This window comes from Magnolia sinica, chromosome 19, assembly GCF_029962835.1.
Source record: "Magnolia sinica isolate HGM2019 chromosome 19, MsV1, whole genome shotgun sequence".
Lineage (NCBI taxonomy): Eukaryota > Viridiplantae > Streptophyta > Magnoliopsida > Magnoliales > Magnoliaceae > Magnolia > Magnolia sinica.
Window position 1 is genome coordinate 50,040,879 of NC_080591.1, and position 72,089 is coordinate 50,112,967.

At 39.3% G+C, this 72,089-nt stretch overlaps 1 protein-coding gene across 2 annotated transcripts; it reads right to left on the reverse strand.

The window, feature by feature from the left end:
• Window positions 1-24,445: 24,445 nt before the first annotated feature.
• LOC131234490 (hydroxyproline O-arabinosyltransferase 3-like) lies at window positions 24,446-52,939 on the reverse strand. Of its 2 annotated transcripts, none has more exons than XM_058231413.1 (9): window positions 52,917-52,939; window positions 50,549-51,116; window positions 49,369-49,436; window positions 49,055-49,256; window positions 47,420-47,517; window positions 47,224-47,293; window positions 47,006-47,077; window positions 46,727-46,840; window positions 24,446-24,833 (listed from the first exon to the last, which is right to left on the reverse strand). In XM_058231413.1, exons 2-9 carry the CDS (start codon window positions 50,972-50,974, stop codon window positions 24,765-24,767), a joined length of 1,119 nt encoding a protein of 372 aa, XP_058087396.1. In that variant the 5' UTR covers window positions 50,975-51,116; window positions 52,917-52,939; the 3' UTR covers window positions 24,446-24,764. The 2 variants fall into 2 exon arrangements, with proteins under 2 accessions (XP_058087396.1, XP_058087395.1); XM_058231412.1 differs by lacking the exon at window positions 52,917-52,939 and adding an exon at window positions 52,871-52,890.
• Window positions 52,940-72,089: the final 19,150 nt, after the last annotated feature.

The following is a 72,089-nucleotide window of genomic DNA, read 5'->3' on the forward strand; positions in this document are numbered from 1 at the left end:
TTAACCCTTGGCAATGTGGCATTCTGAAACCATGCAGGCTGTTGTAGAATTATGACCGTTGAACATGAAATGGACGGCGGAGTAGATAAGCTCATGGGCCATGCTGATTTTGCTCCAAAAGCACTCTATTCCTGATGGTTTTTCGTCCTCAATCTCATGAACGGAGTAGATTTTCCAAAAGACTTCAGTAAGTGGGCCACCAAACTTCACAGAGTCGACGTACGTCAACTCTGTTGAAAACAGAGCTTCCATCCTTTTGTTGTGGGCCACCATCATGCAGGGAGAGATGGATCTGAACCGTTCATCAGGTAGAGGGGGTAGAATCCATTAAAACCATGTTGAGCTTTCTTAGCCGTGTACATCCTCGTGATCTCTACAACGATCGAAAGAAGGCCGTCTGACTGCTTTTAAGGCTTGATTATTCAGGTGGGCCATATCATCATATGATTAAAGCTCACCATTCACGGTCCAAATTCCAAGAGGAAGATAATGGACGGTGTGGATCTGGGCCACGGTTCAACGGATCGGGTCTACGGTTCGGTTAACGGTTTGGTTCGGTTCTGCGTGCCCTTGAACCGAAACCGAACCGTATCCAACGGTTCTGGAAATTTTGGAACCGGAACCGGAACCGGTGCTGTCTAGAACCGGACCAAACCGGACCGATCCAACGGTTCTGGTTACAACTTTTAAAACCCCCATTGGTATGTCTCCCTTAAGACTCGTCTATGGGAAAGCTTGCCACCTACTTATGGAGCTAGAGCATAGAGCCTACTGGGCTATAAAAAATCTGAACTTTAATTTGGACAACACTGACTCGCTGCGCAAACTTCAATTGAATGAACTCGAAGAAATGCAGAATGACGCTTATGAGAACTCGAGAATTTACAAGGACAGGATAAAAGTATTCCATGACAAGAACATCCTTCGAAAATCATTCATAACTGGTCAAAAAGTCCTTTTGTACAATTCTTGGTTACATCTTTTTCTAGGTAAACTTCAATCACATTGGACCGGTCCCTTCATTGTTACTAATGTCATCCTCATGGGGTGATCGAGATGAAGAATTCAATGAATGACAATGTTTTCAAAGTGAATGGACATCGTCTCAAGCCATTTGTTGAGAAGTTTGATTTAGATGGCATGTTCATGCCTCTGACTGATCCTGTGTACCAGGATTAACCTCCTAATCTGATGGAGGTGTAGTTAGGTTTATTGCTTTCATAGGATTTAGGATTATGATGGTTTAATTTCAGTTTATTTAGTTTTTTTGGTAACCCATTTGCATGTTAAGAACTTTAGAAAAGCTTCAATTCTCATTCTTCGGGTATTATCTTCCCATCACTTCTCATTTCTTTTCGTTGTCTCATATGCATTGCATGCTTAATCTTTTACATTGAGGATAATATAGGTTTTAGGTTGGGGGTGTGGATTAGGTAAACTAATTAGTATTTTCTTATTTTGAGTAAAATTGTGAAAATTTTTAATTTTTCAAGCTAAAAACATGTTTGGGAAATGATCATTTGTGGAATTAAGAATACTTTGAGTATGATGATAACATAAGAGATTGAATTTAAAATTGTTGGAGTTTGATCAACTGAGTAAGACTATCGCTTAAGTTCTTTCATGTAATCGATTAAGAGGAAGTTTGAATATCATGATAATTTAAATCACAAGACACGTTCAATTTGCTTTCTGTGAATAATACTAGAATTTCTGATTGTTAGTATGTATATCACTGAAAGATATTGAGAATCGAGTCTGGAGAATTTTATCCACCTTTAAAAAAATTGAAAAGAACCAGTTAAAAAAATAGAGAGATCGACAAAAAGTTTGAAAAGAATGAATAAATAAAAGCGACCGTCGATGTAAAATAAAAAAACTGGAAAAAGAAGGAAAAGATTATAAGTTCAGAATTGGTACTTGATTATTCAATAAAACTTGAGGTGATGAGCATAACTAACATTATGAAATAGTAGTACGTTATGGAAACTAAATAGAATTCACTAAGGATATTGGAAAAACTTGATATATGAACTTATGCTCTTAAATGATTGATAAAAAAACTTTTTGATTGATTTCTTGTGTGATTCGGCTTTAAGTTTTCAAATTTGCACTCTCGCTTCTTTAAATTGTACTCATTCATAGTTGATTGCACAAAAGATTATTTTCTGAAAGTGATTTGAACATTGAAGATTGAAGATAACTTCACAAATGTTTTTCTCAAGACTAGCAAAATGCTGGTTGGGGGTGTGTTGAGTGTGAAATATTGCATATTTTTCCTCATTTATACCTTGGTTTTATAAGCATGATAGTGCCAAATTGATCTAGTTATGCATGTTTTCATGTGTGAGGTGATTTCGAGAACTTAAGGTGAAATTGATGCCAAAAGGAAGATTTATACTTAAAAGATTACAAAACGAAGATTTGGAAGTCATTAACGAAGAATTCACATACTAAAGATCCAGGGAAACCAAGTGAGGAATGAAGAGAATCGAAGATTTGAAGTGAAGAAAAGGAATCATGAAAATTGTCCTAAAAAGCATATTTCTGAAAATTATCCTAAAAAAATATATTCTGAAACACCGAGTCTACAAAATGAAAGTTCTGAAAGTCTATTTTAGGAATTACGCAGAGTGCGTAAATTTGAAGTGGTTTATGGATTTTTCCAACTCAATGCGAAAGTTGAAGTTCCACAACTATAAATACGAGTCCCTAGGATGCTCTAAAGCATCTTTAGAGTTTGGAGAATGAGAGAAGGCCTAGGCGGAGTGCTAACAACGTTCTTCCACTTTAATTTCTTCATGGATTTTAGTATATCTTTTACTTTTTCTTTTATTTTTGAGTTAGCAATGACTAGCTAATCTCTTAGCTAGGGTTAAGAGGTGAAGCTGTAGTTTATTTTGATATTTCTTTTGCTTTGATTTTTATTTATATTGAATGTCATTGATTTCTAGTTTGAATTTAAGGAATATTTTCAGTTTTCTATGATTTATTGTGACTCAAATACAATACATGTTGTGATAGCTTTGAATATCTTATTTTTCCTATTTTAAGATTGTGAGAATGGTAAAACTCGTGATTCACCATCGTCTCCTGGGCATGGTAGATGCATGAATTTCCTTCCTATCATCACAATACTCCTTCATTGAGGACTAGATCAATGAAAAGTTCAGAGAATTGATTTAATTATTTCATCTTCCAATTAGATAAGATAAGACTCTGATTTCAGTTGTGTTTGTTGAATCAAGTAAGGTAACATCCTGATAGGTACAAGTGGATCCTTGGTGCTCTAGTTTCCTTTTGATTATTGATACTTTATTCACAATTCCTCTCAACTATTCCAGAATTCAATTTAGATCTTTTTCTAGTTCTAGTTATTTTCGGATTACTTACAAGTTTAGTCCCTGTGGATTTGACTTCGGTCTCACCGAGTTATTACTACATCGCGACCCTGCACTTGGGGTTGTGAACACGCTTTGAGGTTGAAGTGGTTGATGTAGTCTTTCAACAGCTTTCCTTCTTTTTGAATGATGTGGAGAAGGTGAGAAGCCGGTTTAAGTCTTTCCTTCCCCCTGATGAAGTTCGTGATGAATATTTGATCGAGTTGGGAGAACAAGCTGATGAAGTTTGATTTTAATTGTTTGAACCATAGTCAGGAAGCTCCAGTTAGGGTTAATGAGAATGCTCGGCACATCACTGCAGCGGACGCATTGTGGATCTCCATCCGGACCCTGAAGGATTCCAGTTTTCGGACGGGTCCATAGCTCCCGAAAAGGGAGTGATTTGTGGCATACAAAACCTGTTCGATAGTCACACCTGCATAATGTCAGCAGTGAACGAAGGCTCGGTTTCCTCCATTATCGCTTCCATTGGAGTCGAAGCATTTGCACGGTAGGTCTTCCATATGTCCTCAATCTAACCTCACAAGTCCTTAAGCTCGGCCTCCCACGGCTCGTTGCTATCGCCCGTAGTTTCAATCGGAGCTTTGTTGCGCTTCTTCCGGTCCATCTTGTCGCGTAGGTCGGAAGCTGGTAAAGCTACAATCTCAAAAATGTGAGAAGGGGCTGGCCTGGTCGATCCGAGCTGCCGACTTCTTTGAGAAGCGACAAGCGTGTTGGAAGGCTGAGAACGGTTATGGCCCACTTGTTCAGCTTCTTGGGTGGTCCTCTGCACTTGCTAGGGCTGCAGTTGTTCCAACAACTGTCTCATGGAGTTCATGTTATTATTCAGCATTTTGACCTGTTGCTCAAGGGAGTTCAGTCATCCTCCCCTATCGCGAGATCGTTGAGACTGCCTTGTAGGACTGGAGTCAACCTGCTGTTGGGAGGTGGAGCCTTGGTGACTGTCAGGCTGTTTTGGTGGTGTAAGATCAGGCGCAACAGGGGAGACTCAGGTTTTCTTCTTCCCTCTAGCCATCATGATTTATCTAGAAAAGCAGGAAACAACTTTAATGTTCCCACAGATGACGCCCAACTGATGATGTAGTTTTTTTATAGACCCTTCTTAGACCCTTGAGTTCCTGCACATAAAACAAATAAGGAAGACCCTGGTTACTACAGGGGACCCTCTGATGTCAAAGTCGGGAATATGGGTCTTTGTAGAAATGATCTTAAAGGAAAAGAGTCACCAGTCTATTGGGTTTATTTGAGTGTGTACCTTTCACCGTTTAGGGGCTTCCCTATTTATAATAGAGGGAATATCACACAATCGGAAGATCTTTTCTGTTAAAGGGAAGATCACTCCGTCGGAGATCTTATTTGTTAGAGGGAAGATCACACCGTTGGAGATCCTTTCTGTTTAGGACTCCTCATATCTCAGAGCTCTTCCTGAGATCTTTGACATCCGAGATCTCTAGGATTCCGACCCTATCCCCCGAGATTCTAAGAGAGATCCCCAGGTCATTTGCTTTGGATAGGATCGAACGTCAGTAGAAAGCCGAAAGATCCACCCAACTCATAAATAAAGTCGAATGGTAGAGGTAGACAGCGCCTTGAAGATGGACAATACCGAGCTATCAATAGGTCGGTATCATTCTGATGATAATACTGACCAAGCAAGTTTGGGATGTCCTTGACTCCAGTAGTCTTTAGCTTCCTTTGTTGGGCCTGACAACCCCATTAGTTCGCTCTTCTAGGAAGTTCGTCCGAGGTCGTACCGACCTATGGTCGTGTCAACCAATCTTATGGTCAACCCTTCTCTGACAGTAGTTATCTTTTGAGTAGCTTGACCCATTTAGTTCGTACTGCCTGTTGGTTCGACCTCCTTTCAGGGATCACCCCATTTTCTCCATAACAAAAGGATATTGTAATGGATTAACATTGTAATGGAAGAATGTTGTAATAGATGAATGGGAAGATTGTTGGATCGATGAATATTGTAATGGATGACTTTTTGTAATGGAGGAATATTGAGATGAAAGTATGTTGTAATAAATGAATATTCTATGGTGGATCATCGATATTTACTATCGATCACCCATATTCTTTGTATATCACCGAAATTTTCATTATGAATCGCCGATATTCAGTATAAATTGTCGATATTCACTATGAATCATTGATAATCAGTGTGGATCATCGATGTTCATCGTGGGTCAGAGATATACACTGTGGGTCATCCATCTTACAAAAATGGTCATAACTCCCTCAATACATGTCCGATTTTGGTAATTTTATACTCGTTGAAAAAATAACTTGATAAAATTTCAAGTAAATTTAGAATCATCTCATTTGGACACCATTTATTTACCTAAAAGTGGGTCTAAAGTTCATCATTCACTGTGAATCACTGATATTTGAAAGTGCTCTGGTTTGTCAATTAGCGTGAGTGTTGAGTCAGCAAGTCAAATGAGCCCCACAAAAGATCATTCAAGCGTCTGCATCAAACTGGATGTATGCTCCGATCTCATCAAAGGTAAATTAAGCCTCACATCCCATGTCCCAAAACACCCAGGTATATAAAACCTTAAAATGAGTAGAACAACATAGGTATTTGTGTATAAAACTTATCTTGTAAAACAGGAAAATTTCTAAGTTTTCAACCTTTCTCGATATATTGATATCACATTGATGTGATCGAACACCTGTTATCAATGTCCTCTGAAAGTACTCGATATCATCGAATTGAGGACATCTGGTGTCCAGCAACTAACTTAATTTTGGACAACATTCTCAATGAATTGATGAACTCTTCGATATCATCGATAATTCAAATACCAATAATATCGAGACAGCTCGATGTAATCGAATTATGGCTAGTTTGTGTCCAGCATGTTGATAAGGTAAAACTCATATTTTTCGATAACTAGAAGTGAGCCTCAATCCCATCGGAAATCAAATTCCGATGATATCGAGGGACCTCCAATATTATCAAATTCGGACCAAACTAGTCCAGCGAGCTCAATAGGTAAATCCTCTGAAAATGATTTAGGAATCGATGATGTCTCGATATGATCGTATTTTAAATATTGATGAAATCGATATATGCCCGATATCATCAAAATGGATCAAAGATTGTCCAACAAGCTTTTTTTTTTAAAAATCATGTGGAAATGATCGATGTATCGAACTGATTGTCGATGAAATTGGAATTCAAACTCCGATGACATCGACGCACGTTCAATGACATTGATCCTCCGATAAAAAGTTTCAGGTATATATTTCAGTGGAGTTTGTATCATCGAACCTTGCTTCAGTAACATCGAAAGTATACGTTTGATGATATCAAAGTAGGCCCGATGATATCAAACTCAGTCAGAATCTAACATCTTTATTACCATTGGAACTTTTTGTCTATTTAAGGAGAGCTTCTTCTTGGTTGTTGTATTAAGAAAAAGAGAGAGAGCTTTGAGAGAGAGTAACTTCATATCATCTAACCTAAGTCCTTTTTCTCTTGGGAGTTCATTCCTCAATCCACCCTCTTCATTGACATTCAATAGAGTGGATTGGTGAATGAACTTCTGCATTCAAGGATCTTCCAGCTACTACCTTAATGGAAAATCATTGAGCTGGGATCCCTTAAATGCCTAAGATCTTGTAATTACTCTGGCTCTTCAATGATTATCATCTAATAGAGTAATTACCAACATAACCTTGACCCTACCCATCGCCATACATTGGAGCATCATCAGTGTTACGAATTAGACGATAATTAATTAAGTACTAAACTAAATAATTGGTAGATTAGCTTAAACCACTATTTATACAAATGGTAAGACCTAAAACTATTAAAAGCAATGACTCAACGCTACTTAAAAACCTAGGAGGAATCCCAAAAGCCAGTTGCTCTCAGGAGCACATTGAAACTCCGTATCGGACCTGGACTGTACGTCGAAAGTCTGATGACTGCAAAACTATAGGGTTATAACCGTCTTATTGGGCTTGATGACCATCATAGGAATCGAGCCCAAATAGTATCCAGAACCGCACAACTTAAGCCCTGAGCGAAGTGTGTGAGAAACACGAATATCTTTAGAAAACGTAATAGAACTTAAGTAAATTGGGCCTTTCGCTTGCGGGCAAAATTGAAGATTTTGAACCGTCAATTTCTAATCAAACTTCACCCATGGATCAGGGAAATTTTCCTGCACATCTGTATACTTGTGGCCTTGATCGAGTGACAATGACCATTGATCTGATACAGGTCCTTCACGGTCGATCGGCCTATCCAATCGTGCCGAAATCATAACCTGGCTTAGATCCATGGTCAGGGAACTTTCCCTATGACGTAGGTGAGTAATGGACATTCTTAAGGGCCCTGTTTGTCAAAAACAGGCATCCTTTGGTTAGAACCTAAGTATACCATGGCCCTGGGGCCATTGACACCAGTTCTGGGCCTATTTAAAGACCTTAAACCAATCCACCCCTTTCTCATACGAATTTACTCCAAACTCTAAGAGAGAGAGAGAGAGAGAGAGAGAGAGAGAAAAGAGGAAGGAAGAGAGATTCCTAGAGATCTTTGCTAGGATTCTTTCCCACAACTCCATGCACTGATTCACCTCTCTATTGCACACACGACTTGTTTCAACTATGATTTGGGTAAGAAATCCAAACCCTAATGTCGTAGTTAAGGTTTAGAATAGTCGTTTGTCGACCTAGCTAATGGATTTCATGATTTAGGTACCCGTTATTCCATTTTCGGGAACGTAAGATTCGAACCGCATTCGAATCGAGTAATCCAACGAAAGGTGCGGACTATAAACGTTTAGGTTATGATTTTCAAGGCTTTTAATGTTAGCAATGATTTATGTCTAACTTAATTGCTGCCATATGATGTTAATTACGACGTTTTCAATAAATTATGTATGTGTGAACTATGTTGAAAATAAGATGCATTCCATGTGTTTGTTGAAATGTTTGAATGAATATGAAATTGTGATTTGTGCTTGTCATGACTATAAATCTAGGATTCATGCTTGACGTATGTATCACGACCTCTTTGTGTAACGAATTGTTATGGATCATGTCATAACTAATCTAGTCTATGTATTTAGAATGTATAGCCTAAGTGTATGATAAAATATCTGAATGAGAAATTATTGATGATTTGTGTTTATTAAGCGTATTAAGATAAGATTCTCAATTTCCTTAATCATATGTATAGTTTCCTTCAAGTAATCATATTTGTCGTTACACGATTTATAGATAAAATGCAAGTGCTTGGTAACATGTTCAATGTGTTTGATGAAATGCCCATATGAGAGATCTATTTAGAATGTTTGTTAAATGCTGATATAATTATCACATGTATCTATATATTATATCTGAGTAAGGTTGGGACTATAACATAGTGCAAGCAATCTGTAACACTTCTGGTCTGGGTGGTTGAATCAGTCTCGCCACATTAGGTAACTCGACGAATCCGAGTCGCATGACGATTGTCGACAGTGGTTAGGCCACAAGGGGTGCTTATATGCTCCATGTTAATCAAGTCTGCGTGTGCTCGTACTAGTCGAACTTACCAAACAAACCGACTGACCTATTGTGTGTTTACCATGTATGGACATCACTGCTTGAATCTAAGGTATCACTTACCAATGTAAAAACCTGTTTCAACCATGGTTCCATGATCCGCTAAGACTCGTGAGCTGGGCATGGTGGTATGGGACACCGTGGTCGAGTTTTCGGCCTACACTAGGGTGATGAACCTCCTCGTAGTGACCAGTGAGCAACGCAAACTCGTGAGCTGAATATGATGGTATGGGACACCGTATTCGAGCTATCGGCCTACGCTGAAGTGATGAGTCTCCCCGTATTGACCTCGAGTATAAACTCTTGAATTTACCTATCCATTATTTTTCATTAGGGGTGATGCCCTACAACTTGCCTATCGTATGTAGTTAACTAGGATTGATGACCCTAGATGGATCCTCCGGTTTGGGTAAATGATATAAATGGAGGTACCTTAGCTTCCCAAATTTGCTGTATGAATAAGCCTAATTAAGTACTTTGCTAACACGATCATGCACCACATTGCATGTGCTTTGGCGAGAAAGTGCACATTTAGGGAGTTTTCCATGCGCGAATGGTTGATGAAGTCGCTTGAGGGAGCTTCGTGCGAGGGCATGCATCATTACTGCATATCACCCCTGCATTAATAAGAGTAGTTAGGAAATACTTGCTGTACTGCTTTATTATTACTACTTGATTGAATTAATAACATGTTAACCTTTGCCTTATAGTACCACTGAGTTGATCACTCACTCCCACTCTGGAACGGTGTTTTAAAACACCAACCAGACTCTGGTTTGGATGCAGGTGATGACGAAGTCTATGCAGCTGAGCTGGACTTCATGGACGAGGAGGAAGAATTCTCCTACGTTCAGCTATCAGGCAGGTTTATGTAAACCTTGTACTGATTCGATGGGATCACAGGGTTATATGGATTAGTCGGGCATTTACATTTTGACATTTTGTATATTTTGAGACAGAACATGTATATATTCAACCCGATAATATACTTATACTCTGGAGGTTGTGAAACACGTACATACTTTATATATCTATCTCAGTCTTCTGCTTGCTTAACTATATTAACTCTGGAGTATGATATGCTGATTTAGTATAATCCCTCTCATGTTTAATGCACTAATATGGATAATATTTAAACATCATTATCTATGTTGCATAAGTGATACGTTGGATCTCCAGAGTTGAGCTTTGCTCGACTCTTTAAATTCGGGGCGTTACAAGTAATTACTAACATAACTTTGACCCAACCTGTCGCCATACATCGGAGCATCATCAGAGTTGCGGATCCAAGGAGCTAAAGATTCTTCGTCATCAAAGGAGGAGATCTTCATCAATGTGCTTAATAGGGCTCATCTACTTATCTGTAAGTCATTAGAGTCTAGAGACCCTGCTGATCATTCCTTTGTGTAGGAATGGGTCACAGGTGATTCTCACCCCTTTCAAGTCCTCATATGAGGCCTCCGACGGGAGAGTACGTGTGAGTGTTGTGTATTGACCCTTACTCTTGTAGATCATAAACTTAGGTCCTTAGTGTAGGTCCTTGGCCTGTGTAGCCTAAAACTTAGGTGTTGTGTGTTGACCTTTGCTCTTGTGTAGGGCATAAACTCTAGGTTCCTTGTGTGGATCCTTGGCCTGTGTGGCTTAAAACCCTAGGTTCCTTATGTGGATCCTTTGTTCGTGTGTAGAGCATAAAACCCAGGTGTTGTGTGTTGACCCATGCTCCTGTGTTGGGCATAAACTTGTGTCTCGTGGAGACATGCCTAGGTTTCTTATGTATGTCCTAGAGTCGACCTTGTGTAAGTTGTGAAGGTTAGAGGTGAACCTGATTTAAAATCTCCTTTAGTGAGATCCAGTACACTCAAGGGTTGAGTGCGTCCACCAGAAGTGGAGTAGGCACGTAGCCGAACCACTATAAACGACTGTGTTTGGGATTGATACTTTCGCCTTACTATTTGTGTTTACTTTGAATGTTCTCATAAAGCATGCTAACATGATTATTTAGAACTGATAAGAATCACATCCCACACATACACAGTCGTATCGTTCATTCATCATAAACTAAGATTGTATACTGTTTAAATACTGGATAGTCTTATGATTGGATCCTCTATTTGGCTTGGAAGCCATTAGAGTTAAATTGGGGTTATCTTAATAGGAGTTTGTTAAATCAGGATTATGATAATGGGATTTTAAATCATCATAAAAATTTTATAAAGTCCTATTCACCCCCCTCCAGGACACTTTGCCCTATTCCCACTTCTACTAAAGCAGTCATTACCGCAATTTTAATATTCACTATGAGCCACCAATCTGACGAAAAAGGCTATAACTCCATCGTTAAATATTCGATTTGTAAGATCTTATACTCGTTGGAAAGATAATTTGATGGACTTTTAAATGAATTTTGAATCATCTCATTTGAACACCGTTTGATTTTTTTAAAAGTGGGCACAAAATTCATCATTCACTATGAATCGCTAATATTCACTTTGCACCACGGATATTAACTATGGACAATGGATATTCACTGTGAACTGTGGACCACTAATATTAATAGTGGACCTTTGATATTGACTATGGACGAGTGATATTAATGGATGAACGTTGATATTCATTTTAGAATGCTGATATTAACAGTGGACCGATGATATTCATTGTGTACTGCTGATATTAACAATGGATCATTGATATTCACTGTGGATCATTGATATTAGCAATGAACCGTTTATACCCACCATTAATATCAACAGTCCATAGTGAATATCATTGGTCCACGATGAATATTAGTAATCCACTGTTAATATCAGTAATGTACAATGAATAATGAACTTTCAAGCCACTTTTAGGTAATCAAATGGGGACCAAATGACAAGATTCGCAAGCCATTTGAAAGTTCATCAACTTATCTTTCTAATAAGCATAAAATCACCCAAATCGGGCATGTAATGAGGAATTTATGACCGTTTTCGTTGAATCGATGGCCTAAAGTGAATGTTGACGATTCACAATGAATGATAAATTTTGGATCCACTTTTGTGGAATCAAATGTTGTTTAAATGAGATTATTCCAAAGTCATTTAAAATTTTATCAAATTATCATTCCAACGAGCATAAGATCCCCAAATCAAACATGTAATGAAGGAGTTATGGTTGTTTTTGTCGGATTGGTGACCCACAGTGAATATCATCGATTCATAGTAAATGATGAACTTTAGGCCCACTTTCGGTCAATTAAGTGGTGTCCAAATAAGATGATTCTAAAGCTATTTAAAATTTTATCAAATTATCTTTCCAACAAGCACAAGATCACCTAAATTGAACATTGAATGAGGAAATTATGATAATTTTCACCATAGTGAAAATATTAGCAGTCTAGAGTGAATATCATCATTCCACTCTTAATATCAATGGTCCACAGTGAATATTAACAGTCCACTGTTAATATCAACAATCCACTATTAATATCACCAATCCATGGTAAATGATGAACTTTGAGTTGACTTTTAAAAAATTAAATGGTGTCCAAATGACATGATTGTAAACCCATTTAAAATTTCATCAAATTATCTTTCCAACAAGCATAAGATCACCTAAATTGGACAAGTACCGAGGAAGTTATGCCCCTTTTCGTTGGATCGATAACCCGTAATGAATATCAATAATCGACAATGTATGATGAACTTTGGTTCCACTTTTGGGCAATCAAATGGTGTCCAAAAGACATGATTCTAAAGAAATTTAAAATTTTATCAAATTATTTTTCCAACGAGTACAAAATCGCCCAAATTGGACATATAACAAGGGAGTTATAGCCATTTTCGTTGGATCGGTTGCCCAAAGTGAATATTAGTGATCCACATTAAATGTTGAACGTTATGTTGGGAAATAAAATGGTATCCAAATGATATGATTACAATGTCATTTAAAGCTCATCAAATTATTTTTCCAATGAACATAAGATCACACAAAATCAGATATGTAACGAGGGAGTTATGGCTGTTTTCATTGGATCGATAGCCCATAGTGAATATTAGCGATTCATAGTGAATAATAAACTTTAGACCCACTTTTTCAAAATAAAATCATCTATAAATAAGATGATTCTAAATTCATTTGAAATTTCATCAAATTATCTTTCCAACGAATACAAGATCACATAAATCAGACATGTAAAGAGGGAGTTATGATCATTTTCGTTAGATCAATAGCCGACAATGAAGATCAACGATCCACAGTGAATGATAAAAATTGGACCCACTTTTGGACGATCAAATGGTGTCCAAATGAGATTATTCCAAATCTCTTCAAAAATTCATAAATTATCTTTTGAACGAGTACAAGATCACCCAAATCATACATGTAACAAGGAAGCTATGGTCGCTTTCATCGAATTGATAGCCCATAGTGAATATTAATGATCGATATTGAATAATGAATTTTGGGGCCACTTTTGTCCAATAAAATGGTGTAAAAATGAGATAATTCCAAATTTATTTGAAGTTCATCAAATCATCCTTCCAACAAATACAAGATCTCATAAATCAAACATATAACCAGGGAGTTATGGCCATTTTTGTCGGATCGGTAGCCCATAATGAATATCAGCAATGCACAATGAATGATTAAATGCGGATCCACTTTTAGGTAATCAAATGACATCGTAAATGAGATGATTCCAAAATCATTTAAAAGTTCATCATACTATCTTTCCAACGAGCATAAGTTCATCTAAATCGGACATATAATGAGGGAATTATGGCCATTTTCGTTGGATCAGTGGGCCATAGTGAATACTAATGATCCACAGTAAATGATGCACTTTGGGCCCACTTTTGCGTAGTCAAATGGTGTCAAAATGAGATGATTATAAATCCATTTGAAATTTCATCAAATTATCATTCCAACGAGCAAAAGATCTCATAAATCGGATATGTAACAATAGAGTTATAGCCTTTTTTGTCGAATTAGTAGCCCATGGTGAATATAATGATTCACAATGAATGATGAACTTGGGACAATTTTGGCAATTAAATGGTATCAAAATGAGATGATTCTAAATTTATTTGAAAGTTCATCATATTATCTTTCCAACGAGCATAAAATCAGTCAAATCGAACATGTAACAAGAGAGTTATAGTTGTTTTCATCAAATCAATGGCCCCAGGGTGAATATTAGCAATCTATAGTAAATAATAAACTTTGGGCCCACTTTTGAGAAATCAAATAGTGTCTGAATGGGATGATTCTAAATCCATTTGAAATTTCATTAAATTATCTTTCCAACGAGCATAAGATCACACAAATCGAACGTATAACGAGGGAGTTCTGAGCATTTTCGTTGGATCTATAGCCCACTTGAATATTAGCGATCCATGGTGAATGATGAAATTTGGGCCTACTTTTGGGTAAGTAAATGGTTTTCAAATGATATGGTTCTAAATCCATTTGAAAACTCATCAAATTATCTTTCCAAGGAGTATAAAATCACCCAAATCGGATATGTAACGAGGGAGTTATGGCTATTTTCATGGGATCGATGATATACGGTGAATATCTGTGATTCCTAGTGAAATATTAGTAGGCCATAGTGAATATTAGTAGTCCACTCTTAATATTAGTAGTGTATAGTGAATATCAGCGGTCCACCCTTAGTATCATCAGTATACCTTAATATTAGCAGTCCACATTGAATATCAACGGTCCACTCTTAATATAACCTGTTCACTGTTAAATCAGTTGTCCACTATTAATATCAGCGGTCCATAGTGAATATCAGCAGTCCACTGTTAATATCAGTGGTCCATAGTGAATACCAGCGATCCACACTAAATATCGGCGATACACAATGAAAATATTAACAATCTACATTGAATATCAACAATCCACAGTGAATATCGGTGATCCACTCTCAATATTGGTGATCCATAGTAAATATCAGTGATCCACCATACAACATTCATCTATTACAATATACTTCCATGTCATCATTCTTTTGTTTCAAAAATTCATCCGTTACAACATTTATCCATTCCAACATTCATCACATTTATACATTAAAATATTCTTCCATTACAAAATTCACCTCCATTCATTACAATATTCTAATACCATGTGCCAAAGAAGAATAGGGTGCATTGTTTGTACAATCCACCCCATAAAACCACAAAAATCATAACAGAAAGTGTAAAATGGAAAGAAAATTAGTGAACCAAGAGAGAGAAAAAGAAAGAGATGCACACCAATTTTAAATGAAAAACCTTCACAATCCGAAAAGGAAAAGCCACGGGGTCATCAAAGAAGAATATATTATGCAATGTTTGAAGATTACGAGTTTTCTCTTAAGCCTAGCTTAAGGATCTTCTTCTCATGTGTACAAAACCCTCATTTTAATCTCTCTCTTAATGCGAGAGTAAAAAACAACTCTATGTAGGCCTTTTCTCTTTTCTCACACACACACCCCTTTCTACATCTCTCTCTCTCTCTCTCTCTCTCTCTCTCTCTCTCTCTCTCTCTCTCTATCTATCTAAGAGAGTCACACACATGTAGATACCCACACACACATGCAAAGACACACATGCATAAGAAAAACATAACACATGACTAAGTACTCCACCCATCAAATGGTGAGTAGCTCACACACGAGGATTAACCATACCTAACAACTTGCATGGGTTGTTCAGGTCAGTCATCTACAGTGAGTAGGCTACTTCATGGAGGTTAACGGTGCATGTAACAAAATTTGTAATGGTAATTTAGAAAAATGCTTCAATCTTTTTAATGACTTACAAATAGTAGGAATCAATAACTAGAGATTGAAAGCAATTCCTTACATAATTAAAGGAAGGACCCTGGCAGTAGGAATCAATAACTAGAGATTGAAAGCAATTCCTTACATAATTAAAGGAAGGACCCTGGCTAAGGCTCATCTAACAAATTTTGTAATGGTAATTTAGCAAAATACTTCACTCTATTTAATGACTTACAACAAGTAGGAATCAATAGCTAGAGATTGAAAGCAATTCCTTACATAATTAAAGGAAGGACCCTGGCCAAGGCTTTAAAACACAAAGCTAGGTTAATATTATCGTGTATGATCAATTGGAGTAAAAATTAACCGATTCAGTTAGTAGGTATGTCGTAAATATATACCGATTCAAAATGGCAATTGTCCATTTATTTCAACAATGTAGCTTGTCTAATTAGTGGGCCACTATAATTTCTGCAGCATGTAATTTTTGTTTCACAAGCCACATTTTGTTTGGCCAAGATGTTTTATACAAAAATAGGCACAAGCTTCTTTAAGGCCAACCATTGGGGCCATTCCGTTGAAATTATATAGTAGTGGCCCACATGACCTTACCTTTTGTCCTCCATGGTTATCCAATTTACGCTGTCCTTAAAGCGTGATTCGCCCCCTTATCAATTGCTGATGGGTTACAGGCGAATTGCTTCCAAGATAAGACAAGTCTGTCTGGATCTTGCATGTAGCAATCATGAAGGCTCCACTTAGGAACAATTCAATGCAACAGATATTCTGGCAGACTTAAACAGAAGACATGTTTACAGTATTCTATGATAGAGATGTTATCTGGAGGATTCGATGGATGAGGAGAGATTTGTTGGTGTTGATTAGAATTTGGACCAAAATGGTCTGGCTTATATAGGCACCAGGGAGTGGATCGTTGCTAGGTGACTATTAATGGTTAAGAACGTTTGAAAAATATTTTTGACCGTTGATCATAAATTTGAGATATTTATGGTCGTTGGATCAAAAGATCTGACCGTTGGATCATCATGGCCTACTCATTTTTAGACTGTTGTGGCTTTTAAGGTTGCTAGCCATTTAAACAAAAATGTTGACCTTTTCAGATTAATAATCCAACAGTTCTCAATAGCCCATAAAACCCCGTTCTCACATCAAACCACTCGCACCGTGATCGCACCGTCTCGCGATAGTTTGCGTAAGGTCACGAGGGCGCAACCACTCTACGACACAATACATATGTGCGAAGTGCGCCAACTAGTGCCACTACAGCCACACTACCCACATCCATTCCCCTGCCCGAGCTTGAGCGAGTGCATGTTCGAGTGCTACGCACTGGAACACGGAACCCGGGCGTTTCAATCTCCAAAGCTTTGAGTAAGAATACTACACACACCACCACATATAAACCATGATTTTTCTCTTTTTATTTCCAATGTGGGATGAAAGCACACACCGCACTTTTCATTTGAAATTTTTCAAAAAGCATTTTGATGGCAAAACGAAAATCCTGAAATTTTCGAATATTTTTTATTTTTCAAAAGCCACAAATTTCAACATTAGGAGCTCGATGAACAAATTGATGTGGGAAATACTCAAGATGTTCATTACAAACATAACTCTGATTTTTATTTTTATTTTTTAAAGGTATAATTTGAATAGTGGAATAAACAAATTTCCCATTTGGACTTTTCAAATTCTAAAGTTTTCTTTTAACACTTTGAGGATGTCTTTACATATTCCAATGATATCCTTCGGTTTTGAGGTTGCCTTTTCTTATTCTAAGGATGTGACTTTTTCATTCCAAAGTGATTCTTTCTTACTTTAAAAACTCTTAAAATTTCGTAGTTTCATTGAATTTTCTTATTTATTGGAGACGGAATCATATAATCAATAGGTTCATTTGATGGATTGGAATTAAATCATCTATACTATGGCTCTTGGTATTTCTCTCCAACTTCACATTGTAATGAAATACACCTCCATATCATAGTAAGTTGAGAAGAGAAATGATCAAACTTAGTTGATTCCGATAGTTGAACAAGCTAGAGATGTTGCATAGTGAATTTTTGTCTTAATGATGATGAAACTGTCTTAATGATGCAAGGTATGCCCTTTAATATATAGAATATTTAGTTTTGTTGAATGCATCAATAGAAAATTCTATTAGTTTATATTATTTGCTAAATCATATAATTGCTAGTATAAGATATCAAAACAAGGTTTCTGATTGATACATTTGACAAAACATTTATGTAAGATCTCCGTGTGAAGATTTGATCAATAATTTAATATATGATCGAGCATACGGACATCAATTTTATGTTGGGTTTAAGTATATATATATAATCGAGTATATGGCATGATCTTTCTATCTGATTCTACCAGTGGACTACACATATGAATCGATGGGCTCACATTCAATGACATAACTGTGAGCTTTTGATATGCAAACACATATACATGATGCTCATTTTGTTCACACATAGAATAATGTTTTTTTTAGAAGTATGGACTTTATTAATACAGTTCGAGGCTCTCTTTTTTTCAAAAAAAAAAAAAAAAACCCCAAAGAATTACAAAACCCACTCCCTAATGAAAAGAGAGATTTGTCCTAGTTGTGGTTCAAATGGTTTCACATCTATCCCTAAAGCAACAGCCATCCTTTCTAGCCTAATGCCCTAAAAGATTGCTAACATAGCATTCCGCCAATCTTGATTGTCTTTGGAAGTTGGCCCTTCTGCACACCACCCAAAATAGAGGTCTTCCGTGGAGCTCGGATTCCCTAAGGAACCTAGAAGGCAGCAAGGATTAAGTTCCAATCTTCTAAATAATAAAAGATGCAATATTGATTCTTCATCCCTCTTACACAGGATGCAAATGTTTGGTAGGATCACTCAACTCTTGCGAAGGTTGTCAACGGTAAGAATCCAATTCCTTCTTGCAAGCCATGAGAAAGTGATTACCTTAAGGGTAGCCTTATATCATCAAATAAACCCCAATAAAACCAATACTAGAGCTGGGGTAAGATTATGAATAGTGTAAAACAGGATCCAGATTTGTTTCTCAACCAAAGGCAGATACCACCCAGGTCAGCTTTTAATCTTCATAACTCCTCACTCTCACCTACATAGAAGAGACTACACCCCGACATCGCCATGGAAGGAAAATCACCTGGTTCGTGCTATGACTTACTACAAGAGGGAATTGGGACTGAGACAGGAGTCACTAGCCCAGACGTTATCTCAGAAATAAGCTTTGATCTCATTGCCCACAGCCTTTCCAATCTCAGGGAGAACCATATCCACTAGTTGACCTATATAGATTTCCAACAAAAACAGGCTCAGAATTCTTCATCCACCTCCTGGATTTTGTCTAACTATATTTACCCGCTTCCTCCGCCCCAAAATAAATCAGGTCCACTCAGCATGTGGGCCCAATATTCGAAACAGGTGAATGAGATAGACAAAATCAGCTAAGTTTTTCTAGAGCCATACATTTTCTTGCAAATTGTGGCCCCACCTGACCAGTGCATCAACCTGATTCTTGAGTTAAGGCATCACTATAGTGGCATTCTTCTGATAGAAGGATTTGATCTTGGAATTATAATGTCGTGCTGGCAGATGTGTGGCACGTACATGAGTTTGATTGCACACATATGTGAGCCTGGCAAAGCTCTAAGTGTTTTATATCACCATGGATGTTACTTGCAATTATTTCTCAGTAATGACATCTAAGCTATGCATTCCCTCTTGGATTTGTAAGGGAGCATAAGGAAATGTTTGTAAAATGAAGAAATCAATTTATGGCTTAAAGTAATCTTCTCTTATAGCATGGGTCTACAGATTTAGTGAGGGCAGTATTGAAAATTGATTTCCAAAGATGGCAGACAGATTAATTAGTATTTGTGGAAAGGAGAGAGAAGGTACTATGTTGGATTAGTTTATGTCCATGATATCATCATCAGTAGGGGAAAACGTGGAGTAAATTAAAATGTCAAGATCCTATGTAGAAAATGGAATTTGATATCAAAGATCTTGACCCCTTACCATACTTTTAGGAATTGAAGCTTCTAGTTAGAGGAGGAGAAGAAAATAAATGACCAGAAAAGAAAAAGAAAAAGAAAAAGAAAGTATCTTCATATCTTAAATATTTGTTTGGTCATAATTACATGCAATCAATTTTAAATAAGTAATTTTTACCTTTGCATTTTTTGAAAATTTAAGTGTTAATCAGGATAGCATGGACAACATATATTTAGCCATAATTAGGTCATCTAATTATGGCATGATTGTGTCAATCAGGACAGCATATATTTAGCCATAATTAGGTCATCTATTTATGGTATGTTTCTTGTACAGTTATTGATTGTATATATCCTGTACAGTTATTGTTATTGTTTCCTTGTTTGTTAGCCTAGATTGATGTTAATGGCTGCAATTCAGCCTTGTAATTAGCCTAGAGTTTCTATATAAACAGAAGAACCTCACAATGAGGATATTGAATCCAAAATACTTACATGGTATCAAAGCCTGTTCTGAGATTTCTGGGTTGGGTTAGGACTAATCTGTTGGTTTCCTTGGCTATTGATACCTTCAAAGGAAGGAGTAGACAATTCTGGTGGGTTATAAACTGTTGTTCGGCAATTTTTGTTGAGGGTAGGAAGTTTCTTTCTTGCTGGAAACTCCCATTTTGTGGTGATTAGTGGCTGTCGGCATGTCCAGTTCTTGCTGAAAACTCCATTTTGATCTCCTTTTATTTTAGGTTTACTGGTTGTAGGCTTGTTTTTGGACCAGGGGTGAGGTGGATTTAGTATTATTTATCTTTATTACTGTGTTCTGGGCACCATGTCTACTACCAACTCAGATTCTTTTGGTGTGCGCTTCACAGGCAAAAATTATTCTGCCTGGGAATTTCAATTTCGCCTATTTGTCTTGGGGAAAGAGTTATGAGGTCATATAGATGGAAGTGATACAGCTCCTACTGACCTTTCTAAATTGAGTCGGTGGAAAGTGAAAGATGTCAGAGTTATGACATGGATTTTAGGATCTGTTGATCCTCTGATTGTCCTAAATTTGAGGTCGTACAAGACTGCAAGAGATATGTGGGAGTATTTAAAGAAGGTTTACAATCATGACCACACAGCTAGACACTTTCAGTTGGAATATGAGATCGTCAATTACACTCAGGGCCATCTCTCCATACAAGATTATTTTTCTGGGTTTCAAAACTTATAGGGTGAATTTGTTGACATTATTTATGTTAAGATATCAGCTGCATCTCTCTCTGTTGTTCAGGAGGTTCATGAACAGAGCAAGAGAGATCAGTTTCTAATGAAGTTACGGCTGGAATTTGAGGCAACTCGCTCCAATTTGATGAATCGTGATCCTTCTCCCTCTTTGGATGTGTGCTTTGGGGAATTACTTCATGAAGAGCAGCGTCTTGCAATATAGGCTACTTTTCAGCAGAACCGCATGACCTCTAATGACGTCGCTTATGCAGCTCACGAGAAAGGCAAGGGTAGGGATATGCGGAAGGTCCAATGCTTCAGCGGCAAGGAATATGGGTATATTGCTGCTCTCCGTGCCAAGAAATCTTGCAATTATTGCAAGAAGCCAGGACATATTATCAAAGACTGTCCAACTCGTCCCCAGAATCGCCAAACTAATGTCTATCAAGCTGCGGTGGGTACTTCTGCTTCCGCTAATTCCTCTATAGCTGGTGATCCCTTTGTTCTTACTCCTGAAACAGTTCAGCAGATGATTATTTCAGCCTTTTTAGCCTTAGGGCTTCAAGGTAACAATACACTACCATCTTTACCTTGGCTTGTTGATTCTGCTGCGTCTAATCATATGACTAGTTCATCCAACACTCTTACCAATGTTCGGAATTATCATGGCTCATCGTACATTCAGATTGCTGATGGTAGTCAGTTACTTATTCATGTTGTTGAGGATATTAATTCATTAGTTAAAGAAGTTTTTGTATCTCCTGAGCTTTCTACTAGTCTCATTTTCGTCACACATTTGGTTGATAACAACTGTAATGTTGGGTTTTCTCATGATGGTTGTATTGTGCAGGATCAGGTGTCAGGGAAGATACTCGCGAAGGGGCCTAATGTTGGATGATTGTTTCCTCTACATTTTTCCATTCCTTCTTGCATTTCTTTGACTTGTACTACTGTAAACAATAAGGGTGAAGTATGACACAGACGTTTGAGTCATCCTAACTCTATTGCTCTATCTCATTTAGTAAACTCTGGTTTGTTGGGTAATAAAGATCAATTTTCCTCTCATCTCTCTTTTGATTGCTCAACATGTAAATTAGGTAAGAGTAAGTCTCCTTCCTTTCCTGCTCATGGTAGTCGTGCTGAAAGCTGTTTTGATTTGATCCATAGTGATGTGTGAGGTATTACTCCTGTTATATCTCATGTAAATTATAAATATTTTGTCACGTTCATTAATGATTATAGTAGGTATACCTGGATTTATTTTCTTCGTTCTAAATTTGAAGTATTTTCTGTGTTTCAACAATTTGTGGCTTATATAGAAACTCTAGGCTAATTACAAGGCTGAATTGCAACCATTAACATCAATCTAGACTAACAAACAAGGAAACAATAATAATAACTGTACAAGATACATACAATCAATAACCGTACAAGATATATGCCATAAATAGATGACCTAATTATGGTTAAATATATGTTGTCCTGATTGACACAATCATGCCATAATTAGATGACCTAATTATGGCTAAATATATGTTGTCCATGATGTCCTGATTGACATCCCCCCTTACAATGGGGAACCTCACAATGAGGATATTGAATCCAAAATACTTACAGAAAGGCATGTCAAACAAGTCGTGTTGGGTACCATGTTGTGTGGCAGAACTTTGTGGCCCTACCATGATCTCTATGTTTCATCCACATTGTCCATTAGGGCATGAGCCCAAAAATGAGGCAGATCCAAAGCTCAAGTGGCCCCCAATGGGAATAATTATGTTTGCCATTAAACCCACTGTTTTCTAGGATGTGGTCCACTTGATCTTTGGTATTTGGATCTGCCTCATTTTTCGGTTCATACCCTAAGATATTTTAAAAAGATGAATGAACAATGTGGATATAACATATACATCATGGTGGGGGCCACAGAGTTTTGCTTTCATAATAGCTTGAAATTTGCATCCTCACATCCAAACAGATGGCAAAAACCATCATTATGCTTTTACCACTTATTACTACCATTTACCTCCAAACAATTATGCACTAAAAGAAATGGTTAAGTCCATTAGTTCTCCAATGGAAGTCAATCACCCCTTGTGTGACAATGAAATGAAGGCGATCTTTTGAACAATACTCAGTTTATCAAAGGTTTGTGGGAAAGCTGACATACTGAACCATTGCTAGACCATACAACTCTTATCGACCTGGGATTATTGGTCACTTCATGCATGCTTGCAGAGAGAAAAGAATTTCATTTCCTAATCGTAGTAACCTCCACGTATGTGAATATTTTGATGTTGATTGGGCTAGGTTCGAAGGAGACGGGAGATCAACTGCATTCTATTATACTAACGTTGGGAGTAACTTGGTCAGTCAGGTGTGTAAGAAGCAGTGTTGTGACCCGCTCAAGGGGAATTTACTATGCTATGGCTCACTGTCATGATCTAGTTTGGTTGAAGAACCTTATGACCCAACTTGGTTTTTCTTAGCCCAAAACATATGCAACTGTTGTCTTGTGACAATCAAGCTACTGCCTACATTATCAAACTGGCTTGGTTTTTCTGACATCTATTGAAGCAGGTGCCAGGGAGATGGGAGATCAACTACATTGTATTCTACTTACATTGAGTGTACCTTGATCACTCAGGTGTGCAAGAAGCAAAATGCTGTGGCTCGATCAAGGAGAATTACTGTGCTATAGCTCACTATCTATGATCTAGTTTGGTGGAAGAATCTTGTGGCAGAAGTTGGTTTTTTTAATATGAAGGATACGAATCTATTTTGTGACAATCAAACTAGTACTTGTAAAATAAAAAATATCGATCACCATTTTATTAGGAAAAAAAAAAGGTCACAACAAAGGAAATTTGTGCTCCATTTGTGAAGTCAAAAGATCAACTTGCTGATATCTTCCCCAAATTGTCGAGCAGAGATTAAAAAATGAACCATCTTTGAAAAACTGGGCATGACAGACATGTATCAGTTTGAGGGGGAGGGTGATGTTATAATTTAAGTGATCATGTCCTTCCAATATTTTGGGTTTGGAAGGGCAATTTGGTCATTTGTGTGTCGAATGTGTGTGTGTGTCTATATATATATATATATATATATATATCCTTCCTGTACCTAATGAAAGCTCTCCAACCTGAGCCAGATTGATTCTTTTGTGAAGGAAAACTCCTCTCTCCTGAATCAAGGTGGATCCAAATGTGAAAAATGACCCGGTCAAAATAAATCATGTGGTGCACTAATCATGCAAGCCGCCCTTGTTCATCAAATGTAAACCAGATGCAAGTTTTTCAAACCGTCAATTGTTTTCATACCAGGATGGAGCAGCCTGAGTTTTGCACCTGATCATCTTCACAGTACCACTTTATGCACTGCCTAGATGTCCTGTACGTGCCTGTACGGTCGCACACACTGCAAATCGGCAAATGGGATGAGCAGACCTTCATTTCATCAATCAGTTCAACATGCAACGCTCAATTGTCAAAAAAGAGAAATATCAATAAAGAAAAATCACAACCAGCTCGGTGATCAGGTGATGCTCATTAATTTCAAATGCTAACAATGGTGGATTTCCTTATTAGGAAACAGTCTCCATGAAAAGCAAATGCTCGGTTTTTTCTTTTACAGTTCAATCTTCTTCCTAGGAAGGGCACGTGCGCCTTGCTCTGGATTTCAATTTTCTGTGTATGCAATGTCGAAGTTTCTGTACGCTGGAAATTTCCCAATAGTTCGATCATTGGACTTGTGTTTTCTTTTTCTCTTTCTTTTCTTTTCTTTTTTATTTTGCCTCTTGTCGTTATCTTCCATCGTCCCCCCATCCAGGAATGTTCGCCGTTGCTTCGTTCACCTTCTTTACTAGAGTAACCTGATCAATGAAACCAATAAAAGAGTATAAATCAGTGTTTGAAATATGAAATCCTAAAATATGACATGAAATGCTCAAGCAGATGTTGGGTCGTCAGCAGGCCATGCTCAGGCCGAGCAGAGGTCAACCCCATAGTTTTGTGAAGCTTGCTGACTCGACCCGAAAGTCAGCCAAGTCAACTCGACAAGATTTCGAACTGTCTTTAGTAAACTCATTTCTGGCACTGACTCAGCCCCGACTTGGAGAGACTCATTGAGTCAACTCAACATGATTTGTGGTGCCATGTGAATACTGATTTTAATAAACTAAAGAAAAAAAAAAGGAGGAATTGAGCGGTATTTGAAACAACCTCCACTTTGCTAGCAGACAATCACAAACAGCAAGGTAAACACAATTTTGCTGTGTTTTTTTTTTTTTCCCTTTGAAAGTTACAATTTTGCTGTTCTATTTCTTATGTTTTGATACCCATATGATAATCATTTCTCTTCCTGCACCTAAAAATTTTGATTTTATATTTTATCGAGTCTTCAAGTCGACCTGACCCAGATGAACGTCGAGTCGAGTCAAGTTTTCGGGTTTTTAAATTATGGTCAGCCCTAGGTCAAATTGTTTATTTTTGGGACTGAAATTTAGGCCCAAATCTGATTCATGATAGCTCTAGCCAGGCCTAGATTCATGCTCAGTCCATGCCTCTGCCTGTTTATTTGTCGGGCCAAAAATCAGGCCCCATCCCAATTCATGGGCCTAAAGGGTTAAATCCAAGGCTGGGATCAGGACCCATGGGACCATTCTTGGCCTATCGACAGCCATAAACAGGTGCATGCTTTTCCTCCTATCGAAGAAGATCCCAGCATCAATCATTTTGTACAAAAGCAAGATAAATCTGCATAACAAACCCTCAATAAAGATGATATGTTGATGTAACATAGACTCAAATTCTTCTAGGTCAGTCTGAGAGTTTCTTCAGTACACTCAGGTTTTCAGTTTGTAAAACCACAGTTCAGTAATCCAAACTGTTGAAAAGGCAGCCATCACCTTGGATGCAACATGTACCAAAAAGTCTCCCATATTTGACTATCCTAGCCACTGAATATTTTGGGTGGGGGGGGGGGGGGGGGGTGGTTTGGCTGGGGTTGTTGAATGCATAATGTTGCAGTAGTTTCTTCATCAATCATCTAATTCCTAGGATTTTCCCATCAGGGAGATTTTTCGTGGATGAGCCATCATCATCAACACCCATCATAACAACGACTTGGGCCACTAAAATATGGGCCTAATAGAGATTGAGAACCCAAGCACACTATACAGACTTTAAGCACGAGCATCATATAATTTCTCCAGTCAGAACATAATGGGAATTTTTAAAAGAAAAGTTGCCTGCACTAACTAGGAAGCAACAGCCCTTGGTGCTTGAACCATGGTTTAGAGACTCATGAAACAACCCTACTCATTCGGCCCTGAGTCGAGTTGCCACTCGCCTGAGTCGTGGCTGAATCGGCCCGACTTGATCGATTTGGCAGTGACCTGGGGTATCGAACCAGATCAGGTCAGATTGAGTTCAAGTCAACTCGGACAAGTCACATCAGAGTCATCTGAGTCTTAAAACCATTGCTAAACCATCCAAGTATTCAAAGACCATTGGTGTACAATGATGAAAGTCCTAAATTTTTTTACTTTCACTGTTCCATAAACAGAGTCATCAGTGACTGAAAATGCATGTTAGGGCGAATTCTTTACTGTAAGGATGCTAACATCCCCATGAGCCCTAAACTAAAAGAAACAGAGAAAAGAAAAGAAAAGAAAAGAAAGGAAAATGAAAACAACAGTAGAAACCCCTACAATCAATCATCCCTCGAAATGAGGGATTAGTCTCGCTTCAAAAGAGGTGGGGACACCCTGTGTCTTCAAAATAAAAAATAAAAAAAAATCAATCATCCCTCAAAATGACTTGGTGCAGTGAGTGAATTGGTTTCAATGAAGGAAACAGTTTCCTCTACCTCCCATGGTCAAAAGACTCAGCAACTTGGACTGACTTGTTTGGCCCTGAGTTGAGTCGGGGTTGACTCTGGGGGATCTAGGTATCAAACAGGATTGGGTGCTACCGAGTCCGAGTCGATTCAAACAATTCACACCAAACTTGTCTGGGTCTTAAAACCATGCTTCCTTCTTCCCTCCTCTATAACAACCAGTCGGCCCTTAAAGTTCCTCAAGTGACTTAGTGCAATCATTCCAAAAAATAAAAATAAAAATAAAGATTATAGTAATAGTGAGATTTATTTGGTTTAACGAGGAAAAAAACGGCTTCACTCAAGATGAGTTTGAGTTTCCTCCTCCTCCCTCCCTCAGTAACAACCAACCACTGCCTTTAATATCCCTCGAATTACTTAGTGCAATAATCCCAAAAGAAATGACAAGATTGATTTGGTTTAATGAAAAAAAAATACATATATACCAAAAAGAGTTTCCACTCTCTCAAAATGAGTTTTCCCAATCCCCACCCTTAACTTCACTCAAACGACTTGTTGAAGTTATTCTGACATGATGATGATGATTCGGCTCCCTCCCTCTCCTTTGCCAATCTTCTGAAATACAATGAGGTTGTTGATTCCACGCACCAACATATTATTTTGCAAGTGGTCAAAGAAATAATGAGATGAAGGGCTATGGTCAACCAATACCCAGCCCACCTAATTTTAGAAAAGAACAAGCTCAGTGAGCTTTATTATAATTCCAGAGCCTACAAATCAAAATCTACTATACCTGACCAAAGCCTTGCTGAGCCTGTTGATTCCACCACCATAATAGCTACAAACACTGAAAATGCTCCTCTCGTTAAGGGTATATTTGGTTGCACCAGATATCATGAAATTGCATGACATTTCAGAATATCATGAAATCGCATGGCATTTCAGAATACCATGAAATCTCACGGGACTTGCTGAACCAAACACACCCCAAAAGAAAAACCCATTTTCATTTGATTTATGATTTTCATATTCTTGATTTATAACCAACACCCTGATTAAGGCGCATGTATGCCAAAAAAGCAGATGATTTGTAACAATTTAGTGAGTTCTGAAAAATATAGCTAAACCATTTCGTAAAAATTAGCAATAAATCACTTTTTATCCGACATTTCTAAAATACCGTCAATAAATTCCCTCTTTCATAACTTAACATCCACAAAAACACATCAGTAAACCAGAAAAATACACCAAGTTATGCAAAAAAAAAAAACCAAGGGTGCATCTGGTTGCACCCAAATATCATGATTTTCTGTGCCAAATTAGACTGATTAATCACAAAATTTCATGAAATTTGGTGCAGCCAAACACAACCTAAAATACTATGTATAATATCCATTTACTACTAACCTTATGCCTATATTATTGTTGTATATGCAGTAGTAGAAGTAAATAACACCCCATTGGACTTATTTGGACATCTATTTAAACCTAAACCCTGATCAACATGGGCTGGGGCTTAAAAGTCCATTCGGCTGCTCAACCCATTGACAACCCTATGGGGTCGCACATAAGTGCTTCTCTTCTGAGCATTTAGAAAGAGAAAGAAATCATGAAAAAGAAAAAAGGGACAATAATATTGGCCTATTATTTAATTTTGGAAATAGCCCATGGGACCACAGGTGGAGCTTACCTGTTGAGTTTCTACACAGCAAAATGTTGGAGTCTGGGTCATGTAAGAACAATTTAAGATGCACAGAAGAAGCAAAGTTTTTTTTTTTTTTTTATAGGTAAAAGAAACTTGGGGTTATTGAAGCTTGCTACCTTTTTTGGTTTGGCTTTAGGTTCTGAAAACGAATTCTATTAGGGCCTGTTCTGGAAAGAGGGATTTGGGGCAGGGATTTATGAAATCCATGGATTTCAAATCTCTCCTGTTTGTATTTTGTCAGGGATTTGCAATCCTTGAATTACCCAAGTCCACAACCCATAAATTCATGGATCTCACGAAAATCCAACTACCCAAAAAGTTAAAAGGATTTGCAAATCCACAGAATGAGAGACTTTCTTAAAAGCAGTAAAAGTTAATCCGTTGCAATAAATGCTCCTAAATAAATGTATTTGTAGCTTCATTCCCAAACAGTGGACTTTGGGATTTCCCAAATCCAAATCTAATGTAAATCCATGAATTTGAAATGTTCATGGATTATCAAATTCATATTCTCGTTTCACTGGTCCCAAACAGGGCAAAACAAAGAAAAAAAATTTGAAAAAAAACAATGAAGCAAGACCCTCCATTTGGCGCATCCATGGATTGCAAGTCACATGAGTGAGTTTTGGGATCGGATAAATCAAAGGGATGCAAAGGATAGACAGATGTGCTCTTTATGGCAAAAAAGGATAGAAAGATGTGCTCTTGGCAAAAAATCAAGGACTGATGGGGTCTGGAAGGGTTGGGTTGGGTCGCGTAAAGAGGACTTTAGATTGGGAACCTTGGGTTGGAATTTAGGTCAACCCACCTTGAGTAGCACCCCTACATAATACCACATTATCATCATATCATGTGACTTGCACAAATTCTTCATGGAATCTGTAGTGTGAAAAAAAATAAAAGGAAGACAAATAAATATATGGACTAAAACCTTGCCTGACATGAAGAAAAGCTCATTCCCTAAGCAGCAAGGAGCTCACACAATCTAGCACAGGGAAGAAGAGATGTCTTTTGTGGGGATAAAACTCACAGTCATGGCCATGGGCTTATATGGGTCTGGTTTGTAGAGACTATCACTGCATAAAATTGTGGCTAAGGAAGTTTTTGGAACTTGGCAACCTGATTCTCATTTGGCAATATAGTACAGCACCATTAGCAGGATGAGATCCATGTGAAAATGAAAGACCTAGTTCCCTCTAGACTATTTCATTTTCCCTATCCTTTGGGGTTGGTTGGATACACATCAGAAATGTTTAGTATTTCTTTTTTTGTTTTCTTCAAGCCCTACCCATAAACTGCTTGGTTCAATGAATTTCACTCAAGGGTATGGAAGGACTGCAGTAATTTTAAGTTCATTATGACATAAACTAATGATAGTTCCAATGAAACATTGTTTGAAAGAGCAACCATTAAGATACTTTTCAGGTCCACTCCTCTTTCCATATCCTCTCTTTTCTCCCCTTCTCCAAGAAACATACATTGCATCGGACTCACTTAGCACCCCTTCCCTCTCCCAATGTAACTGTCTTGTAATGCCCACCAAGAGTGGCCTAAGTCAGGAAGGGTGTTTATTGGTGGGAGGTGTAATTTAGGCTTTTAGATGGCAAATCCATGAAACCAAGTGCAGATGATACACTTCATGCAGATTAGTAGTCAGACAATATGACAGTCTTATCCTGGTTATTCCACTCATGAAACCAGAGATTAGTATGACATTTATGTATTGTAAGACTGCAAAAGAAATCGGGTGGACTCCTCTTCACAGGAGAAATCTGGGACATAGTTGGTCAGCCACCAAGGAAAGCATATTTTGCATCTACCAAAGGTGAAATGGTTACTAAAAGTTTCCAACAAATTACCATCAAACGAGATCTTAGTGCTTAGTTGTCACTTTTCAGCCCTTGAAGGTGGCTCATCCTCTGAGTTCTGCTTCTGACCAGTCCAGTACATCTGCATCTGCTCATTTAGTCCCAACCTCACCTTCGAGCACGTCCTAGATCATAAATTTTGGCACTCCAGATCATATGAATGGTACGAAGTCTCAGTTTTCTTCCCATTCCTAAAATTCATGTCATAAATTGGATGGCAAAGCAACCAAATGCATATTCCTTGTATGCTATAGACCCAAAATGGGACATAAGTGCTATTGTCCAGGTTCTCGCAGCAAATGGTTTATCTTTATGGATATGACTTCTTTTAGAATATTCCACTCTACTCTTTGCAAGGTGAGTATTTCACGAGTTATCTGATTCAGGGAGAATCTTCTTCTGGTCATCTCTCCAATGAGGAATCCTTATCCCTTGAGCGCCCTTTCTCGAAGGAAGAGGTTAAAGAAGCGGTGTTCTCTTTGGGTAGGGACAAATTCACGGGGCCTGACGGTTTTCCAATTGCTTTCTTTCATATTTTTTTGGGACACGATCAAAGAAATTTTGTTGAATTACTTGTGTGAATTCGTTGCTAGAGGTCGCCTCTCTTCTGAGATGGGTGCTTCTCTTATTGCAATTATCCCGAAGATCCCAAGTGCAGAAAGGCTCAAGGACTTTCGGCCAATCATTCTCATTATAGGGCTTTACAAAATTCTTACGAAGATCCTTACTTCCATATTTCGCCATGTCCTCGGTAATGTTGTATCCCAACATCAGGGTGCTTTTGTGGAAGGTAGGCAAACCTTGGATAGTGCTCTCATCGCACATGTGTATCGATTCTTGTTATGGGGGAGGGACAAAAGGGGCGGTTTGGAAGCTAGACATTGAAAAAACGTACAATCACGTTGATTGGGCTTTCCTGGACAACATGCTTCATAGGATTGGTTTGGAAGCTAGACAATGAAAAAGCGTATGATCACGTCGATTGGGCTTTCCTAGACTACATGCTTCATAGGATTGGTTGTGGGAGTACCTGGAGCAAGGTGTTTCGTTGCGGTATCGATGGGTGTAACGGTGCCCACCGTTACCGATACGGGGTGTGTAACAGTGCAATTTTTATTTTTATTTTTTGTCAAAAAATTATGGAAAAATATCCATTAAATCTGGAATATTCTAAATATTCCAAATATGCATTCGTTTATAATTTGGAACATGTTTATGGTGGTGTAACGGTCCACTCTTTAGTGAGAATGCTATATCGGGTTGTCTGATGGATTTATGAGCCTGACAACCTGGAATTAATTGCAAACTTTTTATATTTAGTTTTCTAACCATATAATATCTATATAAATTTACTATAATGAATGTAATACCAAAACATCTTATATTTTCAAGTTTTCCTTTTATTTATAGTGCTAGTGCATTGCATACTTCGTAACTCACATACATTTCATTTCAATATATAGAGTTTAGGGACTTTTCATATACCTAACAATTTGATATCATTTTCCCCCATAGAGGGGCTGATTCGGGGACCATTTGATGCCCCAAACTAGCCTCAAATTAATGCAATCTATTGGCACTTATCCCACTAATGGATTGGTGGACATTTATTGGACAGTGAAAAATGAAAAATATCAAATGGTCCTATTTTTAAAAACAAGTGTCTGTAAACTAATGATGAAAATTATTCAAACAATTTAATTTTGGGATTGTGACTTGCAATAATGGTCTTAAAATTTAATTGGTTAATTTTGAGTTGATATATACCTCATGTATAAATTTTTAGGGCCATGTACTAGGGTCCACTCGATTATGTATTATATATCCATGTCATCCATCCATTTTGGCAACTCATTTAAGGGCATTGGAAAAAAAAAAGGTAAATCCAGATCTCAGGTGGACCACTACTGGGCCAGGCGAGCCACCTCGATGTATTTGTATATCCATGCCATCAATCCGTTTTGCCAACTCATTTCAAGGCATGGTCCAAAAATTTAGGTAGATCTAAATCTTCAGTGGACCACTAGTGAGCATCCCTTTAAAAGTGGGGTCCACCTCAATGCATTTGTTGTATATCCATGTGGTCCATCCTTTTTGCTAACTTATTTCATGGCATGGTCCAAAAAATGAGGCTGATCCAAATCTTAGGTGGACCACAAAAAAAGGATTTAATTCCCACCATTAAAAATTTCTTAAGCCAATTTTTTTTTGGGATCAAGTTGTTATTTGTGTTCTCCCTTCATCAAGGTCAAGTCAAGGTCTATGTGACCTCATCAACAAGTTCGATGGAAAATAAACATTATAGTAGGCCCTAGGAAGATTTTAACAGTGGGCATTCAATCCCAACTGCGTGGTCCAATTGAGATTTGGATCCCTTCATTTCAAGCATCGTGCCTTAAAATGAACTTAAAAAATTATGGACGACGTGGATATACTACACATAAATCAAGGTGGGCCCCACGTAACAAAACAGTGCATGCATGTGCACTGTGCTACGTGCACTGCAGAGTATATAGAAATAAATAAGTGCGTGGCAATCCATTCGTTTTTTCTAAAGGAAAATGAAAAGAAGAGAGAGAGAGAGAGAGGGAAACTGAAAAGAAAAGAGGGAAACAAGAGAGGGGACCGGAGAGAGAGAGAAAGAGAGAGAGAGAGAGAGAGGGCAGCTACTGCCGCCACAGTAGCAGCAGTGCCGCAGCAGCCACAGCAATGCCGCAGCTGCAGCCGCAACCCAAGAAGAAGAAGAAAAATGTATTTTTTTATTTCATTTTTTCTCATTTTCTTTACGGTTATGGGCCGTAACAGTTGTTACAGTACCGTAATAGCCGTTACATACCTAAAAATAGAGGGTGCTCCATTTTTGGGCCGTATCGCGTAACGGTATCAACCGTTACCGTTATGTATCAGCCGTTACAGCCGAAATGTAACCGATTTTGAATACCTTGACCTGGAGATGGTGGATTAAAGAATGTGCTAGCTCGACAAGATTCTCCGTCTTGGTGAACGACTTTCCTAAAGGTTATTTCAAAAGCTTGAGAGGCATCAAACAAGGTAATTTGTAATCCCTGCTCCTGTTTATGGTCATAGAAAAAGCATTGGGAAGGATGCTCTCCAAGGGCCAAGAGGTGGGCTTGTTCACAGGTTTTCAAGTTGGTAGCATGCTTGCACCAATCTCTCGCATTCAGTATGCAGGCGACACTCCTCTTCTATGAGGCGGATGAAGGTTAATAATTTGTGTAAGATCCTTTGGTACTTCAAAGTAGTTTCAAGGAAAAAGGTTAATCTAGCTAAAAATGTGAATTGCTTGGGATCCATCCATATAGCAATGAAATCAAGTGTCTTGCTAGGTCTCTTGGGTGTAAGGCGAGATCCTTCCCCTCCTCTTATTTGGGGGCTTCTACTAGGCATTGGGAGGCTAATGAGAAGAACATTAAAGCACCATTTAGGGTCTACCAGAGGAGGAGATCATCAACAGTTTCCCTCTAGATGGATGACCACTATGTGGGCCTGAGTGGACCATTTTGAAGACCCCACATGCATTTGATGCATCTTCGAAAACCCTACACTAGGACGATGCATGTGGGTTGTATTCTTGAGTCTATACTGTTGGATAGAGTGCATGTATCGATCGGATCGTTGGATAGCGCGTATTGAGCCATTTGACCACTTTTGATCGTGGACACTTTAGGACTTAAGTGTCTTAGTTTTCATTTGACTTTATTAGGATTTAGTTTATTTGATAGTTTGGACATTTTCTGAGCTTTTGCTTTACGTTTTGTTCTAGTTTTAGGGGTATTTTAGTATTAAAAAAAAAAAAGACATTAAGTATGGCTATTTCTATAAACTTTTTGCACTTGAGACTACAAAAGAGCAGAGAGAAGGATGGGGTGCTATTGTTTTATGAAATTTCAAAGTTCCTCTTATTTCTTCATGCGATTTGAAGGTTTCTCCATGCGATTTGAAGATTATGTATGGTTTGAATCTATTCTTATTCAATGGAGATGTGAGGCTTCCATCTATCATTTTCTTCTCATTCTTCTTTCTATCTAAAAGAGGTATTTTCTTCAAAACTCCATCTTCTCTTCTTTCCCTCCCATCCAAAGCCATCTAAACCATCATTTTCTTCAAAACTCATCATCCAACTTCAACTTCAACCTCAACCAAACCCTATCTTGAAATTCTCAAAACGTAGCCCAAACCACCTACACGTGCGACGCACGGCCACATGTGTGAGCCTAAGACTAACTGTACGGACAACCCTTCAATCCTCTTGATTCCCCTTTGTTTTTCCCCATAAAAAACCCCTTGATTCCAAATTCCCTAACCCAAATCGAAATCCTTGATTCCCAAATTTCCAATTTCCCCAATTTCTAAAATTCATAATCCCAAAATCCCCAACTCCATGAACCCTAAATGCCCAAATAACTGATGGGGACATCACACGCATGCACACGCACGCCGCCCCCCTACGCACGTACACACGAAGGAGGGCCCCACCGTCGATCTAGATCGATGACGACGTCCAGGGAGGGCCCCTTAGCTAGAAGACAGAGTTTTGATTCCTTGGAGTGGGCCCGATAATCAAGTAAAGCCCATCATGGGATCTCATGATCGGGGCCCACTAGTCGGATTAAGTTCATATTCTAGGTTTTGCTTATTTATGTTATTTAGAACATCATGAACGCTTTAGATTTCTTTGTTTGGTTTTTATTTTAGTTTACTTATCGCTAGGTAATAGGTTGCGCACATGGCCCGAGTTTAGGGGTATAGGGTTTTCCCTATAAATACGCATCCCTCGTAATTCTTTTGGATTGATTGAAGTTGAATAAAAATTCCCGCGTGGTTTTTCTGTTCTCTGAGTTTTTGAGTTGTGGAAAAATTAAAGTAGGTGCGAAGCCCTCCCTTTTCGAAGGGCTGAGATTAAAGTGGGTGCAAAACCCTCTCTTTTCGAAGGGTTAACTACCATGATGCAAAGCTACGTTTATCCCCATCCGCCCCTCATCTTATTTCATCATTCCCACAACCATATTCACGCCAAATCCGTTTGTTTTGCAACTGTTCATTCCTCTACGGCCAGTTTTCAGAATTTGGCCCTGCAAAAGGGCAGAAACTTCGACGGACCACCACGCCCAAACCATAGCTCGGATCGACATAAGATTTGGAGGTTTTGCGACCCAGGCCTGGCCGACCAGGGCCAAGAAGCCGATTTGGGAAGGCGGGCCTTCATCGCACGTACGACCAGCCCACCTGCACACGTGCATCAGACCCGGGGCACCGTCTACACGTGGGGGCTACTTCTAGGACAGGTTTTTCTCTTGTTTTCTTCTTTCATCCCTAATTTTATAAACTCTAACCCTAGATTGCCCTAAATCCCCAATTTCTATCTCTTTTCTCACCCTAGGGTTCCTTGATTTGAAATTGGTAAATTCTTTGGATTAGGGATTGATTGTCATGATGTGTGGATGATTTCTATTTCCCTTTGAGTATTGTTTGGTTCATAATTTTTATTGATCCAGCCCTAACGTGTGTAGGTCTGGACCCACATAGATTCCCCTTAATTGAGTATTTAGACTTTTGTGTGGGATGTGGAATTTGTGTAATTGTTTATGACTATGTGATCTTAAGCCTGAAATCTTGCACATCATATCTGAATTTCATGTCCTGCATCAAATTTGGTATCAAAGCTTAGGGTTCTTATAGGGGAATACATTGCTTGTTTAGGGTTAGGGTATTTGAGTCCTTCATGCATCCAGTCCATCACATGTAGCTTTTAGAAGTCCATAGACCCTTTTTGTCAACTATATTACTGGATTTTAGTAACAGTGTATAGTTCCCTCATATAGAGTCTCATAGGATCATTTAGTCCTAGAAAGTCCTTAGGTGGAGTTAGCAAGTGTATGCTCACACGTACGGGTCATGGTTTTGGCTTGCACCCTACAATAAATATGGAACGACTGTTAGAGTCACTAAACAAGTTGTCCCAGCAGATCGAGTCTTGGGGTAAGTGCTTGGAACAAAGCATAAATCAATACCTTGACCAAATAAAGGCCTCCCTCAGGACAAACCTCACTATTAGGGAAGATAGTCAATCTAAGGCAAGTAGCCAGGAGGATAGACCAATGAATGGAGGTGGCCAAGGAATCAGTAATGAGCGTGCACCCGTACCCCCACCCCATAAGGGACATCAAGACCATTATTTTGAGGGGTACAACATGTGCGGTACCCTCAGGGAGTTGTTCGAAAATTACGTGTATAGCGCTGGAACATTCAAAATTATAAAACGAAAGTCTCAATGCGTATGTGACAAATCTTCCACCCTCCATAGGAATTATTTCCACATTCAATGTGGAGGATCTAGTTGCATTTCAAGGAGTCATTGATGCATTGTCTAGCCTTTCGCCTAACCATCCTGATTCCCCAGACCTTTCCCTTGATCCATGGCCCCCCTCCCGACCCATTTTCCCAGCCTATACCTTCCATACCTACCCCTCCCGACCCATTTTCCCTGCCTCTACCTCCCATACCTACCCGTCCCGACCCATTTTCCCAGCCTCTACCTCCCATACATACCCGTCCCGACCAATTTTTTCAGCCTTTACCTCCCATACCTACCCTTCCTGACCTTTCTTCCCATCCTCTGCCTCCCATACCTAACATTTACATACCCAGAGGAAATAGAGAATATCTTAGACCATCAGATAGTTTCAACGTCGGATGGCGGGTTTCGAAAGTACCTGATTAAATGGAAGTCACGCCCAGCTTCAGACAACACGTGACTCACTGAGGAGGAGCTTCAGAGACTTGGTCCTGATATCCTAGAGCGATTTAGGAGTTTTATTTCACCAGTGGCGAAATCTTCGCAGCCAAGGAGAATTGATGGGGACATCACACGCACACACACGCACACCGCCCCCTACGCACGTACGCACGAAGGAGGGCCCCACCATCGATCTGGATCAATGACGAAATCCTGGGAGGGCCCCCTAGCTAGAAGACGGAGTTTTGGTTCCTTAGAGTAGGCCCGATAATCAAGTAAAGCCCATCATGGGATCTCATGATCGGGGCCCACTAGTCGAATTAAGTTCATATTTTAGATTTTGCTTATTTATGTTATTTAGAACATCATGAACACTTTAAATTTCTTTGTTCAATTTTTATTTTAGTTTACTTCATCGCCAAGTAATAGGTTGCGCACATGGCGCGATTTTAGGAGTATAGGGTTTTCCTTATAAATAGGCATCCCTTGTAGTTCTTTTGGATTGATTGAAGTTGAATAAAAATTCCTGCGTGGTTTTTCTGCTCTCTGAGTTTTTGAGTTGTGGAAAAATTAAAGTGGGTGCGAAGCCTTCCCTTTTAGAAGGTTAACTACCGTGGTGCGAAGCCACGTTTATCCCCGTCCACCCCTCCATCTTATTTCATCTTTCCCACAACCATATTCGCGCCAAATCCGTTTGTTTTGCAACTATTCATCCCTCTACAGCCAGTTTTCAAAACCTGGCCCTGCTGGAGGGCTGAAACGTTGACAGAGCACCACGCTCAGACCGTAGCTCAGATCGACGTGAGATTTGGAGGTTTTGCAGCCCAAGCCTGGCTGACTAGGGCCAAGAAGCCGATTTGGGAAGGCGGGCCTTCATCGCACGTATAGCCAGCCCACCTACACACGTGCGTCAAACCCCAAGCACCGTCTGCACGCAGGGGCTACTTCTGGGACAGGTTTTTCCCTTGTTTTCCTCTTTTTATCCCTAATTTTATAGACCCTAACCCTAGATTGCCCTAAATCCCCAATTTTTATCTCTTTTCTCACCCTAGGGTTCCTTGATTTGAAATTGGTAAATTCCTTGGATTAGGGATTGATTGTCATGCATGTGTGGATGATTTCTATTTCCCTTTGAGTATTGTTTGGTTCATAATTTTTATTGATCCAGCCCTAACGTGTGTAGGTCTAGACCCACATAAATTCCCCTTAATTGAATATTTGGACTTTTGTGTGGGATGTGGAATTTGTGTAATTGTTTGACTCTGTGATCTTAAGCCTGAAATCTTGCACATCATATCTGAATTTCATGTCTTGCATCACTAACCCTAGTCTTAGAACCTAATAGTCAGCCCCTTGAATGTGGATTGTGCCTATGCTTAGTTAGAAGTCATATCCTTCCATTAGGACTAATTTTAGGTTAAATCATATTTTATTTCCAATTGTTTACTCTTAATCAAGTGGTAGGTTAACACCTTTTGCTATTTGGATTACTTTATAGACTCTTTAATAATCTCCATGTTGCATGCTAGCACTAAATCATGCATCTTGCATCAGAAGTCGGCCAAGCATTTATGGGATAAGGTGATCATAAGGTTCGAGTGGAAGCTGGCAAGTTGGATTAGGTGCTTCTTGTCTCTTGTTGGGCAAATCACTCTCATTAAAGCAGCCTTATCTAGCCTGCCAAATTATTTCCTGTTGCTCTTTAGATGCCCGAGATTGGTCCTCTCGCTCATCTTAAGAAGTTTAGGCATGATTTTATGTGGGGCGATTCACCAGATAAGAAAAAGTTCCATCTGCTGGAATGGTATGAAGTTTGTAAACCTGATGAAGAAGGTGGTGTGAACATCTGTAGGTTGGCATTGATGAATGATGCTCTTCTAGGTAAGTGGTGGTGGCGGTTCAATTCGGAAAAAGATGCTCTTTAGAGGCAGGTACTCCCCTGACGGGTGGTGGACAAAAGACTCCTCCAATTATAGGGGCTTCCACTGTGCATTAGGAAGTCGGCCAAGCATTTTTGGGATGAGGTGATCATAAGGTTCGAGTGGAAGCTGGCATGTTGGAGTGGGCGCTTCTTGTCTCTAGTTGGGTGAATCACTCTCATTAAAGTGGCCTCATCTAACCTGCCAATTTATTTCCTATCGCTCTGTAGATACCCAAGATCGGTCCTTCCTCATCTTGAGAAGCTTAGGCATGATTTTCTATGGGGGTGATTCGTCGGATAAGAAAAAGTTCCATTTGCTAGAATGGGATGAAGTTTGTAAACCAGATGAAAGTGATGCGAAAATTCGTAAGTTGGCAGTGATGAATGATGCTCTTCTAGGTAAGGGGTGGTGGCGGTTCAATTTGGAAAAGGATGCTCTTTAGAGGCAGATCATTGCAAGCAAATATGGGTGCTCCCCTGACGGGTGGTGGACAAAAGACTCTTTCAATTATAGGGCGGTGGCGGCTTGGAAAGGAATTTTGAGCACTAGGTCTATCGCCTCGAAAGGCATTGTTCTCTTTGGGGAATGGAGAGAACATTCGTTTCTAGGAAGATGTAAGGAGGGGAGATGTGCCTCTTTGCATCTCCTTCTCAGCAATCGCCAGTCTTGCTCTAGATTGGCGTGTCACCATTAACCGACATTTCCAGGGCCTTTGGTTCAGTTGTGTGGTCTCCGCCTTGTTGCAGATCCTTGATGGATTGCGAGGTGGAGTTTGCCGCGTTCTTGGAATTCCCACCCCTGCTAGCCTTCAACTGATGAAAAGGATAGCTTGGTGTGGTCAATGGATTAGTCGGGGCGTTTCTCGGTTAGCTCTTTCTACATCATGCTTCGGTCCAACAGGATGAAGTTTGAAAAGACGGCTCATGTGTGGCATCATTATGATGCACCCTCTAAGATTGGAGGTTTTAGTTGGTTAGTGGAGAGAAACAGAGTTTTGACGATAGATAACCTTCAAAAGTGGTCTATGGTCATCCCAAACGTCTCCTCTACATGTTTGATGTCGAGTCTACCAACCACCTTTTTATGCATTGCTCTTTTTTTAGAGGCATTTGGGAGTCCCTACTTAACAGATTCAATGGTGTCAATCATGCCACAGGACACTGGAGACTTCCTCGTGGAGTGGCATGAGGTTAACATTTGCAAAAAGCATCAGGCTAAGTGGAGGTTGCCTCCTGGCTACTCTTTGGGGGATTTGGGGTAAGAGGAATAGTCGGTGTTTCCAAAATATGTGTTGTAATTGTCAAGGGTGTTGCCTCTCATGTTTGGGAGTATGTTGTTGAGTGGGCTGGTAATGCAAGGGAATTTTCACACTGGGCTCGAGTGGGGTCCCCTGTGGGATGCAAGGGCACACTCGGGGTGGGTGGCTAGCATAACCCATGGATTTGGGGCTCGTGTGAGGCGGGTGGCACATGTGAGGCGGAGCCCATGGATTTGGGGCCTATGAGGAGGGTTTGTCTGAGGACCTAACTCATGGATTTGAAGCCTGGGCTATGAGATAGAGGGATTAATTCGCCATGCTCTATCAATTCAAGCTTTTAGAGCAAGTGGTTAATTATCCTGCATCAAGTTGGTATCAGAGCCGGAGGTCTCATATTTGAGACTCCTTGTCGGGGGTGATTAATGCGGGAGCATTTTCACACTGAGCTTGAGTAGGGTCTCCCGTGGGATGCGGGGGCACACTCGGGGTGGGTGGCCCACATAACCCATGGATTTGGGGCCCGTGTGAGGCAAAGCCCATGGATTTGGGGTCCACGAGGGGATGGAACCCATGGATTTGAGGCCCACGAGGAGGGTTTGTCCGAGGACCTAACCAATGAATTTGGGGCCTGGGCTATGAGATAAATGGATTAATCCGCCATACTCTATCAGTTCAAGCTTTTAGGGCAGGTGGTTAACTATCCTGCATCAAATTGGTATCAGAGCGGCAGGTCTTGTGTTCAAGACTCCTCATCCCCATGGATGCAGGGGCACACTCGGGGTGGGTGGCCTGCATAACCCATGGATTTAGGTTCGTCCAAGGACCTAACCCATGGATTTGGGGCCTAAGCTATGAGATAAAGGGATTAATTCGTCATGCTCTATCAGTTCGAGCTTCTAGAGCAAGTGGTTAATTGTCCTACATCAGTTGGGGGTAAGGGGTGGTTGTTTTAGCCTGCTCTACTTTCTTTTTTGTTTCTTTCTATTTTCTGTTCTGCACCTAACGCTATCGTAGTGTTGTTTTCAATGAAAGTTTCTATTACCTTTTATAATAATAGTAGTAATAATAATAATAATAATGTGTTTCTTCATAAAGATCTTTAGAAAAAGGTATGTATGGTACCGCCCTAGGGTTTCTTCTATTAATTGGGGTTTATACAATATGCAAGCTTAAGAAGGCTATTTATGGCTTAAAACGGTCCCATTGCACATGATTTGAGTGTTTTAGCAATGCAATACTAAAGCGTGGATGTACTCAGAGCAATGCAATCATATAGTATTCTTTAACCGCAACATTGGAATCACAATTGTGCTTGCCTATGTCAACAATATTTTGCTATAAGAGATTATGCAAAGGGGCATGCATAATTCAAAACCGTTCCTGAACCATGAATTTGATATCAATGATCATGGTCCTTGCCAATAGTTCTTGGTCATTGATGTGGCTCGGTCATGGCAAGGTTTGGTATCTTTCGACAAAATATATTCTTGTCTTCATGACTCTTGATAACTTGGTGCACAGCCAATGGATACTCCAAATGATCAAAATCACCAAGGTATTATAGAATGGTATCGGCTAGCGTATTGGCTGATACATGACCCTATAATGACCCCAAAAAAATCATTTTAGGAAAATATCCCAAAAATGATTGGTAATTTTAAAAAGTAAGGACCAATATATATATATATATATATATATATAGTCATGCTCACATGTGCACCTATACACACGTGTCATCGGCATCTAATCTGAATGGTCCATGTGATGCGGAATCCCATGAAACCCCCAGGGACATTTTCACCCTGATCTAAAATTCTGGTGGGCCATAGCAAAGAGAAATGCAAATCAAGGGAGGAAACTATTTTCATTTTTCGTGGCCCACCAAAGTTTCGAATCAAAGTAAAAATTGAGCCCGGGGTGTTTCATGAGGTGTTGCTTCATGTGGACTGTTTAGATTTTGGAGTCAAATCACGTATGATGGGTTCTCCAAAAAGTTCGCACGAGTTCCGTGCGTATTGGTGCGCAGCTGAGCATTCGGCTCTATATATATATATATATATATATATTCTTTTTTGGTTTTGGATATGAATTTGACAGGGTAACAGGTCATTCTTTTTTTATTTATTTAATCTCTCAAAAAAAGAATGATTTTTTTTGGGCAATGTTAACTTGACCTACTGAAAGTTGACCAAATAGGCCCTAATCAAACACAAATCAAGCATGGTTTGGTGACTTTGGCCTTGTTGCGTATAATTCAACAAAAAGAAGATGGAAAAAATGAAAAAAATAAGTGATGATTTACACTGAGATAGGAAATCAAATGGCGCCAATGCTCACGGGCTACCTGCCTTAAAGAGTGAGACAAAAATGTTAAGTATTTCCATGGAATAGACAGTGCCCAAGCCCGCGCGAGTTATATTCCTCTCTGTTGGTGGATGAATCAGACTGGAAGACATAAGTTGTCGTTGATTACTTCTCTAAGTTGTTGTCCGAGGGAGACTGGTCAAGGCCATCCCTTGGCAATCAAGCCTTTGATTGTCTCTCTTCGGAGAAGGCTGTGGTTCTTTAAAATAAAAAATTAAAATTAAATAAATAAATAAACCTTCAAAGGAAGAGATCAAGGAGGCTGTTTTTTTACTTTGCATTGAGACAGGGCTCCTAGCCCTGATGGCTTCCCGTTAACCTTTTTTAAATATTCTAGGAGACGGTCAAATCGGATTTATTTGGTTTTATTGCTAAAATTTTGGAATCTGAGTGTGTGCGGCCAGAATTGGGCTACTCATTCCTAGTCCTAATTCCTAAGTTGGAAGGAGATGTTTCTTTAATAGATTTCCAGCTAATCAACCTGATTGGCAACTTACACAAAATCTTAGCGAAACTGCTAAATCATAGGCTCAGGTTGTGCTCGGTAAAGTCATATATCCTTATCAAAGTGCACTTACCTTGGGGCGACAGATCCTTGATAGTGCTTTGCTCGCTCATAAGTTTGTGAGCTGCTGTTATCAGGCTAGAAGGTAGGGAATTCTATGAAAAATAGATCTAGAGAAAGCATATGATCACGTTGATTGAAATTTTGTTGATTGCATGTTGGCTCGCTTGGGATTTGGCTCTACATGGGGGGCCGGATGATAACATCTGGCAAGGGGTCCCCTCTCTTTTCTCCTCTTTTTTGTTGTCTCTGAGGCTCCAAGTCAGTTGCTGGTTAAGGGCCAAACAGTGGGTTTGTTTCAAGGCTTCTCGATTCCCAATTTCCGACAGAAAATCACTGACCTGCAATTTGCCAATGACGCTATTTTTTTGTGAAGCTGAAGACTCTATGGTTGACAATCAGAGTAAGACCATCTGCTTGTTTGAGTTGGTATCTTGGCTAAAGGTTAACTTGGCTAAATTTGAGATTTTGGGTGTCAACCTATCTTCCTCCGAATCGGATAGATTGGCTTCTCTGCTTGGGTGTTGTGTAGGTTCCTTTCCCTAATTCTACTTGGGTCTCCCTCTTTGTATTGGGAAGTCTATGAAGCATCTTTGGGACATAGTCATTGAAAGGATGGAGAGAAAGCTCTCCCCCTGGAATAGTAAGTTTCTTTCCCTGGGAGGGAGAATCACCCTCATTAAAGCATATTTTTGTCTAATCTCCCCATATATTTTGTCCCTGTTTCAGTGCCTAAGTCTGTCATCGATAGAATTGACAAGCTTAGGAGGGATTTCCTATGGCGTAATGGTGAGTTTTTCGGTAAATTCCATTTTCTTAATTGAAAGGAGGATTGCTCTCCCTATTCTGCCGGAGGGGCAGAGATCAAGAGGCTGGATGAAGTCAATTTAGCCCTGGTGGGTAAATTGATTTGGAGGTTTGGGAGGGAAGAGGATAATCTCTGGAGGTCTACCATAGCTGCTAATTATGGCTCGACTACTATGGGGTGGTGGATTGAGGAATCATCCCTATACCATGCGTCTCGTTTATGGAAGGCTATCGCCAAGGTAGCCCCACATGTCTTTGAAGGTTTGGTGTTTGCCCATAGGGATGGACCTCGTATCAGATTTTGGGAGGATTCTTGACGTGATGAGATTACTCTTAATGAGAACCTTCCATCCCTTGCGACCATCTATTCAGCTCTGAATATCTCTGTTGCAGACTGCTTTTACAGTTCGGGAAAAAGGGAAGTGTGGCTTCCCCCTTGCCAACATAACCTTCTGGATGAGGAGGTCAATCAGCTGGTTTCCCTCCCTTCCTGCTTGTAGGGGTTTAGACCTATCTCGAGGGTGGTGGATTCGGTGATTTGGAAGCATCATCCCTGAGGGAATTTTTCAGTGAAATCCCTATATTCAGGATTTCCTGCCCTTCTAACCAGCTGTATGTTTGTCATACCTTGCCAGTTTGGTCCATGGGTGTTCCCCTGAAAGTGGTTGCTTTTGCACGGTTAGCTAGTAGGAACCATATCCTAACCATTGACAACCTATGTAAAAGGTCAATGATCCTTCCCAACATTTACCTGATTTGCCACGAGGATGCTGAGTCTGGATCATGTTTTCATGCACTACCCCTTCTCCGGGGAAGTTTGAAGCAGAGTTTTTCAGACGTTCAACACTGACTGGGTTATGCCGGCCTCAATCGATGAGTTATTTTGCTGATGAATTGAGGTCGGAAAAGTAACAAAAAATCTAAATGGGGTCTATCGTTGTTAGTTGTCCTTTGGAGTATTTGGAAGGAATGGAAGGACCGTTGCTTCAGAAATAAAGGCAACACATCTTCTGGGATTATCAACATGGTAAATGCTTTCTTGAGAGATTGGTTGTCTAAGGGTTTTTTGGGGATTTGAGTGTCACAAGGCTATTGTATTTTAGTTTGTATTGTTGCTTTTGTTTCTCTCCTTTTGGCCTTTAGCCTTTTAATAAAATCAACTTATCTTTCAAAAAAATTTGTGTTTTGTTACTTAAAATAAGCCTAGAGATCTAGTTTAAAATTAGTTTCCAAGCTTCCTTCATGGTTGAAGTGAAGAAAGAAATGAAAGAGAGAGAGAGAGAGAGAGAGAGAGAGAGAGAAGTTGAAAATATAGTTTTTTTTTTTTCAAAATGGGCCCTTTATGACCATATCGGCATGTAACGACCAGATTAGCCCCGAAATGGTGCCAAAACGCACCATTACGGGCAGATACGGGCCAATATGGCTCATTTTTTCATAACAAGCTGATTCACTGCCTATCACGTAATGGGAGTGACCATTTCCTTTATTGTTTCTGAATACCATGAGGATCACAAACTTCAGTTAGACAGTATGGACCTGTTACCAGATGTTGGGGTGTATTGGCACTAGTTGGAAAGCTCATCTATTTGACCATTACTAGATTGAACGTCGCATGTGCTGCTAATGTTGTTAGTTAATGCATGCTCCATGTCCAGGTCATGTAGAACTAGCAAGGTGTTCCGTAACGGTAACGGTGGCCATAACGGCCACCACCGTTACCTTTACGATATGGGGCATAACGGCTGTTACGGCCCCGTAACGGCCGTTATGTTTTCTCTTTTTTATTTTTTTATTTATTGAAAAAACCCCTGAAAAACCTATATCTGCCCCGTAATGTTGATTAAAAAGTATGAAAAACTTGTATATGTCTCGTAATAAACCATTACAGGGCTATTACGGCCTTTATAGGGGATGTAGCGTGCTATTAACGTAATTACGGGTCATTTTTTTCCATGACGGTTGTCACGGCCGTTACGACCCCATAACATGTAACAGTTGCCACCGTTACCTTTACGTAACGGCCTCTATGGCACACCATGTGTAGAAGCTGTTTATAGTATCTGCCATACTTGATTATTAAAAAAAAAAAAAAAAAAAAATCCCCTTGAGGTCTTTTGTATTTGAAGCATGGTTACTTAGATGTTGAAGCTTATACTGCTGCAGATTTGGATGTTGAAGCTCATACTGCTGCAGATTTGGCAGAGTCACTTAGAGATTGGAGCTACACTGATTATTGTACGCTGGTGGATGGCAATCTAGTTACGTGGACAGGTAAGAAATAATAACACACACACACACACACAAAAAAAAAAAAAAAAAGCAGAAATACAGATAATAACAAATGAGACACCTGCAGTGCTCTTTATATAATAAATAAATAAATCTCAAGAAAGTAACAATTTTGAGGAAGTGGAACTATACTATAAAGATATAAACTAAATAAATTCAGATTTCAGCAAGCTTGAATCATTTAATTAATAAAAGGTTGGTACTATGTAATGCTTCTTATGGCCATGTAAATTGAGAGGTAGAGTGCAACTGAAACAACAGAAGTATGTGTACAACATAGAGACTGCTTCTGCCTAAAAATATTTATGAGTTCCTGGATTCGAGATGGGCCCTTCAAAGTCTCACATGCAGTATTTTTAGGTAAGCAATTATGTAATCATTGACATACCACACTTTCAGGAACTCCAGGAGGAGGCAAAGGAAGATTTTTTGGTGGAGGACCACGAAGATATGATCTTTTGTCGAAGCGCCACTCACCAATTTTCCCATATGTAAGCTCACCCTGAAAAGGCAACAAATCTATAAAAATGAATGAAGAGCTTACAGATGCATGCACAATAAATACAAGAGGATGCAAACAGTTCACAATCTTAGATGAAAATGCAGAATCTTTCAGTAGCACAACTCAACAACATATTCACAAGGGGATGAGACAGTGCAATTTTACCTTTAAGTTATAATCACAACCATAAGTGTAATGGATTATAAACTTCTTTCCAATCTCCAAATCCCAAGGGGGCTGTGTAAAAAAAAAAAATGTTCTTAGAGACTTCAGAACCAAATTCTACCTATGTCACCAAAATATCTCATGCACTTAAAATGGGGAAGAAAAAAAGATGGAGAACTACATAACCATGATAAACATTTTTGGGCAGCTTGCTTTACCTGTAACATAAAATCTTTCCGAAGAATATGCTGCACACCATGCAAGGCGGATGCAACAGCATATCCATACCTTAGCTCAACACAAAAAGGAAGAGACAAAGAGACAGCAAAGATGAATCAGTAACATGTATGGCTACTCGTCAATTGAAATATAACAAAGGGAGAAGAAGCAAAGTTTTCCACAAGGTCCCCTCACATTTCTAGCACCCATCCAAAAGCTTTATCAGTCTCTGGGTCATCTTTCATTCTCATTGAAACATTCATCCATGTAGGGGCGATTTTCTCCAGCTGGGACTGAAACAGGTAATTAAGTTAATAATGTATATCATGAAGGTAAATCTTAATTATAACCAAACATGTAAGCGGGTAGACATACTATCCAGAAATCCATGAAATGGAAGCCTTAAGCCTGAGGGCCTGTGTGTATTTGGGCAAAGTTGTGTGGTGACTAACAATCCATTGCATGTTATCAAGACTGCCTAGTCCTGGGCATACTGTTTCAAATCAGTTGTTCAGTCCCTTGTCTTTCAAACACCCCGGATCATGGACTGGATAGATTGAGGAACACATGGGGAAATTAAAGTTGATGGCACACTTACACATGTGCATGTGCATGTGCACATTGACAAATGTGCCATCTTTTTAGTGCTTGAAGATTAATGGTGGCACATACGCACATGTGGGATGCTTGGATGGTCGCACCTGTAGCACATTGAAACATGTCAAGCATGTCCACATAAATATGATCATTGTGTGCACCGAAACTATTAAGTATCATTGACAAGTAGTTCCGCCTCTCCACCAGAGACGCCCAATCCATGGTCCAAGGGTTCCCATGTTCAAGGGGGTTGACAAACCATGGACACGTACAGCTGTCCATGACTACTAGTTGGGACACACTTTGCCCTAATCCTCCATGACTACTACTTGGGACACAACTTTGACCAAATCCAAACGGCCCCTTAATAGTGCTAGATAGTAGCATTTGTCACTTTTGCTTAACTTATCAGTGACTTGTTTCCGGACATGTGGCAAATGTTTAGGGGATCCGAACCAATCATCAGGAGAGCCATGGTGGACAGGCCATGCCCAAAAAATCTCATCAGGCTGACAACCCTAACCATTCTAGTTGCGCATTACAAGGGAAAGAAAAAGGATGGTTACAGAAAAAGTCAACCAAAGATCCCTTGACTGTCCATTTTTTTATTAAAATCCTCCAGCCCAAGGGTTATGACTGTCCAATTAGTATGAATTTTGGGACATGGCCATTCATGGCAGGATACACTGATGATCGATTTTTATCTCTTGCCCATAAAAAATGATTCTCTTCATCTACACATTTAGTGCATATATGAAAGCGAGTCAATTATAACATGCGCAGAAGGAAGTGAAATATACTAGGTTTTCTCAACAATAGATGAATAGAGCTTTGCTAAGCCCACAAGCATGTGCAATAAAGCTCATTTACACACCACACATGCTAGCATGGCATTACATAGGTTAAGATCTAATCCATTTTGTTAGAATGGAACAACCATATTAATGCCCGTGTCCAAGAAGCACAGTTTGAAAAGCGAATATAACACTGAAAAACATGGCGAAGTTTTCAAACCCATCCACCTGTTTCCAATATTGGGGGCCTACATGCTGAGTGGACCAGGTGTTCTTTTTCCTTTTTCTTGGCATGTACATGAACTTTATAGCATAGACATGTGCACAAACCTCAGATGAACACTAGATGTATTCTAGTTATTAACAAACACCAATACACCATTTCATCCAACAAATGGAACTGATTCTCAAGAGATACATCAGCAACAGGGAACTCTACCTTCTTGATAATGACCGGAGAATTTCCAATGGGGTCAATGTTTGTAACAGGGCCCTTCTCTTCTGGGTAAAATTTCCTTACAACTTTCTCATGTTCAGCAGGTTTAATATAGAAGAACGGAAACCCTGCTGGGTAATCTCCACGGGCTAGGTTTGGCAGAGGATTAACAAATATATGATCTGGTTCCGCCATAAGTATATAGCTGCAATTTTCATTGACCATAAAAGCTTTTAGATACACTTGGAAAAAAAAAGCAAAAGGAAGAAGAAAAGAATGCAGGAAAATACCAGCAACATGAATGTAAGTAAACTCACTCTTCTTCAATTGTTGCTCTTTCCAGCCATTGCACAAAGGCCCATGGTCTATTTAAGACGATGTAACCCTGGAAAAAGCAGAAGAATAGAATTTGATATTTTAACGGTAACAATAACATAAATACCAGCAATTTCTCCATTTGTTTAAACGGAACAAAAGGAAAGCACCCATTCTTTTAGCAAAAGCCCTGTATGTTCCCAAGGTTCATGGTTCACATTTGATCAGGGTTTTAAATCAGTGTATCGAGTATCGTATCGTTCACCACCGATATAGCCCTGTATCTCCCTGTTTCGGGCTATTTCAGGCCAAACAGCCATATCACTCATTGGCAATAGAGGTACCTATTGGGCAATATGTACCAGTTTCGGAGGATGCTTCAAACCTTGCATGTGATAATGTGGCAAATGCACAAGATCCAATATGCTCTTCAGGTGGGCCCCATTGTGTAGGTGTCATAACTAAAAGATCAGAGAGACGTTCATCAGGTGCACTAGAAATGTAGCAAAGAAATGGACACATTCAGTTTCGAGATACAAATGTGGCCTGGCTAGGACAGGACAAGTGTTCCAAATTGGCATATTTGAGCCAAGTCCTATTCACATTTCTCTCATAGAAAGTATGTCAAAGATGACAAGTGGAACAATTAATGGCTACAGCTTAGTAACAAAACATACATATTATGAACCTTCAGTAAAATGAGATCTTATACGATGTTGGCCAAGCCAACTGGCATTTTTGTTCAGTTCAACAAAAGTAAGGTGCCCCATCTTCCAGTGATTCAAACCCTTCATCTGGTGGACATCATTGAACCATGCTGCAAACATGTCCTCAATGAAGTGATCTCAACTGGCCAGACAGAGGCCAGCAAATGGACAGTTCAATGAGACGAAATGCACCATACCATACGCATGGCCAGGACTATCTGATGGACATTCATCTTGGGGCCCACCAGATGAAATGCCTGGATTACAGAAATGTGTTGGCCCTATCCGAAAATATTTATTAAAAAAAAAAATCCATTTCTCAGGTGAACAATTTCTATTGCTTCTTAAAAATGACAATGCAAAAATGGAAACAAACTCATAATTCAGTTCCAAAGGATGAAATCCTGGGAAACAAAAAATAAAGCAGGAAACCCAAAGGAATCAGATTTTCTTTCACAGGAACAATTATTCTCACCCGATCCATACCCGCCGGAAGAGGATCAACAACAAAAGTCGGGATCTCATCCATCAGATCATCTGCCGCTCCTGAATGAAGAACCCTCGTAAACCCACCCATCTCAGAACCAGGCATATCCTTCACCTTCTTATACCAATAGTACATTATCCGGCACTGCCATTTGCTATAAGGAGCATCAGTCGCCGTGAGTGCGACGTGAAAAGGCAACTTGTTATTCTCTGATATCTTCACATCTCTAGGCATCTTAATGACAGGATCAAGCGATAAAGACCCATCCAAACCATCTATCCTTTCTCTCCCAGAAACACTGGCTCTGTTGTGGATTATCATGGTCAGCAAGTTATATGTTGCGAAGAAGAACCCGAGTGCGAGAAGAATGAGAAACAAAGGTGAAGCCCGGCCCATCCTTTTTTGCCCAATCATCACCGTTTGGCTTGCAAAGAAATCTCCCAAGTCAGCACAACCCAATTCGCTTACCCACTAACCCACAAAACTCTCAATTACATATCCACTGTCGCAAAAAAATAAAAAATAAAAAGATAATACCGCCCGCATGTGATCGCACCTGTAACCAAATGAAACACGATTCCTTACGAATTTTGAACAATTTAAGTAGAAAATGTCCTGATTGCAAAATACAGGCTGCAGTTGGATGCACAAGTTCATTGGACCACAGAGATGCAGTTTGATCAATCAAAAATGACAAAAGCTAATACTGTTTCCTGCTATTCATAATGGGGAAGAAGCCCTCAATTTTTATTTTTATTTTTTTTTTGAAAGATGAAGCCCTCAAATTGCAGTTGTGTTTCGAAGTCCAGCTTGAAATTAACAGGATTGCAATTTGGAGCAAAGACCATCAACATGAATTCTAAGGTAATTAAAATCTGGCCATTTGCACCCATTGAAATGAAATGCGAACAAAACTGTTTTCTAGAATTCATAAAGAGAAAGTATCACTATAATTGCAGCTAAGGCTGCAAATTGGGTTGGGAATAATCACAGGTATTTGGATCAGGGTGGGTCAAGTATATAGCACTTATGGTTGGGTTTGGGATTCGGTACCACAGGTGGGAATTCGGATCAGGTCACATTGCGGGTTGGATCAAGTATATAGCACTTAAGGTTGGGTTTGGAATTGGGCACCTCAGGTTGGAATTCAAATCAGGTCACATTGCTGGTTGGGTCCTGTTGAGGTTGGTTTTGAGCTCAGGTTGACCCTCAACCTGACCCGCTATTCGGCCATTCCCAACTTGATTAAATTAACACTTGCAATACAATTTGGTAGTTTCCAAATGCTGCCCGAATTCAATTTGATAGAGCATCCAAACACACCCCTAATAATTAATACTTAAATTAACTCTAAATTACTAGTACATGCAAATACAAAGTTAATGCTTTCTCAAAAGAGAAAACCCTAAAAAGATATATTCTAACTAACTCGAAATGAATTAGAAAATTTGACCTATTAAATCTGCTGTTTTCAGGAAGATGACAAACCAGATCGGAATTCTACAATAAACACAAAAAATAAAAAGGAAGACCGCTGCTTACAAAAGGACGCAGTAAAGAAATTTAAGGGGGAATTATATATAAAGTTATATACCCATTCCATTTGGGTATAGAAACAGTAGTGTACTGTTCCCAGAGCAATGATCTAGTATGAATTCTTCTTGTGTATCCGAGCCCAAGTGGGCCCGCCATGGATCATGCATAGCCCCAAACTCACCCCTATTGGATGATTGCATCCGTTCGAACAAGTCCTACAAAATGGGCAGTTAAAAATTTCCACCGTCACCGTCCATTTCGCAGTCCCTCAATCGAGCAGCTCCGACCAGCCATGATCATTGCCTCACATGGATCGCACACAGCCCCAAAATCACCCCAATTGGACAATCACATCCATTCGAAACAAGCCACACAAAATGCACAGCTAAACAATCGTTCTATTCTTGCTACCCATTTTGCAGGCCCTCATTTCGAACATCCAACCAGGATAGTTGCTGTGGCGCCCACGAATTCCGCAGTGGATCCGTCCGATCCAATGGCCAGTGTCATCATAGATGGACCCACATAGGAATTTTCACCCTAGTAAGGTAGGAAGAATTCCCACTGGATGCGAGGTGATTGCCCAAAGATGGAAAATGCGTGTATGCAAAATCAATCATGCAGGGTTTCAAAAGCCGCTCCCAATTTTATTTTTTATTTTTTATTTTTATTTTTTAAAAGGAAATGAAATGAAACCAGGAAGTACAAAAGAAAACAATTGCATGCACGACCTAACAGAACGACAGAGCTGCACGAGAGAGAGAGAGAGAGTACCTGAAGAGGACGCAGAGAGAGAGCCTGAAAGAGAGAGAGAGAGTACCTGAAGAGGACGCAGAGAGAGAGAGAGAGAGGGAGGAGAGAATGAGACAGAGAAAGAGCGAGAGTCTTTTCCTTGGTTGGATCCAAGACGTGGATATTTGAAAAAGGAGCAAATGGGCACAAGAGGACGTGCATTTATGTAGCGAGGAGCTCACCACGCTATACGCGTGCACTCTCTGTGGGGCTCACCGTGGTGTATATATTTTATCCACACCGTCCATACTTTTTTGAGATCTTTTAATAGTATTATTCCAAGATTAAAGCATATTCAAGGCTTAAGTGGACCACAATACATAAAAAAGTAGGAATAATGACGTCCACCGTTGAAACCTTCTTGTAGCCAAAACTGATGTTTATTTGTCATCCAACCTGTTCATAACGTCAAAAATACCTTGATGAAGGAAAAAAAAAAAAAACAGATATAAGCTTGATCCAAAACTTATGTGGCATTCAAGGAGTTTTAAATTTGTAATCACCTCTTTTTCCTGTGGTGTGGTTTACCTGAGAATGAATCTGCGTTATTTTCAGTATTGAGCCCTAAAATGAGCTGTAAAAATGGATGAACGGCGTGGATAAAACATATACATCAAATCACGGTAGGTCCCACTGAGAAGGCACATCGCGTACAGCGCGGTGAGCTCCTCACCGCACAGTCGGCGTCCCGGAAAAGATGGGGTTTGGCTTCCGTTGATGATTACTGATTAGGCCTGGGAGACATTAGTGAGAAAAGAAAAAAAAAAAACTTTTATACTCCGGCAGAGTGTGACGGATGATACGCAGCTACTTAGAAGTTGCTTACGTTGCATACAATTAGTTCAACTAGAAATGCCCAAAGTTATGGATACAAGTTTAGATGTATAATAACCAAAAATTAAGCTGGCTTGACTATCTGAGTATCTGATTATTGGACATTTTATTGGACGGTTGAAATGAAAAACATCCAATAGTCATATTTCAAAAAATACAAAAAAAAAAAAAAAAAAAAAAAAAAAAGGGTCCAAGAATCAGAGGCTAGGATTGTTTAGAAAGTCTTATATCCGAGATTGTGACTTAGCGACCGTTGGTTCCACAATTCAGCATGCCACGTGTTCTGAGTGCCTCCGTATTAAGCGTCGTGCACTACGGAGGATCCAGTAAGGAGCGGATTGCCTATGCTGTTGACCCGACTTTGTGGGGCCACCATCTTGTATATGTTTTATCCACACCGTCCATCCTTTTTTCCGGATTATTTTAGTGCATGATCGAAAAAATGAGGCAGTTCAAAGCTCAAGTAGACCAGACAGTGAGGATAATGACGCCCACCATTGAAACCTTCCTAAGACCACCATGATGTGTATTTTCCATCGAACCCGTTCATAATTTCAAACAGACCTGGATGAAGGGAAAAAACAAGTATCAGCTTGATCGAAAGCTTGTGTGGCCCCTAAGAAGTTTTGAACGGTAAATGTGTTCAATCCTTTCTGTTTCCTTTGGTGTGGTCCACTTAAGATTTCTACCTAACTCATTTTTTGGATCATGCCCTAAAATGATCTTGAAAAATGGATGGACGGCGTGATTAAAATACATACATCACGGTGGGCTCCACAGAAACGTGTGAACAGGGATATCCCTAGAGGCGCAATCCGCTTCCGTCAACTGATAAAAGAAATGAAAGACAGGTAGCCAGCGGAATACTGTGAGCGAAGTCGTAGTCCGCCAGCTAGGACATCTTGATTCGGAAGCGGATTGGCTGGTGTACCACACACCAGCTATATAGCTGCCGTAAGTACGTGTCGTGCGAAGACGATCACTGACGCTCCTCGAGCTCCGAGTTTTACGAGCGGTTCAAAAGAGATCAAAGTTACATGTCCCCACAACGATGTATTTATTATATCTATGCTATTCATCTATTCTTAGAGATCATTTTAGAGCATTATCCAAAAAATGAATCATATTTAAAGATCATCTTAACCACACCACAAATAGCAGCGGATATGATCATATTGATCCAAAACTTTTGTGGCTTATTTAAGTTTATTTTTCATCCAATATGTTCATAAGGTCACAAATACCTGTACGAAGAGGAAAAAATAAAATAAAAATCATATTGATTCAAAACTTTTGTGACCCCAAAAAGGGTTTCAATGGTAGACGTTCAATCCCTACTGCTTTTTGCAGCTTATTTTTCATCTCAAGCTTTAATACAAGCTCACCAAATGGATGGGTGTTTTGGATATAACACATACCTCATGATGGAATCCACGGAACTTGCTGATGCCAGTACAACAGCTATATAACTAGTATGAGGTACACCAACCAATTCGCATCTGACTTGTACGCGGAACGGACTGGCTACTCCCCTGACACAAGCCCCGTGGCTAGTGTTTGGTGGTCTTCGGCCCCACCATGATGTATGTGTTTCATCCATTCCGTTCATCCATTTTTAAAGATCATTTTATAGCTGGATCCCAAAAATGAATGTATATAAATCTTAGGTGGACCACACCACATGAAAACAATAGTGATTGGATATCCATCATTAAAATCCTCCTGAGGCCCACTGTACTGTTTATTTGACATCCAATTTATTGATTAGGTCATATAGACCCAGATAAAATATCAGCTTGATCCAAAACTTTTATGGCCCCCAAAAAGTTTTTGATGGTCGACATTCATTCAACACTGTTTCCTGTAATGCGGTCCACTTGAGATTGGGATATATCTCATTTTTTATATTATATAATAAAATGATCTATAAAAATAGATAGACGGCATGGATGAAACACATATATCATGGTGAGGCTCACAGACCACCAAACATCAGCCATTGGCAAGTGGCAGGGGGAGTAGCCAATCCGTTTCCACTAATGGTAACAGTACCGGAACTGTGTTGTGCTACATGATGTTTACGTTTGATCCACTCCATCCATTGTTCACATCCTCTTATTTTAACCGTGGATTCTTAAGATGAGTTTTATCTAAGAATCATATGGGACAAAATATAGGGACAATATTAAGTCATGACTAGACATCTAAATTCAAATAGTGTGGCACATATAACTTTTAGAATGTCATGATTTATAATTTTACCTCCATAGTTGTTTTACACATCTAACTAATGGATGGATGGAATATGCACAAGACGTTAGTTCATAGAAGCAGTCAAAAATGTTTTATTGGTTGGTGTCGCCTACCAACTTTCCTATGGTGTGGTCCACCTATACTTCCGTTCAGGATGATTTTTGTCTCCATGGTGTAACACCGAAGGGACATCCCAGTGGACGATGTGGATCTGAATCATACATCACGTAGGCCCCACATTAGCTGGTACTGCTATGTGAGCGTTTTCCACTAAAGGCAGGTCATATAATTTAAAGGGTAGGTCAAGTAGACAAGTACCATCTCTTTTTTCAGTAAAGACGAAATTAAGCATTCATTGGGAGGTGATTGTTGGTAGAACGTTCGTCTCTCACTTGGGCCCACGTGCTGGATGGTCCTGTGATATGAACCATTCATGTCCTGGATGTTGTAAGGTAGGTAGCACCTTCAGAAAATGACCCTGAAGAGACTGTTTTATTATTAGTATTTATATATGAATTTTGGAGATTTGAAAGAAATTTTCAATGGCTCTTATTCAACTCAAAAAAATCAAATGACAGAAGCAACAGTGAAACGTCGGCATAAGGGACGTGGGTTTCCTGCGGAAAGCCTTTGGCAGGAGGCTCCTGCGTTGGGAACCTAGGTGGGGCCACCATGATGTTTGGCAAATCTACCCGTCCATCCATTTTGTGAGCTTATTTTGGGACATAAGTCCAAAAATGAGCAGTATCCAGTACTCAAGTTGGCCTAAAACAGGAGTGAACATTCACAGTTGAAATATTCATAGGACCTCAAGTTTTCACTTGAGTCTTGGATCCCGCTTGCGTCCCAGCATAAGATATCATGGATGCCTATTTCAAGGGAAGTTCTGCACCCGGATGCTAAGTGGGGCCATTGTAATGTTTATTAGAAATCCACTCCATCCATCCATCTTAGTAGTTTTAGAATTTGCCACCAAAAATAAAGTGGATCCAAAACTAAAGTGGACCGTGTGAGAGGGAAAACTGAAAAAGAGTTTCCTACCATTGAAACTTTCTTGGGCTCCACCTTAATGTTTATATTCCGTCCAAACCCTTTACAAGGTAACCCCCGCTGAGATGATCTAAAAACAAAAAAAATAATAAAATAATAAAAAATAAATCCTAATAGGTAACTATTGTGACCATAAAAATGTTTCAACGATGGTCACTTAATCCCTACTATTTCCTTATGTGACTCACTTTACTTATGGATCCATCTCATTTTCGGACTCATATCCTAAAATAACGTGAAAAAACGGATGGATGGGGATTTCTAATAAAAATCACAGTGGTCCCACCTAGCATGCAGGAACCTCTTTTGCCTTTGCAAGAAATCCCTGTCCAGATATTAGTCTTTATAGCAAATAAAACATGGGCAGGTCAGGTCATCAGATTTCCCAAATCTCCTGGTAGGAGCTCTAGGCCACCGTGATACCTGTGTTATATCCACTCTACCGATCCATTCCACCTGGAGCTGGACACGAGTCGAGAGTAGGCCTGACCCAAACTTGATCTGACTCGATACCGAGTCCAGCATGCTTGACTCGATCCAAGTTCGGTCTGGCCTGGATTGATCCGGATTAAGTCTGATCCGGTCAGAAGTACGGAGTTCGAGTCGAGTTGGCACCGAGTCAGATTGAGAGATGAGGGAGGGAGGGAGTGGAGAGAGAGAGGTGGAGGAGGAGGAGGAGGATGCGGAGGAGGGTGATGGTGGTGGGTGGTTGCCGAGCTTGGAAGAAAAGGAGGATGAGGGAGGGAGGGAGGGAGTGGAGTGGAGAGGAGAGAGAGGAGGAGGAGGAGGAGGAGGAGGAGGAGGGTGGTGGTGGTGGGTTACCGAGCTTGGAAGAGGAGGAGGATGAGGGAGAGAGAGAGAGAGAGAGAGAGAGAGAGAGAGATTGGGATCGATTCAGGGTAGGGTTAGAGAGTCGGGTTTTGGATCGAGTCGAGTCTAACCGGATCAAGTTTCGAGTCGAGTCAGGTCTAGTTACTAGGTAACTCAAACTCGACTTGATTTGAGTTCGGATTGGGCGAAGCCAACTCGATTCGGACTGACTCACCCATTCAATTCGAGTTGAGTCGGATCTGAACGAGTCAAGTTAGCCGGATCAAGTTGTTCGGTGCCCACCTATAATTCCACTAATCCCATTTTAGTATATTGGTCAAAAATAGATCATTTCAAAGCTAGTGGGTCACATTATAAGAAATATCTGGGAATTAAATGCTCACATTATAGCCTTTTTTTAAGCCAATAGTATTTTTGAATCCGCTAATACTTGCATTTTCCCATCATCTAATTAAAATCACATTATGAAAAGGTTAGATGGGTTATAAACATGATAGTGGGCATAAGGGGTTGTTTGACATCATGGATTTGAAGAGATTTAAGAGGATTTGAGGAGATTTCAAATCCCTTACTGTTTTGCACCATGAAGTAATTGAAAATTTTAAAATCATTGTTTGTTTGGCACCATAAAGTAATTAGATATTTCAAATCCTCTCAAAGAGATTATTTGAAATCCAAGGTGGAAGTTAAGATTATACTTAAATTCTTCTCATGAGTTGCATGTGTAATATGTAATCACTAGACTACTAATCTATTGGGCATGTAGCTCACCGATGGTATCCAAAAACAATCAAGCTACCAACCGCATCACTAAAATTACTTCAATAGGATGATCTACATAGTCTAAACATTGTCTATATAAACCGATTATTAAAATTGTTGGTTAGTCGCTCAGATGTGATCCTATGCTTGTGGCCCATCCAAGGCTTGGAATTTCATCGTTTTCAACTAAAGTATATATTTCAACGGGCTTATTACAATCATTGTGTTAAACAATATGTACATATACTAATTAAAGATATTAAAGTTGATTTAGTAATACTATGAATAGTTACTTTTGGATTAAAGGGGATTTTAAATCCAAGGTATCAAACACAATTGGAAGTTTCTAAATCCAAGGTATCAAACACAATCGAAGGATTCCAACTCCAGGGTATTTCAAATTCAAGGGATTTCTAACACAGGGCATTTTAAATTAACGAATAAGGCCTAGAGGGTGATTTGCTACCATGGATGAGGGTGGTTAAACCCCAAGCCCCATAAATATACTATGCATAACTACTTTTGGATTATAAGATATTTTGAATCTAAGGTGTCAAACACAATAAGAGGATTTCAAATTCAAGGAGTTTCAAATCTACACTCCTAAACATACCCTAAGGGGTCATTTGGCACCATGAATTGGGAGAGATTGGAGGGGATTTCAAATCCCCTAGTATGTTCGGCACCATAAAGTAATTAGGGGTTTCAAATCCCCTCAAAGAGGGTTTGAAATCCAAGGTGGAAGCTTGAATTACGTCAAAAATCCTTCTCGAAGTTGCATGTGTAACATGTGTCACTAGGCTCCTAATCTATTAGGCACAACATAGCTCATTGATGATATTCCAAAACAATTAAATTATCAACGACATTGCTAAATTTATTTTAACAGGATAATATGCGTCGTCCAAATATTATCCATGTAAATCAACGATTAAAAATCATTGGTTAGTCACTTGGATGTGATCATATGCTTGTGGTCCATTCGAGACTTGAAATTTCATCATTTTTGGGCAAAGTATATTTTTCAATTGGCTCACTACAACCATTGTATCAAATATTACATACATACACTAATTAGAGATATTAAAATTAATTTAGTAATTAAATTCAAAACCCCAAGCCCCATAAATATACTATGCATAACTACTTTTGGATTATAAGATATTTTGAGTCTAAGTTGCCAAACACGATAAGAGGATTTCAAATTCAAGGAGTTTCAAATCTACACTCCTAAATATACCCTAAGGGGTCATTTGGCATCATGAATTGGGAGGGATTGGAGGGGATTTCAAATCCCTTGGTATGTTTGGTACCATAAAGTAATTAGGGGTTTCAAATCCAAAGGATTTCAAATCCCATCAAAGAAAGGGTTTGAAATCTAAGGTGGAAGCTTGAATTACGTCAAAAATCCTTATCGAAGTTGCATGTGTAATATGTGCCATTAGGCTCCTAATCTATTAGGCACAACATAGCTCATTGATGATATTCCAAAACAATTAAATTATCAACTACATCACTGAATTTATTTTAATAGGATAATATGCGCCGTCCAAACATTGTCCATGTAAATCAACGGTTAAAAATCATTGGTTAGTCACTTAGATGTGATCATGTGCTTCTGGTCCATTTGAGACTTGAAATTTCATCATTTTTGGGCAAAGTGTATTTTTCAACTGGCTCATTACAACCATTGTATCAAATATTACATATATACACTAATTAGAGATATTAAAATTAATTTAGTAATTAAATTCAAAACCTTGTCAATATGTTATACATAGCTACTTTTGGATCATAGGAAATTCTGAATCCAACAGGGCAAACACAACCGAATAAGAGAGTTTCAACACCTGGTTGAGGGTTGAGTACCCATGGGTAGTGAAATCCCACTACGGCGTGAGTGTGTGGTGGTGCGTGTGCGTGTGTAAAAAAAAATAAAAATAAAAAAGAAAAAATCCACACTCTGAAACAGGCCATGAGAAGTTTTCACCGTGGGCATTTCTATAGCCTCACCTGTAGGAAATCTAATCATGTCATATGGACGGCCAAGGTTGAAAGATGAGATTAATTTGTGAGAAAATTACGACTTTGGCCCTTGCATGGCGCCCACTTTGACACGTGCATGGAGTTGTGTCACAGGCAAATTGCATCACCAACGGTGGAGTCATCATCAATCAAGACCGTCCATCTAGTTTTCCACACTATGAATGGCAAATGATTCAAATCTTATATCCATGACATGACCATAGCCATCTGATCAGGGCCTTTAAAAGAAACAGTCGTTAAATAAATCTAAAATAACGGGTAGAGCAATGGACATAACTTATGTGGGCATGGAAAATCAGTGCAACATCCAAGCCATCCATCAGAATGGTACCACTATTTTCTATTTCGATTTGTTTTTCCACGAATTAGGTCCGTCCGGTATTCAAATCGACCACTATTAACTAAACAAAAGCACGGTTGAAAAAAAAAATCGGCTGAACTTTTCTATTATGTCCGCTATTATTCCTAATATCATTGGGCCACTTTATTTTTATGCGGTAGCAACACGCGGTGATGTCTACGTAATGAATGGCTTGGAAATTTCTCCTGTGGGCCATGCTAGCACATATGTGGCGTGTGTTAGATGACTCCTCGACGCGTGCGGACTTGGCAAAGCTGTGTATTTTTTCTTCTGAAACTCGGGCCATCCATTTCGGACATCACAAAAGGACAGCTCAGATAGATGTATAATGCTCCTAAGTGTTTTTAAGGGAGATGGCTTTACCATCATTGAAAGTTATCCGTGAATTGAACGGTTTCTATTACCCACACGTGTCCCCCAACGGAAGGACTATGAATCCAAAAGAGTCACGCAGGCTACGGAAATGGACCTCGTGGAATACGATAACCGGTCTGACCGGGAAACGTTAGAAGATGCTTCTTCCAGTCTTCCATAGACGGGTGTTTCCGTGGGAATACGAACGTGAAAGTCGAGGCGTAGAATTTATGTGCGGAAATCTTCCCTCGTGGTACACGTGGCTGATGTCGTGTCATCCGAACTGTTGTTCTGATGGGTCATCACGAAAGGCGGACGTATGTCCGAACACAAGAGGATTGGACGGGGGTAGTTCACTGAGGACGCGGATTTCCTGTGAAAGCCTTTCGCAGGAAGTTCCTGCACTCCGAACCTAGATGGGCCCAACGTGATGTTTGTGATAAATCCAACCGTCCATCCATTTTTCGAGCTAATTTTAAGATATGGGGTGATAAATCCAGATCCAAGACTCAAGTGGGCCATTAGATAGGAAACAGTGAGGAATGAGAAACTGTTGTCGTTTGTATGGCCACAAAAGTGAAAACGGATTGGCTACTCCCCTGCCATTAGCCCGGTGGCTAGTGGTCGGTGCTCTGTGGCCCCCACCATGATGTATGTTTTTCATCCATGTCATTCATCCAAATTTACCTATCATTTTAGGGCTTGAACCAAAAAATGAAAGGGATATAAATTTCAGGTGGACCACATCACAAGAAAACAATAGTGATTGAATATCCACCATTAAAATCCTCCTAAGGTCCACTGTACTGTTTATTTGATTAGGTCATATAGACCTATATGAAGGGAAAAACAAAGATCAGCTTGATCCAAACTTTCATGACCCCCAAAATGTTTTTAATGGCCCACATTCATTCAACACTTTTTCCTGTTATGTGGAGATTGGGATATATCTCATTTTTTGTCTCATACTATAAAATGATCTAGAAAAATAGATGGACTACATGGATGAAACACATATATTATGATAGGGCCTACGGAGCAATGACCACCAGCCACGTAGCCAGTCCATTTCCCACAAAAGTTTTCAATTAGACTTTTTTGTTTTTTAGTTTTCATTTCATCCTAGTGGGAATGACCTTATAAACGGTTTAGATGTTGAAGGTTTCAATGGTAGAAATTTCTTTCACTAACTTGACTCTCAGGTCTGGCTCACTCTTAGGTCAAGCTCAGTTTATGTGATCTCTCAAAACGGATAAACAAAGGGTTGATTTATCAAAAACATTACGTTCACCCCCATCTAGATTCCGAGTGCAGGAACTTCCTGTAAAAGGCTTTGGCAGGAAAATCCGCGTCCGCTCACTAATCATCACCATGCAAAAGGTAATGGTTAGATTAACCATCCAAGTGCAACCATCAAAATTCCAAACAATTTTGGGAGAGGGGTACTACGTGTATCATCCAACATTGGTTACATTTGTATGAGGAAAACCAACGGCATCGGTTCATTATACTACATGGCATAGGCCCACTCGTCTAATGGACATGAATCTTACACAACATGCTAATATATTTGTAAATCATATTTATGAGGAAAACCAACACGTTGAATCCAACATTTCAAAAGTTGAATTCCAACGTATCATGACATTTAGCTTCATCATTATCTGAGATGACAAATTCAACCACTTCACGATCTCATTCCACGTATATAATCGTGAAGGTGACCCCCGTATGTATTTCACACTCTCTCTTATGTTCTCGATCGTTGGCTCAATTGTTTTAAGACCATCTTATACAATCAAGTTTAGGATATAGGCACAACACCTAATATGAAATATCTTTCCACCAAAATACAAGTCACCAGTGGCCTTAAACTAGTTCCGCAAATTCGTTATCATGCTATAATTTGCAGAGGCATTGTTTTAAGTTATTGAGGAAATTTCCTTCTCAATGCCTCACTTTACAAGACATTTGTACATGTAGTTTAAAATCATCAATTCAGTGTGAGGAGACGCAAGATAATAAAAGTTTATGATTCTCTTACAGAGCTTCCATTCGGCATCAACGTATTGAGTAGTTAGTGACATATACCTCTTTTGTTGATTGGATGCCATCCACAAATTTGATGTAGTTAGTGACATATACCCCTTTCGTTAATTGGATGCCATCCACAAATCTGATGTCAGGCCAATTTGGAAAATCGATTTCAACCGCCCTTTCAACTTGGGTTTCTTGCTTTTATACATCTTCATGCACACTCCTTATTGTTGTACTGGAGACCTTCTCGTATCTGGGGTTAAGGCCTTTGGCTAATTTGACAAAAGCAGGACTCTCTATCATCTGAAATGGTCTTTCATTGGCAATAATAAATTTGGTCATCAACTCGTTCACATGGTCTTTATTATACTTATAGATGGACAATGTACCTTGCGACGGGCCCACTAAAGATTGGGTAAATGAAAGTGTCTGTTGTCATGAGGTATGAGTTCTCTCTTTTTTATGACACTTTATACTATGTTTCTCTAGAGTTGTGGTGGACCTATCTGTTTGCTTAACATATTGAGTCTTGCAGTACTTGCATTGTATCTTTATTGTACCCTTTTTTAGGATTACTTCTTCAAAATCTTCCCACATTACCGATCTTTTTTTTTTTACTTTTCCCATAATTTGTGACTGTGAGGTATTAATATAAATGGACACCTCTTCATCTTCTAAACCTAATCCTTCATCTCCTAAAATCATCGTCGATGTAACTGACAAACCACCTGGGGTATTGGAAAGAGCTTTATTAGCCATCTAATAGTTGAAAGATATTAAATTATATTAACGTTAACAATCTAATGCTAAAAGAGTTATACTATACTCAAAATTAGTCATCCATCTAAGGTTAGATAGATTGTAAGTTTTCATATTCTCATTTAAATACTCACGCTGAAAATCCGATAGTATCTCCGTATGTCTCTCCAGATAAGTTGATCTTTCATTACATTCTGATGCCAAATATCTAAACAATGTGAAGAGATTTGACATTAGAAATAAAAAGGAAGAAACATATCCAGAGAGAAATGAGAAAATGGAGCGCAAATTAAGCACGAACATTTAAATAAGTTATATGAAAGCATATTATCTATCTAACCTTTAATTGTCTAAAATGAGACAATTTGAGCAATTTTTATGCCACCGAAAACATACTATATCTATGTATGGCCACATAAAAATCCTCAAATGGGCAGCTAATTATCTAACTCACAATCACAATTCACAATAATAAGCTAAGCAAAAAAGTAATGTAATACATATTAAGCTAATTATATAATGTACGAAAATAAGATACGCAAAAAAAAAATAAAAAAAAATAATGCAATACAATTATACAAACATATTAAGCTAACTACCTAATGCACAATAAGAACTAAGAAGCAAGTAATAAGCAATGTAAATGGTAATTCCAAAAAATTAACTACTAATTGTTTAATTCAAAATTTCAAATAAATAAAAAACTTTTGCAATTTAGGATTTATGGATTAGGTTTAGGGTTTAGGGTTTAGCGTAGGGTTTAGGGTTAGGGAAGGTTAGGGTCAGGGAGGGTTAGGGTTTAGGGTTAGGACTAGGGTTTAGGGTTTAGGATTGAAGTTAAAGGTTTAGGGTTAGGGTTAAGGGTTTAGGGTTTAGGGTTAGGATTAGGTTTTAAGGTTTAAGGGTTTAGGGTTAAGGGTTTAAAGTTTAGGGTTTAGGGTTTCGGGTTTCGGGTTACGATTAGGTTTTAGGGTTTAGGGTTAGGGTTAGGGTTAAGGGTTTAGGGATTGGGGTTAGTGTTTGGGTTAGGGTTAAGGGTTTAAGGGTTTATGGTTTAGGGTTAGGGTTAGGTTTAAGGTTTAAGGTTTAGGGTTAGGTTTAAGGTTTAGGGTTTAGGGTTAGGATTAGGGTTAGGGGTTTAGGGTTTAGGGTTAGGTTAGCTTGGTCGGACCATTAGCGGGACGCTGCACCCGAGCCAGGCCTAGGGCGGACCACCAGCGAGGTCCTGAGCTCAGCCGAACCAGGGTGGCTAATCTAAGGTGGGATCCACCAAAGTGGATGGACGGACCGGATCGATGATCACACCGAGGTCCCGAGCCAGGGTGGGCTATCAGCGAGGTCCTGAGCTCGGCCGGACCACTAGCGGCCTGGTATGACGTTGCACCCGAGGTCCCAAGCCAGGGCAGGACACTAGCGAGGTCCCGAGGTTGGCGGGACGCCACACTCGAGGTCCTGAGTCGATGGGCCACCATCGAGATCTCGAGGTCGGACGGACAACCATCGGCCTGGAGGGATGCTGCATCCGAGGTCCCAAGCCAAGGCAGGCCACCAACGTGGTCTTGAGCTTGGTGGACCATAGAAAAAAATAAACTTAAAAATTAAAAATACCTGATGAAGGGAAGTAGAGGACAAGGATGAGTGGTTCCAATTAGGTGCTGGGTTGCTGGCTGGCCTGGATTCGGGGTTCCGATTGAGTTCGGTGCGTTGCGAGTAGGCTTAGGGTAGAGGGAGGGGTGAAAGGGTTAAAAGTTTGTTTTTATAGTACCCGATTCCAGTCCAAGTCGAGTTTTGGGTCGGATCAGATCTGGCCGGATTGGATTTTAGATCGAGTCGGGTTGGGTTACTATGTAACTCGAACTCAACTCGGTTGGGATTCGGATCCGGGTGGGTCTACTCGATCCGAACTCGACCCTGACATTAGGTTCGGGTCGAGTCAGATCCGCCGATTCGACTCGAGTCCTGCCCACCTCTAGTTTTATATTAGTTTTTTTTTTTAGTTTTCATTTCATTCCGGTGGGAATGACTTTATAAACAATTTGGATGTTATAAAAACATTAAGGTGGAGCCTAGAAGGTTTCAATGGTAGAAATTTCTTTCTCCAGTTTTGCCTCTTGTGTGGCTCACTTGAATCTTGGGTCCGGCTCAGTTTATATGATCTCTTAAAACGGATAAACAAGGGTAGAATTATCAAAAACATCACGCTTGCCCCCACCTTGATTATGAGTGCAGGAACTTCCTGCAAAAGGCTTTGGTAGGAAATCTGCATCTGCTCACTGATCATTGCCATGCAAAAGGTAATGGTCAGATTAACCGTCCAAATGCAACCATCAAAATTCCAAACAATTTTGGGAGAGGGGGTACTACATGTATCATCCAACATTGGTTACATTTGTATGAGGAAAACCAACGACATCCGTTCATTGTACTACATGGGATAGGCACACTCGTTTAGTGAACATGAATCTTAAACGACATGCTAATATGTCTGTAAATCATATTTACAAGGGAGGGATGCGGATTGCGTACTGCGGGGATGGACTCGTTCTGGACGAGGGATTAGTGGGGCCCATCATGATTTATGCGTTTTATCCATGCTGTCCATCCATTTTTCCATATAATTTCAAGGCACAAGCGGAAAAAGGGGACGTGAATTTCCTGTGAAAGGCTTTTGTAGGGAGTTCTTGCACCAGGAACTTAGGTGGGGCCCACCGTGATGTTTGTGAGAAATCCAAGACTTAAGTGGGCTACATGAGAGAAAATAGTGGTGAAAGAAATGCCCACTGTTGAAACCTTCCTGGGCTCCACCTTAATGTTTATATGCCATCCAAACCATATATAAGTTCATTCCCATTGGGATGAAATGAAAACACAAAAAACTTAGTCTAATATAAAATTTTTGTGACCATATGAATGTTTTAACGGTGGTCGTTCAATTCCTACCGTCTTCTCGCATGTTTAGGGCCCACTTGAGTCTAGAATCTAGCTCATTTACAATCATGTTCTGAAATGATCTCAAAAAACTATAAATAATAGATTTCTCAAAAGCATCATAGTGAGCCTACCTATATAAGTTCTTCCTAAAAAAGCCTTTAGCAGAAAATTCATGTCCTTGAAAAAAGGAGTCATATCCAAGGCTTTAATGGACGATTAGATTCAAGGCTCCAATGGACGACACAGTGGGATTGAACACCCACCATTAAAATCTTCCTCAAAGCCGTGGAAGTTTTGATCAAGCAAATATTTGGGTTTTCCTTTCATCTAGGTCTATGCGACCTTATGAAGAGGTTAGATGGTAGATAAACATTATGTTGGGCCCTAGGAAGGTTTCATTGGTGTTGTCGTCATCACGGTTGCTTCTAATGGTATGGTCCACTTTGAGCCTTAGATCTGCCTCCTTTTTTAACTAAGCCTTAAAATAATCTTTTAAAAAAGGATGGTATAAGATAAACCACAAATATCATAGTAGGCCTTATAATCCCCCTCTCAACAATGAGTCAAGTATAACAGGGCATTGGAGGGTTTTATGGGGCCTGACATGGGGAGGGAAATTAATTAAAATAACCTTTAATCATGACATAGTAAATACGTTGATCTCAAAAATTGAAGTCATTATCTTTTTAGTCTCCTACGCACTTTTTGACTTTTCAAAGGACAAAAACGCCCCTCTGGCAGTTGTCCCCTCATATGGCGGTAGCATATTGCAAAAGTTGAGAGGTCTTTTTGAGAATGGGGTGTGAGCCCCACTAAATCAACAATTAGGGCCACTACTCAGCCAATTTGATCCGTTCACTTTAATCTAACAATCATGAACTCACAGTAGGGTTATTTTAATTTTTTTTGAGTTGTCTGTAGCCCACAATTGCATTAGTGTTGTGCGTTAATTTCATATTATTTCCACTGGTGTGGTCTATCCATGTCAGGCCTCGAAAATTGGCACCCAAGTATAAAGATCTCGATCCCGAGTTCTCGGGTGTTAACCTAATGAGAATGCACATGTGACCTCATTCAGATTCACATTCATTCCGCACACGGATAATCAGAGTAACGCAATTCACTTAACAGATCCAAAGCGAGATAGAGATAACAAAAGATTTAGAAATATAGAGCTAAGAGTAAAAAATACAATTCCAATAGTGATGATCACCCAAAATAGGATAATACAAGCTACAATCCACAATATACATACACACGACATTTAAAGTGTAAACCTTTCAGTTTACGCCCAATTCTCTAAAACATAACGGCGTTGGCACAACCCGATAAAAGCCTACTTGTCTGAGGTCTCACTAGTACTTACATCAATGATACGCCTGGTTGGTGTTTTAAAACATCGTTCTAGGTGTGAGTGAGTAGCTAAATCAGTGGTTCCATTAGTTTTAAGTTACACATGTAATCAACTCAATCAGCGCAGGTAATGATAAAACAAGAAATCAAATATTTCTTAAATACTCTTGTTAAATATGCATATGAATATATGACATGATACATGCTCTCACCATTCGACACTCCCTCAACATGCGACTTCGACCACCTGGTTCGCAAATGACAACACTTCCTCAACATGCGACTTCAACGTCTGTTTCGTCACATTCTTAACTAATGCGATGCGTTGAATGATCATGTTAGTCGAGTAATTATTAAGTTCAATTCATCTAGCATATTGGTGAAGCTTGTTCACAACCCCAAGTGTAGGGTTGCTATGTAGTAATAATCTCAATAAGATCGAGGTCGAATCCACAGGGACTGAAACTTGTACGTTTTTGAAATTAATTAAAAGTAGAACTAAAAGAAGATGTGAAACTAATTCTGAAGTATTTGAGAGAGTAATTGTGAATAGAGTAATTAAAAATAAAAATTTAAAGGTGGGAACTAGGGTGCCAAGGATCCATTTGTAGTGATTTGGGAGCCCTCTTGCTTGATTCAAGTAACACAATTAGAATTGAAGTCATATCCTATCCAATTGGAAAATATATCAATAAAACCAAATCTGAACTTTCATTGACCTAATTCTCAATGAAGGAGAACTATGATAATTGGCAGGGATTCCATCACCAAACCGTGCCCAGGAGACAATGGCAAATAACAGGATTTACCAATCCCATAATCTCAAAGCAGGAGAATTGTGAAGACTAGGAAAGATTCCATCACCCTACCATGCCCAAGGGACGATGGTGAATAACAAGACTTGCTAATTTCACAATCTCAAATCAGGAAAAGAAGATACTCAAAACTATTACAGATTTACTGTAATTTGAGTCATAATAAACCATTAAAAACTGAAAGTATTCCTTAAATATTAAATTAGAATTCATGGAGTTTAACATAAACATGAATCAAAGCAATAAAAACATCTCATCATGCTACAAGCTTCACTTCTTAGCCCTAGCTAAGAGGTTTAACCTACCATAGACATGATTGGATCTAAAACCCTAGAAGAAAGCATGAAAACAACTAAGAAAGAAGAAGAAAAACTCTTGGCGACGGTTTCTCCACCCTTTTGCTATACTCCTTAAACCTTAGAAGATGCCTATGAACATCCTAGGGAGTCCTATTTATAGTTGTGGAACTCCAACTTTTGCACCTAGTTGGAAAACTCTAGAAACCGCCTAAAATTTATGCAGTTTACTAAAATAGACTTCATTATGTGTAGTTTCCCAAAATAGACTTCACTCTGCACAATTTCACAAAATGACCCAGAGTTTTAAAATATGCTTTTTCAGGATGATTTCAGGATTTCTTTTCTTTACTTCAAATCTTTGATTCTCTTCATTCCTCACTTGATTTTCTTGGATTTTTGGCATGTGAATTCTTCAATCTTGGTCTCCATCAAATTCATGCTTTTAGCACCCTTTTCAATCCAAGTTCTTAAATTCACCATACAACACAAACACGAGTAAAATAGAACATTAAGCATTATCATGTTCATAAAATTAAGATATAAATGGAGGATAATATGCAATATTTGACCTTCAATAAAGCAAGGATACTGACGTTATATCACGAGTTCTTATCCGAATCACGTGGCTCGTTACCGCACGTAGTGATTCCTTACTAGTGTCCCTTGATCCAAATTTATTTGTCACTCATTTATCTCATAAATCAACAATTCCAAAGGTACGGTATGATACCTAAATGTATGAGGATCAACCTGGTATGGTTCGTCACCCAAACCGACCATGATCACTTAGTACTGCTAGCCAGTACACTGCCCCAACCGACTGGAAGCTATTTTTGAAGGGGGTCCAGATCAAACGGCTCACCCCAACCCACTCTTAGACCACAACCCAGATGAACAGTGGCTAGGGCGCTACAGAGGTGCAGGCTTATCACATAAAACTAAATCACTACAAGGAAATGACTCATCACCCAATTCTATTCACGCGTAGGTCGTTCGAATGGTATTCGGCACGTAACCATTAGCCAGATATTTTGATAGGGGTTATTCGAATAATGATTTATCACTTCTATCAGTGCTCACTGGTCACTATGGGGAGGCTCGTCACCCCAGCATAGGCCGATAGCTTAGACATGGTGTCCTATATCACCATGCCCGGCTCATAGTCTTAGTTGCTCTCTAATCATTACGGGGAGGGTCGTCACCTCGGCATAGGCTGACAGCTCGGACATGATGTCCCATACCACCATGCTCAGCTCATGAGTTTTAGTGGGATCGTATCGCACTAACGGTTATGAATGGACTCATCCACTGGGAACGGGGTATCCTGAAACGGCCTAACTATATGTCCTAGAGGGGGGGGGGGGGGGGTGAATAGGACTATGCCAAATTATAATTATAACAGCGGAATAAAATAAAGAGATAGCCAAAAAAAATAAATCAATTCATAATGCTGAAATAAAATCAACCTCAATAAACAAGTATTGAGAGGTTGATACGAATTCAGTTCTAAGGACAACCTTACACCATAAAAATCAAGGGTTTATGGCAGGACAACCTTATTTCTAGAACGTCCTTTGTATCAAAATCTCAATCTGAAGAGAAATAAATATATAGTAAGGAATTGAAATAAATTGCAGAAATTTAAATCTAAATTATTACAACATTCCACATACTTGCTTGAAATGTAAATTTTACAACATTCACATCCACACATACATCCCACAAACTTGAATGATAAAAGATATAAAACTTAAGCAAGCATTCAAACCACAAGACAAAGAATTATAGTGGTTCGCCTGTGTATATACCAACTGTTTCATAACAGCCATACAAAATGCTACTCCACTCCTAATAACCTCACATAGGGGATATTAGCATTCACTAACAAAATAGGTTTCACAGGTTCACCTAAAACCTTCACAATTGTGTCTTTTTAACTTGGGCTTACACAATCCAAAAACCTACACTTTATGAGTTTTCTGGCAAATCTCAAACAAAAATCAAAAGAATAAAAATTTTACATAAACGTAAAATACCTGGATTTCTCCTTTCGTAGTAGCCCGGAAGAACCAATCGGAGTAGAAGTTCGATCAACGTTCAATGTTCAATACTCACTTAAAATGGTTCTAAGTTCTAATTGATTTTAAATTAAATCAAATGGGCTAGCTCTATTTGATTTTGATTTCAAGAAGAAGGAATTACAGAATTTCCCCTTTTCAAATCAAATAGGAATGTAGATCAAAATCAAATAAAAATAAGCTAACAAAAGGAAATATTAATTATGCACAAAGTAGCTTAAAATGAACACTAACTTATCTCAAAGTAGATTCTTGAATTTCTTTGAATTGAGTTATGAAATTCTGAGATTCGTACTGAATTTATAGAAGCAGAAATCACGTCTACGACTGGTCTTAGGGAAACTTCGACTGGTTATAGCTTCAACGACATTTTGAATTTTTAAGTGCGATCTTTGAAAACCATTCTACGACTAATCGTGGGGTATCTACGACTGGTCG

What these genes read in the sequence shown, in the direction of transcription:
- LOC131234490 (XM_058231413.1), bottom strand. Translation starts at nt 50,974, where the DNA reads ATGATTGGGCAAAAAAGGATGGGCCGGGCTTCACCTTTGTTTCTCATT. An exon ending in TTCCGGCGGGTATGGATCGG is followed by an intron (nt 49,437 to 50,548) that starts GTGAGAATAATT and finishes TGCTTTTTCCAG; the next exon opens with GGTTACATCGTCTTAAATAG. An exon ending in GTTGTGATTATAACTTAAAG is followed by an intron (nt 46,841 to 47,005) that starts GTAAAATTGCAC and finishes TTGCCTTTTCAG; the next exon opens with GGTGAGCTTACATATGGGAA.